At 37.7% G+C, this 72,089-nt stretch overlaps 5 protein-coding genes across 5 annotated transcripts; 3 read left to right on the forward strand and 2 right to left on the reverse strand.

Annotated features, from left to right (window-relative positions):
- The first annotated feature begins 16,544 nt into the window (after positions 1-16,544).
- Positions 16,545-27,175, forward strand: LOC132629997 (uncharacterized). The gene is made up of 17 exons (XM_060345480.1): positions 16,545-16,746; positions 16,859-16,973; positions 18,748-18,793; positions 18,885-19,054; positions 19,187-19,304; positions 19,404-19,486; positions 21,024-21,083; positions 21,314-21,571; positions 22,579-22,675; positions 22,979-23,029; positions 23,160-23,240; positions 23,737-23,808; positions 24,476-24,538; positions 25,571-25,723; positions 26,325-26,382; positions 26,469-26,521; positions 26,619-27,175. Exons 2-17 carry the CDS (start codon positions 16,873-16,875, stop codon positions 26,694-26,696), a joined length of 1,542 nt encoding a protein of 513 aa, XP_060201463.1. The 5' UTR covers positions 16,545-16,746; positions 16,859-16,872; the 3' UTR covers positions 26,697-27,175.
- Positions 27,176-27,305: 130 nt separating this feature from the next.
- Positions 27,306-29,849, reverse strand: LOC132629996 (pentatricopeptide repeat-containing protein At2g29760, chloroplastic-like). Its single transcript, XM_060345479.1, has 2 exons — positions 28,374-29,849; positions 27,306-28,199 (listed from the first exon to the last, which is right to left on the reverse strand). Exons 1-2 carry the CDS (start codon positions 29,557-29,559, stop codon positions 27,466-27,468), a joined length of 1,920 nt encoding a protein of 639 aa, XP_060201462.1. The 5' UTR covers positions 29,560-29,849; the 3' UTR covers positions 27,306-27,465.
- A 1,697-nt stretch (positions 29,850-31,546) lies between these two features.
- Positions 31,547-37,187, forward strand: LOC132630000 (thioredoxin-like 3-3). Its single transcript, XM_060345484.1, has 4 exons — positions 31,547-31,681; positions 34,592-34,730; positions 34,836-34,861; positions 36,832-37,187. Exons 2-4 carry the CDS (start codon positions 34,602-34,604, stop codon positions 37,049-37,051), a joined length of 375 nt encoding a protein of 124 aa, XP_060201467.1. The 5' UTR covers positions 31,547-31,681; positions 34,592-34,601; the 3' UTR covers positions 37,052-37,187.
- Positions 31,584-34,084, forward strand: LOC132629999 (large ribosomal subunit protein bL27c-like). Its single transcript, XM_060345483.1, has 2 exons — positions 31,584-31,681; positions 33,270-34,084. The coding sequence occupies exon 2, from the start codon at positions 33,296-33,298 to the stop codon at positions 33,860-33,862; it is 567 nt and encodes a 188-aa protein (XP_060201466.1). The 5' UTR covers positions 31,584-31,681; positions 33,270-33,295; the 3' UTR covers positions 33,863-34,084.
- Positions 37,188-38,659: 1,472 nt separating the features above from the next.
- Positions 38,660-39,741, reverse strand: LOC132633613 (glutathione S-transferase L1-like). The gene is made up of 4 exons (XM_060350147.1): positions 39,737-39,741; positions 39,532-39,625; positions 39,341-39,443; positions 38,660-39,246 (listed from the first exon to the last, which is right to left on the reverse strand). The coding sequence occupies exons 1-4, from the start codon at positions 39,739-39,741 to the stop codon at positions 39,155-39,157; spliced, it is 294 nt and encodes a 97-aa protein (XP_060206130.1). The 3' UTR covers positions 38,660-39,154.
- Positions 39,742-72,089: the final 32,348 nt, after the last annotated feature.

Consider the following 72,089-nt stretch of genomic DNA (forward strand, 5'->3'; position numbering starts at 1 on the left):
TTTAATAGACAAGCAAACTACAAGCATATACTCCTGGGATGGATCTAGTATTACACTCATGGGTTCACGTGAATCCAATTGGTTTTGCTCAAACTCTGTATTTACATTAAAAAATTCGCTAAATATACAGTTAAACCTCTCTATAATTGTCATTCGTTATAACTGCATCTCACTATAACGGTCTGATTTTCCCCGGAACTGATTTTTCATGTTATATTTTACCTCTCTATAATAGCAATATCACTCATTATAGCGGTACACTCTTTGTAAAATTACCGCTCTATAACAGTCATATTCAACTATTGTGTAATAATATTTTGTAGGAAATATATTATATATACAAAATATTAAAGTGTTTATATTAATCATTATTAATATCATGCACATGGTAAATTTTAATTAGAAATATCCAAATTAAAAAAAAAACATTATAGCACAAATCCCATCTCATAACACCAATCAAGCATAGGATGCTACCACTGATATGGAGTTCGATGCAACACGTCCAATCCTTGATACTTATACTGATGAAGAGATTATTACATAAGTCATTGGAGTAAATGAACAAGAGACATCGAATGGAGAAGGTGACAGCAAAATTGCTGATGAAGAGCCTCAACCTAATGCTATTTGGGGTGAAATAGAAGAGTCGTCTGTTAAGCTCTTAGGCAGGAATCGACGCTATATGTATATTTTCGTTTCCGCCCTCAGAAAAATCTCAATTTGGCTTTTTAAAGAGTTGATTTAATCAAATTTGGAGATATTTTAGTAATATTATTGCTTATTTAAAAAAAAAAAAAAAAAAACTCTTAGACAGTCTTTGAGAGAAAGCTATTTAATTCCATTTTACTGAAAGTTTGAAAAAAAAAATCTTCGTCAATTCAAGCGTTATATTATCACTAAGAGACTAAAACTTACGAAACAACCTACAATTGTATAATTTTTACGTCAAACTTGAAATTTTAATTAATTAATTTTAAATGCATATGTTCCCTAGATTTTAATTTTTTATCGGTACAGTACAGCTAGTTATGGATTTATGAGTAATTTATTAGTTTTTAAAATTTTATTAATGAAATATGAAAATCAATTGAGATTTTAAAATTAATAAGTATTTATTTTTGTTTATAACATAAAGAGTATAGGAAAAAAAAATTTGCATACTTTTGTTTATAACAACTAAATGAGATCTAAACATGAAATGCCAGTATACATACATAACAACACCTCACTACTGCAGCTATGAAATTTTTGGACAAACACTGTCATTATAGAGAGGTTTGACTGTATATAGATATTTGACTGTGAAACGAGCTATTATCATATATTAACTTGATATTGCTTTAGGAACCAATAAACTTCAAATCCTGAATCTGCTTCTGATTTACAAATGAAAAACAGTAAGTGGAACTTGAACTTGAAGAAGCGAACTTCTATTGAGAAAACCATTCCTCGCTAGCCACATATATACGTGGTTTTGGTCCTCCAAACATGTTAGAGCTCTCTTCAATCTGCTCATGGCTAGATTGATCGGTTTTGGGTCAAATATAAAAACGAGAAGATTCCACCTCTAAAAAGGGCACCTAATGACATCATTTTGGAAGTAAACGCTTCCTATTAGATGCGAATTCATTTTTAAGACTCAGATTTGAAATCACTGAATAAGAAATAAAGAATACTTATCAGTCCATTACAATCTTTCACGATCTTTTTTCCAGTGGTGGTTATAGAAGGTCTCAGTATTGAGTGCTCATTGGTGAATTTCCTTTTCTTTGAGTACATATTAGTTCTTTCGTTATTTTCATTTTCATATCGCTTTGAATTTCTTGGCCTTATCTGATCTCTTTTTATGCATTCTATTGAGCCGAGGGTCTTTCGAAAACAACCGTCTTATCTTGATAGGAGTAAGGTCTGCGAACACTCTACCCTCCCCAGACCTCACGTTGTGGGATTTCACTGGGTTGTTGTTGTTGTTGTTGACATATCACTTCTTCGTCGGGCAATTGTGAAAGCGAACCATGTAGTGCTAAAGATAGCGAATGATTTAACTTGCGATTGATATGCTATTGTTTTGCTAATTTGAAGCTGATTATATTTATTTATTTTCTATAACACGCCTTCTCATGAATAGTCAAATTTTATTTTCAAAGCTGGATATGTGTAAAACATTTTTGACAGAGAGAGAGACGACACTACTCGAAATTGAAATCCATATTTACTTTGATATCATGTTAAATAGTAGTTTATAACGATTATCTTTTACATGTTAAAATATACTTATGGAACAAAAAATATATCTATATTATCAATGTATACATTCTTTCACACATATGATCATTTGTAAACTTCAATATATCGAAGTTTCTACCGGGAGCGGAGCCAGGCATAGCCAAGGGGGGCGAAAAATTACACTGTTTATACATGGGTAAAATTATTTTTTATGTATATTAAGAAGATGTTGAACCCTTTTGACTTTTTCGTGTGTTCACTTAATATACTGAATGAGAAATCAATTATTTATACTTATTTATCATATTTTTAACTAATATATAAAGTTCAAATTATTGCGTTTAATTTACTCTACATTCGTCTCTCGATTCACATAAGTAGGCATTTGGCCATGAAAATCACATATTCTTCACTTTATTTGGAATTTTAAAGTTGGAGTTGTATTTGGTTATAGTTTTTTATAAAAAAAATATTTGGTTGTTTAAATGTATTGAAAGTGAAAAAAATAAAAATAAGATTTTAGGTATTTTTTAAATTCTAAATAAAATGAAATAATTTTTTAGAGCAAAACACTAATTTTTAAATAAAGTGATTTTTTTTTTCTAAAAAAAGTAAAAAATTCTCACGGCCAAACGGGTAAGACTGATGTCAACTAGTCATCATGAAAAAAAAAGGTCTTTTCTAAACTAAATTGCAAATCCAACGTAAAGAAGAAATGTCAGAAAAGCTTGTCCAATCCACATCCAAGAAAGCTGTACAGTAAAAACTCTAATACTAATTTCTTTGCATTAAATTGACTTTTTTGTGTGTTTACTGTTTTCAATTGGTTGAAATTTTAGAACTTATAGTATCACTCATTCATACAGGGAGCATAAACATATAAATCGGACACAAACGCAGATATTTTGCAAAACATAATCTTTTCTTATCATCAAAAAAATATATTTATATATACTCCAAGTTGGCGTTCACATTTTCTTCTAAAAAGCTAGTCTCCATCTACAACCTAATAAATGCAATGGAAGTACATGTATAATTTTTTTTTTTTTTTTAATAGTGCAATGGTCAAGAAAAGAAACCAAAAGTGAATGATAATACTTCACACTTGTGAAGCTTCGATCTGTTTTATTTATTTTTATCTATAATTTAAAAGAAATTTATTGTAGCACTATTAATTGGTTAGAGTGAGGTTTTTTTTTTTTTTGGTAAGTCCGAGGAAGGTTGCAACGTGACTACGTGAGTAATAATTTATTTGGTCAAACTTTTAAAAATTATTTTATTTTGAAAAGTATTTTTTTGTCAGAAACGCTTTTCGAAAAAATATATTTGGATAATAACAATTTGTGTTTGACTATTTAATTTGGAACACAATTTTACCCATATAGAGAAACAATTTGTGATTGACCAAGGTCTCAAAAGTGCTTCTGAGAAAAGGTATTGATTAGTTTCTTAAAATAACTTCTGCTACTACTCAAAAACATACTTTTTAATTTTTATAACTTGGTCAAACACCTCAATTCACTAAAAAGGACACTTTTTCAAAATTAAAAAATATTTTAACTTCCCATATGCTTAGGGCTTAGCCAAACAGAATATGTAGATATTAGTTATAGTAAATAAAATAATATCCTGCAGAAAAATAATTTGAACCAACTGATGACTATCCTTGCAATTATTAAGTGAGTGTGTTTACTTCAATTAATAAATTGCTTTCATCAGTTGCTACTCAACGAAAACGTCAAATTTATTTGGCAAATCGAAAACCAAAAAAAAAAAAAAAAAAAAAAAAAAAATGGTAAAGCAAAATCAGATGTCTAACTCAATTTTCACTGTGACGACGTTCCCTTGTCGTCCACTGTGAAAGAAAGTCAATAAGATGTCATTAGCAGACATTTATTATCATAATAATGTATTTAGTAGATTAGACTTGAAGAAGAAAGATGATTGGCAAGGATTTCCACTTGACGGGGGTAAAGAAATAGATATTGGGCTTAACTCAACCTCAAAAGCTAACTCACGAAAGAGGATTTCTCAAGTCTATATAAGGAATTCAAATGATCCTCCTCCCACCGATGTTGGGACTTGACACCCTGCTTTATACCCATGCTGGACATCTGAAGCGTGTACAATTTATGTGGGACTTAAGTAATTGACAACAGGTGCCATAAACAAAGTTATAAAAAGAAAGTCACCATTTTTCAAACTCAAACAAAATCTATTTTATTTCAACTGAAGTCTGAAGATACTGATTCCTAACTGAATTATTTGTTGTCTAAAAGAGGAAGAAACGATTTCTTATCTATTAATGGTGATCAAATTGGCATATTATCAATTCGCGCCTCTACTACTACAGTTGTAAATATAGGAATTTTGAGAATACGTCTTAACGAGATCAAGAAATTGGAATTCCTTTTTCTCTTTTTCTTTCTTTTGTCCATGAGGACTAGAGAATGCAAGAAATTAATCTCGATTAACTTACAAAGGAGAGAATAGGTGTGAAATTTTCTTCTGTAATTTTTTTTTAAATGTTTTTATTACATAAGGGGTAAGGAAGGGGAAAATTGGGTAGGGGATTATAATGTAGGGATTCGAACCCTCACTAACAAGGTGAGAGTTCAGGTAACCAACCAACTGAGCTACTAGATCCCTACCTTTTGTACTTATGGTTTTGTTATACTTGCATAAATAAATTGATCCAAAAAAAAAAAGGAAAAAAGAGATCAAATGTATGGCGATATATTGATATTGTTGGCAATAAATGTTAAAACCTACTAACTAATGAGCAATAAAATCTTCAAGCATGTCACCCCATCATTTTTCTTTTTTCTTTTTTCTCTTTTTTGTTCTTTTGACATTTTAATAAACCAATCCCTCTCTGAGGATTTATTAATATGTGAATTTTTGAATTGCCAGATAGAAAAGCTTGACTTTTTAGTTGTAGTTTTGACTACATGTGTGAGTAGCCAATATAGGACTGTACTTTTGCATCACAATAGCCTCTTTCTTAGACCAAATCTTGGATTTCCACTGTTTTGTCGGCCGTTGGATTTAGATAAATGGAGAATTATTAGTAAGTTATTTTTAATCGTGATTAGTGTAATTGACCTGTTGTGAGAAGTTAGTTACCCTTTCTATTAGGTTATCGTTATGCTTATCGAAGAATTTAATTATAATTATCTTATGAGTTTATTTTTAATTTTTTTTTAATATGTCGTTGAGTTGTAGAACCATTAGCCACTGGTTCTTCCTCACGAACCGTTAATCCCTGGACTCTAGCACTCTTCTAGTCAGCCGTACATCCCTCTTACTCTTCTTGGTCTCTTTCAGAGGTAGGTGGATGTGAAATAGAATGAATTCAAAAACAAAATTGTCAATATGATTGTGATGCAAATTCAGGAAAGGCTAGGCATGAATCGAAAAGAGTTACCTTTTGAATCCTCCTTATTTACTTAATTATTATTGAGCCTTGTACAGCTTATCATCATCATCATCATTGCACATTTAATTTTGGGAAAATTACGCTTTATGTCTACCGGAAGAAAATATTTACACCGCGTAGTTCATATTTTGAGTTTGTTATTCGGTTTAGCTCACTTTGTGTATAAACATCTTTTACACACTTTTATACGGGGTTGATACTTATATCTAATTCCCCCCCCCCCCCCCTCACACACCCCTACCCCCTGGTATAAGGGGGGTATAATGAAGTATAATACTTATTGTATAATATTGTATATTGGGCTACGTGGCGTAATAGTTTATGTTGGGTTGTATATTTTTGAAAATTTCCCTTTAATTTTAATATGGCTGTTAATCTAGAGGGGCCTTATTAGGTTAAATTGACATACAACCGCATGCAATTTTTATTGTAAGTCAGATAGATAATCTGAAAAGTAAAATATCAACCTGTCATATCTAGGGAAATTGCCCTGCTAGTGTAAATTTTTACACTATCAATATATATATAAATTTAATTTTTATCTTATAAGTGTATAATTTTTTTATGTTTATATTATCAGTATATAGAACTTTAACCTAATTTAAAATTCCAAGAATGTTGTTTTCCAAGTGGAAATGGGAAATGATTTCGGGAGGTGGGGGTTTGGGTGGGGAGGGGGAGAAAGTGGGCCCCATTGCCGACAGATGAATAGGCCCAAAATGGCTGGTCGTGGGAGTATGGGTCCATTTGAGTTAATACTTTAATAAGCTTGGGATTCTTGTGATAATTATTTGCAGGCATGTCCTTTGCTCGGGGTGTTTTTTAATTTTTTGTCCCTCAAATTGGCGGTCTTTAATTTTTGCCCTTCGCTTAATATCTCGAAATCTTGGGTTCGAACCCAGGTTCAGTAAAAAAAAAAATCGCTAGGCTTAAGTTAGGATTCGCAAGGCATAAGTTGGACCCCAATTTATGCCTTAAGGCAAACTTTTACCCAAAGTTAAGCCTTAAGGCAGAGGTTTGCAAAATTCCAGCAAAGTTTTTTTTTTTTGCCTTAAGTCAGAGTTTGAAACCCAACTTATGCCTTGCGATTTTTTTTTAAATTTTTTGACCGAACTGAGGTTTGAACCCGGAACCAAGGGACTTTTAGCAAGGGCAAAAATTAAAGACCACTAATTTGAGGGACAAAAATTAAAGACCAGTTCTTTTGAAGGACATTTCGGGCAAAAAAAAAAAAGTAATTTAAACAGGACATTGAACTATTTTAAGATGCTTCTCAAATCAAAGATACAAATCTTTCAAGGCTTTCACAAGCACGACATAACAAATCTTTAATATAAAAAATGTCGTCTATTTTGTTTTTCTTGTGATTATATTATGCTATTTTATTTCCCATCAAATGAAGTTGGATAGATTTTGGAAGGTATTGGAGGCCCCACACTTTTAGTCTTATAATGCCTTTGGGAGAGATTTATTTGTCCAAAATGCAAAGTGCACATTTTCTTGAAAATGAAATTATTTGCATTATTTGTATTTTTAGAGTAGAGAAACACTCACTTGGATGTATTAGAGTTTAGAGAATCTACCAAGGAGTTGCAAAATCCACTTTGAATTTCCTAGAAAAAGGAAATAATTTTACTGTTGCCAAGTATCGGTGGTCAACTGGCCCATAATTACACACATATAGCAAAGAGAAAAAGAAATAATACAAAGATGCATATCAAGGTTCACCAAACAGAGATAATTTCCACAATAAAAAAGAAGAAACACTATACTACGTTAGATCAATACCCTTTAAAACACACCAATTGTTTCCTAACCTAGAGGGTCCATGGAACCTCTAAAAAAAGACAAAAACATATATAACCGTATTCAAGATAGGAGTCTATATTTCACTAATTCTCATTTGGAACTTAGTAAATTGAAAGTAAATGGTGGATATATAAGAATTTTTCATGTATCAATCAATCTAGGGAGTGGGTTATAACTGAAAGATGATGGACATACGATGTCAATTTCATGCAACATCATAGAAATTAGAAAACATCAATTTCGTGTTTCTAAAGGTAATAATTATTAAAGTGAAATGATATTCTTGATAGCAAAAGGTGCGATGGTGCCAATTTACTTTGAACGAATTAGAAGCATAATAGTGAAATTTTCGTCGGTTTTCCTTTTTTACGACAACAATTTAGTAAATGACTCTCCTTTTATTCTTCGTACAACTTATTATCTTTTAACCACGATTTAAAGATCCATTTTGCGTAAACTAAAATCTGATGAGAAAACATTATGTTAAACCACGATCTAAGATTTTGTAAATTAATGTAAATGCTAGGTTATATACAATATAATATTTTATTTATAAGATTGAGCAATATATGAATAAATATTAGACTCAAGTCTAACATTGTTCGAAAGGATAATTTTCTAAGGGCTATAATTGGATAAAGCAGGAATCAAATCTAAACAATGACCTAAAAAGGGGACATTTGCATAAATCAACATTATTATTATTATGGTGGCCAAAACGTGCACGCCTTATTTGACTTTTCATGAATATATTTGAAGAGATTTAATCAAGGAACAAAATTATAAAGATCCAAATAGGAAGTTAACATTCACTAAGTTTCATTTGGAACTAGTGTTTAATTTTCATAAGCAATTTGCATGAATCAATCAAATTTGGATGGCCACGGTGATGGTAATTGCATGTAGCATCATTAAAAAATAAAATCAAATTCATGCGTCAAAAGATAACTTTAAAGTGAAATGATATTCTTGAATACAAAAGGTGTGATGCGACATGGTGCCAATTTTCTTAGAGCAATTAACAGCATATACAGTGAAATGATATTATTGATAACAAAAGGTGTGATAGCGCAAATTTTCTTAGAAAAATATTATTAGCATCATCATTAATAGGCATTACTAGAAATTCACCAAATTCATAAGGAATTTTCCAGCGGAACATTTTTTTGTCGCAATTCCAATGGCTTTTCCGACGGAGGTTAGTCAGAATATCGTCTGAAATTATTGATTATCGACGGAATTTTGGCAGAAATATGCGTCAAAAGATATTGAATTTTTAATAGTGATGGTGGCAAAAGCATGCACCTTCTTGTGACTTTTCACAAATGGATTTGAAAAGAACTAAAAAAGGAACAAAAGATCCCCAGTATAGGCTCACTATTAAAAAATAGAAATTAGCGACGAACAAATTTTATAGCTAAACAAAAAAAATCAATTGTTAATTAGCGATGAAGTTCGTTACTATATATATATATATATATATATATATATATATATATATATATATATATATATATATATATATATATTTTATATATATATATTTTTTGCACTGAATATGGTGTCCTCTTAATGAAGTAACCAAGTGAGTTCAATTTTCTATCAATTTGACTTGATAGTGATGTTATGTCTTTTTCTTCTTTCATTGGATGAACCTCATCTTCAAGCAAAGGTGAAGAAAAATATAACTCATATTTATGCATATGTTTCTCCTTTTCTTAATAATTTTTGCGTTCAAGAACTTTCTTTTGTTGTGATTCTTAGAATTCTTATCATATTAGAAAATAGATAAGATTTTGTTTCCTTTATCTATTTCGATATGACTACTTAGTTACTCGATCATTTTCTATCAAAGAATTGGTAATTTTAATTTCCGCAAATACTACATTTCGTCTTCATTGCATCTGAAAAAATGTGGGTGAATTTTAAAATAGCCATTTTTTAAGTCTCTATAATTGAAAGATAATTATTGTTATAGTAATTTCCACGATTATGATTATTTTTCAAAGGTAGAACCAAAAAGTGATCGGTGAGCATAATTTCTAAAAAAAAAAAAAATACCACAAGCCATGACCATGAAAGTCATGTGTTGTCGTGAACTCGGGATGCTGCTAGAAAAAATAAAAAGAAGAAACTGCACGGTTTTCCCTTCAAATGGGTTGATCTTTAATTTTAGCCCTTAAAAATCGAACTTACGCATAGTGGCCATAAGTCCTTTAAGGGTGCGGATATAACTCGTAGGATATTATAATGCAAAAATATAAACTTATGCCAAAAAAAAAATTGTTCTCATGAGGGGCAAAAATAAGGATAAAGCGCAAATGGCCCAAATAAAAAATCTGCAAAATAGAAAGACTCTGCTAGTGACTACTCTTGAGAGTTTAACACTTGATTAGATATGTTTGGGCTTGAGACCTTTACTAATAGGGTCATTTGCACTTTTGTCCTTATTTTGTGCTGGTCCTTAATTTTTGTCCTTCAAATGGGTTGGTCTTTAATTTTTGTCCTTTAGAATAGAACTTATACCTAAAGGGGCATAAGTTACCTATTATAATATCCACAAAATATGCCAGCACCTTTAAAGAACTTTTTCCCCGCTAGGTATAAGTTCGATTTTGAAGCGCAAAAATTAAAGACCAGTCCATTTGAAGAACAAAACGTGCAATTACTCGTACTGATATTCTGAGTTCAAAGCCCACCTAGCTGCAATAAACGGGGGAAGGCACATATTATATATTTTTGTAAAAAATAATAAATGTAATAATTTCAGAATAAATTTAGGCATTCGCGTATGAAGTTTGACCTTGGCAAGGCCAAAATTTCAAATATTTTTGTCTGAAGTTTGGCTTCACCAAGGCCAAAACTTAAAATACTTTTGCTTGAAGTTTGGCTCGCCAAGGCCAAATTTACGACACTTTTGGTTGAACTTCAAGCTATACATGAAGTTCAAGTGAACAAATTTACCAAATGTTCAATTTTTTTCCTTCAAAACTAGGCAAATATAGAGGTTTGCAGTTTCGTTTTAGATGAGTAAAAGTACATCTGAAATATATTGTTAACAAAGCATGAAAAAGATTTGAGTCTCAATTCATTATCACCCAAATCCTACTAAAATTGGACACTACAGACCAAAACAACGCTTTGAAATATGTAGCTATAATTGATCAAACAAGAATCTTTTATCAATTTTAATAAGTAGCAAACCCCCATGTTAGCACTATAACTCAATACTTAAAATACTCAATAGAGGTGACAAATGGGCGGGTGGGGTCAAATTGTGTTGGGTCAAAACAGGTTAATTTAATTAATGGGTCAAAATCCAACCTAGCCTAGATATACTTGGGTCAAAATGGGTTAAAAAGTAGGTTATACCCAACCCGCCCAATTTAATCCAAACATTTCCTCACTTGTATTCGTGGACAAACACTGATTTTAGAGTTGAAACAAGCTAACTAACTCATTATTGAATATTGAATATTAAATATAAGCTTTAGAACTAACTCATTTAAAAAAATATCTAACAAATATGATAAAATCAGGAATGGTAATTGTTTTAACTTTTAATGCAGTTTTCTTTGGCTAAAATCCTTTTATCTTATAATTAAAGTTGTAAAATCACTTGAAAAAGTTAAGTTACCAACTTCAATCCATATATTATGATTTTTTGTTAAATACTGGAAAAGTTTGATGCTTTTTATAGCTTAAATAAAGTCTAATTACTTATTGGTTGTCCATCTTCATTCAGTCCGTTAGCATTATTAAAATCAAACTAGGAGCATATAAGCAAAGTTTGAACTAAGGGATATTCTCCAGTTTAATAAATAAAAAAAGATCTTTCCTCTTTCATTTGCTAGTCAAATAATAATAGTAGTGATTAAGATGATTATGATATGGAGCTAATAACATGCGTTTGAGGACCAACAAGGGTTGTGGTGTAGTGGCTGACACTACTACATCCTTAACCAAGAGGTCTCGAGTTCGAGCCTCCTTGGGTACGGAGTCACCTTTGTTAGGGAGTTCTTTGCCCCCCAATGTGAGATAATACCCGGCACGAATCCGGATTAGTCGGGCCCCAATACGGGTACTGGACACGGAATGGGAAACTAAAAAAAAAAAGCGTTTGAGGGTGTCACAGTGTGAGTTAGGCAGTCAATTAATAAGTGGATAAAATATAATAAGAGAGTGATACTTTTATTTTCTAAAATTCTTTGCTTGTTTGGGTTGGGTTACATTTTGACCCGGCGAGTTACACTACTTTGACCCATTTTGACCCGATTGTTTGATGGGTTAATTCGGGTTCAACCCATTGGGTCAACTCAACAAATGAGTCATGACCCAACCCGTAAAAACACCGGATGGGTTGGGCGGGTTGGGCATGATTTTGCTACCCCTAATTATAATCCTTGGACTAATTTATCCCATCTGAAGGTGGGATAAAATAATCCCAAATTTAATGGGATAAGGTGAATATCCAAATTAAGTCTGCAATTAAATTTATATTGTATTTAATTGACGGTATAAATTTATTTTGAAATGCACTACTCTCTTCAATAAGTTTAGGATTAATTGCTTAAACCTTACCTATTTGTAATGGTAAAAGTTCAGTGTATTAAATTTTGGCTTGGTTAGACCGGATACCCTACAGCGAATAGGAGTAACAAATAAAGAAAATATGGAATGACATAACACAAATATTAGTTTATCTAATCAATGAGCATTTTATTTTTCTAATAATTTAAAATAAATAAAAAGTTATCTCAATTTCTCTATCTTATTTCTGCTATCAATTTGGGTAAAAGAAAGTTAAATAAGAAGTTAAATTAGTCTGGAAGGTTGGTTGAAGATATTTTTCAAATTAGTTAACAGAAGATATTTATCCTAAATTTGTTGTCTTAACAACTAGGGCACTTTTATTGACTTTCTAACTCAAATTTCCTAGTCAATGTAAATTAGTTTTTTTTTTCTTTTCCTTCCATGCCTATATTTTTTAAATTTAAGAATCAAGATGTATTCTCAAAAGCGTTTCCCATTAAGTACTGGTTAGTATTTGAGAATAGCAATTTCTATGGTTTTTAATAATAGTTTACCTTTCTAAAAAAATGGTCACTTATGTTTTGAGGGGATAAATTTCATATTCGCCTCATTCATATATTTAGTTTTTTAGATTTTAATGAGGTAGGAGTCAATGTCAACCATTTAGTATAATAGGTGGGTAGATAAAATACATCAAAAAACACTCCTAAACTATATCCAAAATGTCGATATCATACTTAAATTATCATGACGACCTATTACACACCTAATATATAAAAAAATGATATTTTTTACCCTTCCAAAGCTGACGTGGCATAAAAAAGAATTATATTTAAATAATAGGAGAGTGATCAATTTTTAAAAAAAAATTATTATAATTTTTTTTTAAAATAATAAAAAAATTAATTCCTCCACCACAACTGCGCCCCCACGCACGCAGCGCACCGCACCCCACCCCCTTGACTTCCAGCTTCACGCCACCGCCACTCCACCCTCCCGTCAACTCCACCTTCACGGTCACGAACTGCCCATTCAAATAAAATGGGCAAAATGTCTCATAGAAATAAAATGGTCAAAATGCCCGAATTGAAAATATGCCTCAACTGATATTGAATAGTCATAGTTAACAAATTGCACTTCGCTAATGGGTTTTGTTCTTACGGTAATGGGAATAGGAATGAACTTTCCAATATCACCACCCCAATCCATCATCGCCCCACGTTCCTTTTTCCCGTTTATTTTATTGGTCTCGAATGAAGAATATTTTCATTCGACGTTTATTTTATTGGGGGTTGGTGGGAAGGTGGAGGAGAAGGGGGTGGCGGGAATGTGGACGATGAAGAAATTGCACGGACTGCCCTTTAAGTGGGCAACAGTGAAGAAGTTGCACGGACTGCCCTTCAAATGGGCAATGAAGAAATTGCACAACCTGCCCTTCAAATGGGCAACAATGAAGGCGGTGGTGGTGATGGTGAAATGAAGAAGAAAAAAGGTTTGGGAGTGGGGGTGGAGGTGGCGTGAAAGTGGCAGAAAAGAGGGGTGGGGTGGCAGTGAGAGGAAGAAGAAGAAGGGTTTTGGGGGGTGGAGGAGAAGGGCGTGGGGTTGGGGGTGGCGGAATTGTGGAGGAGAGGGGGGATGGGGTAGGAGGGGAAAGGAAAAAAATATAAAATTAAAAATTAGAGATTTTTTGACGTGACGCTGATGTGGGCTAACGTGACGCTGATGTGGGGAGAGAGTGTGTACACTCTCTCCTAGTGCAACTGGGCATATTCTATGAGGGAGTAAAAAATATTATTTTTTCATATATTAGGTGTGTAATGGGTCGCCAATATAGTTTAAGTGTGATATCGATATTTTAAGTATAGTTTAGGAGTGTTTTGATGTATTTTACCTAGGTGGGTATAATCTGAGGTGAATTTGACTTATAAGTTTAGAATTTTTTACAGTGAGAGATAGATTTAAATTTTGAACTTTATAGATTTAGTCTCTAACATTAATAACTAAGTTCAATTTTTTATTTTTATACAATACTCTGTTTGAACCGCATACTAAAACCTTACATTCCCAACTTATTGCATTATTGACATTGACATTTCTCATGACTTGAACATTCTAGAGGAGTTGGTAGACTAGAAATGTCAGAACATATATAGAGAACTATCTCTATGGACTATGGTTGTTATAAAAGTCTTAAGACTCATTTCATGCTAAACACTTATAGTCATAGCCCAAAAAGAGAGAAGACGTAGAAAGCAACAAAAAATATTATAATAATGAATGCCTCAATCTTAAAAAAAGGCATCGGTTATTAAATTCTTTACTATTTTATTTAAGTTTAACTCGTGTCATAATTTTCTGTATTGTGAGAATTCATTATGAATTAACAAGTTTTAAGGTGAGTGTCAATCTATTGCAGCTCTCCTCTTTTATATTGAACCGATAATATAAGCGAATAAGCACAGACAAGACTATTATGAAAAAGTCTTGGTACAACACGTATTTCCTTTAATAAGCCTTATGCGATGCGAATCTGAATTAATCAATGTCTTAAACAAGATATTGGACATCGAAGTGAAATAACAAAACAAAAACACAAAACATTGACATTTCTCATAACCTTGAACATCTTGGTGGAGTCGGTCGATAGAAGTGTCACAATATAGAGAATTCGGACTAATTAATCTCAACCATTCACGTAGAACTATCTCTATGGACTAATGGTTGTTAATTATAAAGTTATAGTGTCATCGCATGCCTAATATTCATAGTCCAAAAATTTAGCAAAAGAGAAGAAGAAGAAGAAAGCAACAAAGAGAAGAATATTCAATGTGATGACTGATGTGATAAGATAATCAAGTTTAGCGGAGGACTTCGAATTTTGACCCTGACCATTACCATGTGGAAACATGGATAGAAAATTCATTGTTTTAGCCACGCTTAATGTTCATAGTCCAAATTCTCTGCAATACATATGCGGCTCCCTAAACTTGTGTTTTTTTTTCTTTTCATTTTGACACCTTAACTAAGTGTCGTTCCTATTGAATTCATGAACTCATCCTCAAGTGTGTCTATCAAACCCCTAAACCTGAGTTTTATTAGAAGCATAATTTAAATTGGGGAAATGAAGGTGGAGTAATATTTTATACATGTGGCAAGCTATTATTTAGGTCATGCATGTGTCATTTTCTGCTAGTTCTGCTCTTCCACTGCCAGCTTAATTAAAAGCTACTCTTTTTTCCCCCTCTTAATTGCTGCTAATCTTAGCTAAAACATGGCATAATCAAATTAGAATATATATTAGCATGTTGCTATATTGAAGACGGAATACTATGTAAGTCGGATTGTATTTGATAGACATATTTGAGGACGGGTTCATGAATTCAATAGAAACAACATTTAATTGAGGTGTCAAAATAAAAAAAAAGGAGTAAGTTTAGGGCACCACATACTTTTTATAAAGCCCTTCACTTTCCTATTTCATTTTGATATGAGATTCACTTAAGTTGTTGCAGCACCTTATTTTTAGAAGTTTTACTTGGCCCTTCATTATCAACCCATTCTTCGTCAGAGACGTTACACACTGGTACCTATTATGTTCAAGCTAGAGTTACCCGTTAACTTGTGTATTTTATGAATTTAATAGATGCAGCAGTTGAACCGAGCACCACCATTTTAAAAAAGGCACTATTCAATGTATGTGTAGTGGAGTAACTTTGAATTGTGACCCTGACCACTGTCATGTGGAAACATGGATAGAAAATCCATTGTTTTAGTTATGCTTAATATGCATAATCCAACAATCTCTGCCTAAGTAATTTTTTTTTTTTGTCTAAGTTAGAGCATCACAACTCAAGCCAAATGACACGTTGTACTCACGCTGTACGAATTTCTCTCTCGCGCTACGCCGCATCGAGCCATAAAAGCGTGTATCATGTGAGTGCTAAACTTTTTATAAAGCCCCCTCAACACTTTCCTACTCCATTTTCACGTGAGATTCGCTTAAGTTGCCACGTGCACCTTATTTTCAGAAGTCTTGCTAGCATAGTCGGTATTAATCCACTCTTCATCAGAGGCGTTACACATAATTTTTATTCCCATACCTATAATATTCAAGCCAGAGTTACCCGTTAACTCGTGCTATTATGGGAAATAACACCTATTTAATAAAATTAGTCAGATGCAACGTAAGTTGACCCATCACCCCGATTTGTCTGTCGTGCTAAGCCATATCAACCCCCTAAATTTATTTATCCTATACTTTATTAAGCCTTTCATTTTTTGTCATTCTGATGTGAGATTCATTTCCTTCAGGAGCGTCATCTATAATTTTTGATACATGTTTAAATTAGAGTTACCTGTTATTTCATGGAATTAGTGGGATACAACTAAGTTGACCCGAATATCATGATTACAAAAGGGCTCTATTCAACGTATGTGTAGTGGAGTACCACTTTGAATTATGACCCTGACCGTTATCACGCGGAAACATGAATATATATAATTCATTAGCCATCTTTCTTCTTTCTTGTATACCATTAATTAAGAAACGTTACTCATTTTTATAAGCAAAATCCAATTTAAAAGTCTTCTCTTGTTTGTCTCTTTACATTATTTGGTTTTTCGCCAAACAAAGAAAAAAAAAAAAAAACAGATATATAATCTGTGGAGCTCATTCTCTTTTATATAATCTTTCAATCTCTAAATCTCACTTCAATTTGAGCCCTTCAAAACCTCAGGTAAAATTTTCAATTAAACCCTTCAATTTCTTGTTTCTGTAATATTTTAGTCCTTGATTTGTCTTCTTCTTCTTCTTCTAAATCTAGGTTTTTTGTGTTTAATTTTTTGCAGAAGGGTTCAAAATTATGGAGATCGATAAAGCAATTAGTGAATGTGATGATAGAAGATTGAAAACTAAGTATAATAATGCTATTTATGTTATTAAAAGAGCACTTGCTCTTTATCCGTAAGTATATTCCAATTCATCAATCTTTTTGTGTTGTTGGTTGCTATGCATTTTTTTTTGTTTTAAGTTGTGTAATTTCAAGAAAGTCAATGTGTGAATTATTTTGAATTGTCAAATCATTGTGACTGATAGTATTTTTTTACGTAGTTTCCGTATATGTGAATTTTATTTCATGCCTGAATTCACGGTAAAAATTAAACTGTTTTGACTCTCGAAATCCGAACTGTGGGGTGGGGGGGGGGGGTGGGGTGAGTTAATTAAGTTTTCAAGTTCATAGCATTGTGATATTAGAACAAATTATTTTGTTAAGAACTTTTATATTATGCTGGTGTGAGCAATAAATACATAAAATTTCACTTTTTATTTTGATGTTATTGAATTATTAATACTCCCTCTGTTACATAATAAGTGGTGTTTTTAGCTTATGCACACCCCCTTAAGAAATTGCTGACTCCTAGAAAATTATGAGGGTTTTTACTGATTTACTGTTAATTAATGCCAGGAAAAAGAAAAGCTACTTAATGATTCTTGATTATGAATAAGGGTAAGTTTGGAAGAATAAGATCAATTTCTTCTTGAAATCCTAAAACACCACTTATTATGGAATGGAGGGAGTAAGTTTATATTTAGTGTGGGTGCGCCACGACTGTGCCATTGACCTAGCTGAAATTTCTCAGGTATTAAGGGAAGAAAATTTGGATGAGTTATTATATTTAGATTCGGAATAAACATGTGAAAGTAACTCCATAATTTGAAAAGATATAGAAGACACATAAAAATACAGAATAGGAGTAATAGTTATGTTAAGTTGACTTTTGGAAAATGGTATATTTTGACTTTTGCAGATAGTACTCCATCCGTCACAATTTATATGACATAGGTTGGATTTCGAGAGTTTTCAGTGAATGTAGATTCACTTTATTAATCTGTTTTAAGTTGTGTAATTTCAAAAAATCAATGTGAATCATTTTGTTCTGGATGGGAGTGTAGCATATTATTCATTTTCAAGTTCACAGCATTGTGATATTAGAACAAATTATATTATTAGAGCCTTATATTATGCTGGCTGAGCAAAAAATACACAAAATTTTACTTTTCTATGAAGTTATTGAAATTATTAGTAAGTTATACTTAGCTTGCACGCACCTCAACTGTGCCGTTGACCTAGCTGAAATTTCTCAGATATTAAGGAAGGAAATTTGGATGAGTTATTATGCTTAGATTTGACAGAAACATGTGAAACTAAGTCCACTATTTGAAAATATATAAAAGTGTCGCGTAAAAATACAGAATAGTAGTAATATTTCTGTTAAGTTGACTTTTGGAAAATGGTAGTCCATCCATTTCAATTTATTTATCTTAATTGGACTCGGCACGGAGTTGAAGGTACAAAGAAGACTTTTGAATCTTGTTGTCATAAACTAAAAATGTGTTTAATGTACCAAAATGCCCTTTGAATCTCATGGTCTTAAATATGCCATGTAGAATTTTGGGTGTAAAGATTACGAAATATAGAAAGTGGCATTCTTTTTTAAATAGACTAAAAGGGAAAGTAAGACAAACAAATTGAAATGGAGTAGTATATTTTGTCTTTAGAGAGAAAGTGGTCCTTTTATTTCTCCTTCAAAAAATAGGCTAAAGACAGTGGGTTAGACAAAACAGGAAGGAGGGACTTGCATCTTAGGAACATGAACTGATTTGAGAGCTATATCACCATTACTTTTCCCTTTTCAGTTTCCAGTTTTTGACATTGCTTATGTCTCTCACTTAACAGTGTACAAGAGGTTGCGTTGAGCTTTAATGGAGGAAAAGATTCTACTGTAAGTTCTTTATGTGTTTCTTGGTATTGAAGGTCTAAACAATTCGTTTTTTCATTATATTTGACCAAATATATGAATTTTTGTAATTCAGGTTTTGCTTCACCTGCTGAGGGCAGGCTGTTTTCTGCATCAAGCTGAAGAAAATAATTCAGGAGGAGATGCAGCTAATGGTGGAAAGACATTCCCGATACGAACAATATATTTCGAGAGCCCATCTGCTTTCCCTGAAATCAACTCATTTACCTACGAAACTGCATCCATGTATGCGAGTTTACCTCGACCCCTTCCCCTTCCCCTATGAAATTTCATACAAAGAAGCTGGTTCAATGGTGTCCTTGTATATGATGTCATTTCCTTTATTAACGATTTGACTTGATTACCCTACTCTTGCAGTTACAACATACAAATGGATATTATTAGACTTGATTTTAAATCAGGTCTAGAGGCTCTGCTAAAGGCTAATCCAATCCGAGCTATTTTTCTTGGTGTCCGAATCGGAGATCCTACTGCAGTAAATATTTAGTTAACTATTCCAACTAGTCAATAACCTTCTAAATCTAGACCAATATGATTTGTGGCTGACCACTGCTCATGGAACGTTACTTTGCAGGTAGGTCAAGAGCAATTTTCACCTAGCTCACCTGGGTGGCCACCTTTTATGAGGGTGAACCCAATTTTGGACTGGTCATACAGGTTTGACGATGCTTCATATACGCTCTATACACATGCAAGAGAAGTTAGTGAAATTGATTGCTCATCAAGCTGTATTATAAATTAAGCGAGTATTACAGCTAGAAAGTTGTTCTTAATTATTAGCATAGTGAACATTATAATGACGGATGGACGAACTAAGATTCTTCACCTGATGAAAGTAAATAATCTTTAACTTCACCATATGCAAATTGCAAATAAAAGAGGAAGCAAAAAAGAAAATCTAGCGGTTCTCAATCTTACTTTTTGAGGCTATAAAACATGAACCCAAATAGGATATTAATTATCATCATACCTACCTCACCATTTTCATGTGAAAAGAGACGACAAAAAACTTTTCTAGATTAATGTTAGTATACTGTAGATATTGACATTTAAGTGAACTCCATGATTTTCATGGCAATACTGTTTGAAGTATTTATAGCCCAAAATTGGAGATTTGAAGTGCAATACTGGCTTTTAAGTCCATTGACAATCTGATTGAGGTTAAAGCTTATTTTCTGAAGGAGTATAAGAAAGCAGAGTTGTATACTTGTATATGTAGAACAGGGTTTAAATCAATTAGTCCAAAATGGAGTTAACAAGAAAATGTTAAGAGTAGACAATGGTTGACTTGAACTATTTTTTTAGTAAGTTGGTTGACTCTAATTTAGGGGAACAATTATGCACTTAAGTATTAAAGATAGCACTTTTGAGGCATTGATGCACAAAAGAACTGCTTTTCCGATGAAATGAATGAAGAACAGGACCCCAGAAAGACAGAGGGTCGTAGAGATTAGGAAGGAAAAAGAGGAAGAGTTTGTTGATTGTCAATCTTTTTGCTGCTTACCTACAAAGGGCAACGTAACATAATATCAGGGACTGGTTGTGGTCTTTGTTTGGACTTTGGTGTTTTGTTAGGGATAGGTGCTTAACAGACTCATAGGATGTTAATTGATTAAAATGCAGCAATTGACAAGCATAAGACTATTTTGCTAATGGTTCCAATCGACCACTTAGCGTGATATCTGGGCCAATCCACTGTCAAGGCATAATAGCACGTTTTCTTTTCCTTACCAGTGAATTGCACTTATAAAGAAGTGAAGGGCCAGCATACGTCCTTGGTTGGTTATCTTGATTTTCTAAAAATAGTTGCTTTCAATTGAGGGAGAAGGTGGATGGTGGAAAGAGTTAAAGAATAGAGAGATTAGGCTGAAGATGTGTCCTAGCATATTGGTCCCTCCCCCCCCCCCCCCCCCCCCAATTTTAGTCAACTCGGTTCTTAACAAACTATTAGTCATGGGGTTGACATTTTCTTTCAATAACCCACCCTTGTTGAATTGAATGCATCACTTATTTCACCTTGTTCATGGTTTTGACTTTTGTATGCCTTTTCAATGGAAGATGTTCATTTTAGCAATATTTTTCTTTGATCTGCCATGCTTCTGTGTATTTTTAATGACCTCGATCATCCATTTTACTGTTTGTTTCTCCTATTGGATGAATTAACATAACTAACCTTCAAATTTTGTTATGACAGAGATGTATGGGCGTTCCTATTGGTATGCAAGGTTCAATACTGCAGTCTTTATGATCAAGGGTAATTTTCTGTTGTGTTACTTCAAAATTTATCACTTGGATCCATCATCCTGCAATTGCATGGAAAAAGATGACTTAATCTTTCCCTTTAATTTTTGGGATTTATACTAGTATCCTTAAATTGTTGCTCTGATTAGTGCTATTCAATACTCATAAAATATACCTTTGAACTCCAACTTCCGGAGGTACCCCCATTGATTTGAGCATCTATTTGTTTAACTACTCTTGTAGGTATACCTCAATCGGGAGCATTCATGATACTGTTCCTAATGCACTTTTGTCCACGAGGAACTCCAACAGTAATGAAGAGAAGTTTAAACCTGCCTATTTACTCGCTGATGGAAGATTGGAAAGGGCTGGAAGAGCAAAGAAGAACTCTTCTGCCGTTTGTGGGAAATTATCTTCTATTAGCAACGGACTGAAAATGGAGAATTTGAATTCCGGTAGCATGCTTACTGCCTCGATTATTATTGTGGGGGATGAAATTTTGTAAGTTATTGTTGCTTGACATTTGTTTTTGATGATCCTTGTATCATGCTGACATCCTCTTCTAAGTGGCTTTTTCTCGTTATATGATAACTTTTATTGGATTTATGCCATGTATTTTCTTCTAGTTTGTTTCATCTTTTTAATTTTCAATTGATCTGTCATGATACATATTCTATTTGCTGGTTCTTTGTGATCAGATATTACTGAACTTGAGAGTATTTATTATTAGTAAGTAAGTTGTTGAATTTGAATGTACTTTAGTTGTTCTTGAAACACACTGAATCTAGATTTTGTGCTAGCAAATCAAATTTCTGCAAGCACACAGTTCTCCCTAAACCAGCTATCTGAGCTGATCTTGAACAAGTTATCCTCAATTATAGAGGAAATTCCCCCCTCTAAATTAAATTTTTAGTCTACAATCCAGAAGGAATGCAAAGATCATATTGTGAACTGAGAAGTCTAACGGACATTGGTATCTCATATTAAAAAACTTCATTTGGAATTTTCTATTCTTTATCTGGTTAAATGGATATATAATTTTCCTATAGGCATTTAGTCAAGACAGTGACTTGAGGGGCAGAGGTCTTGGTTTCTAGTTGATATGTGTCGTTAACAGTTTTTGACATACTTTTCTGGTAACCGGATGGACATGAGGAGACACTGTCAAATTTCTGTGCTTTTGTCAAAGCTGATGTTTTCTCTGATTGGTATACTATGTCGATAGGAAAGTTTACTATGCGGTTAAGTGTAATGCAAAATATAGTCTAAGTTTACTATGCGGTTAAGTGTAATGCAAAATATAGTCTTTCTTTTCAGTTTGCTCTATGATAAACTCTGCCATTTGAGGAGAGAACTAATAGATTTGGAGACAAGTGAATGTATATTCGTTCTGAACCTAAAATCTAATATTTTCTTTGAAACTGGTAACTGTATCCTAAAATCTAATATTTGTTGCTCTCTGATTCTGCTTGCTTATCATATATCTTTCTCGTGGTTCCATAGCTCAGGTTTGGCACTGTAGAGGACAAGTTGGGTTCTATGTTGTGTAAGAAGCTCCACTCTATTGGTTGGGCAGTATCGCGAGTTACTGTCACTCGAAACGATGTAAGTAATACGTATTTGGAAGCCTTTGCAATGCCTACTTGAACTGTTGAAACAGTTAAAAGAAGAGTCCTAAGCTAGAAATAAAAATCTCCCATTTTCTAATTTAAATATCTCCCTAGTAATTGGAAAAGAGTCATTGGAATAGCCAATTGTTAGCTATAACAGTCCATTGTAATTGCTTTCCTTAAGCGGCATCTTTTTCCTTTATTTCCACCTCGATAGTTCAACGTTTGAGGAACCTTAAACATCAGTAATTTGATTTTATTTTAGTCCCTATTTGTAACCTCATCCTCCCAATTTCAGATAGATTCTGTAGCCGAGGAAGTAGAGCGACGGAAGTCCACAGATGATATGGTAAGCATTTATCAATATGGATTATATTCTGGATCGGTCTGCAAATAGTTTTGTATGTCTGTACTCGTGGGTGATAAAATATTGCCTGCTTCTTTAAGCATAAGGTTTTCAAATAGTTGTCCTCCTACAGGTATTTCTATTCGGTGGGATCGGCCCATTGCATTCAGATGTCACTGCAGCAGGAGTTGCCAAAGCTTTTGGTGTTCGCATGGTACATAATATGGATTTACCCAGTCTTTCTTTTCAAACATCAAATTTTAGATTACGATGGTAAAGTCACGTAAATAGTTTATTGGTAAATGTATTTGATGCATAGATGTCTATGATTATGTGTTTTTATAGCTGCGTATATTGTTTTCAATTATAGTTTTAATTTTACCCGAAGTTGTGAAATATTTAGGGGGGTAATTATTCTGTTTTAAATAAGTTTAGAGGGGTAATAGGACCCAGGGAAAGGTAAGGTGTGTCGTAGCAACTTCGGGTATAGTTCGGGGGGTAATAGTGCCTTATCCCTTTTAATTATGTAAACACAACTATATTCTGTTAAATACTCTAAAATATTCAGAACTCTTTTAAAAAATTTAATCCTTGTGTCATTATGCATGTTTAACAGACTATTTGTGAAATGTTTTTCTGATATGTTATTTGATATTCCGCTTTTTTGCTGATGTTTCAGTGTCAAATCTTTCTGTTACTTTCTTTTACAGGCTCCTGATGAAGAATTTGAAGAACATCTGAGGCACCTCATAGGAGAAAAATGCTCTGGTGACAAGAATGAGGTTAGAGCTTTTCTTTAAAGTAATACTGTAGGCAAGAATGACATAGCATCCTCGTACCTGTGCTGATAAAGTAAGTTTGGTGTTTCAGTTTTACCTTCTGATGCACTGGTATTAAGAAATTTCTCCTTGCATTCTGTAATGAGTTGATTGGAAGGTAAAAGGTATAATAACTAATGGTCTCTTCTGGTTTCCCACATAATAGACATCTGGAAACAATAATTAGCCCCTTTCTCTTCAGAACTTCATGTGTCAAACAAGCCCTTCTGGCACCAACCATGTAAAGCATTTTACCTTAGTTGGTGCTGGATTTTCCGTACATTTCTCCACAAACTTTGCTTGGAGATATCAGTTTTCTAAGTACTACAGGATGAATCAGTCTTTTCAGATGTGTTTCATGCATTTACTGAGATGATAAAATGCATCTCAGTAACTGCAATTTGAAATTATGCAATATCAAAAAAAAAAAAAAAAAGTACATATATATGCAACATCTTTGTTGCCCCTGAACTGATTCTGTTAGAACAAATGAATTAAGTGCAAGGAATATAAAAATACTTATTGATAAATTTCTTATGTCATTGGATGTATGATTATGTTTGTGAACAATTTTTGCTACATTACCAGAGTACCACTCACAGTTAAACTGCTGTTTCTTTTCCTATTCCAGATGGCGCTGTTGCCTGAGGGTATTACAGAATTGTTGCATCATGAACAACTGCCTGTGCCTTTGGTATGTTGGCCATTATCTGAAATATGATGGTTGTTTTTAAGTTCTTTCTCTAGCTATGTTGCTTTCTTTATCTCAGAGAATATATAATGCTATCCAACTTATGCAGTGAATCAATTCTAATTTATAGTTACTTGAAAGTATCCAACCAAAAAACATCCAAACAGTCTGAATGTATCAAGCTAAAAATCATTTTTTTTTTGTATATATATAAAAGAATAGTAGTGTTATAGTAGAGCTATCCAGTTGGGTCGACATGGCTAAATTATTTTATTGGTGAAATTGTCAAGGTCTTCTTCTGACAGGTCGAAACATCTATTAGATGCTTGTTGCAGCTAGCAGACTTTTTCCCTCATAACAAAAGAGCTATATTTGAAGCAAAGGAACCAGCCACACATAAAATGCATATTTCTCGTTTCGATATTTATAGTTTGGTTGGTATAGTTCTCTGTCATTAATCGTACATCCAGCCAATGATGTTCTTTAAATCTGACACTATTACATCCGACTAGGCCAAAAGATACAATTCTTCAGCTTTCCTCCTCTAGTTTTTTCTGTTCACATGAGGGGGCTTGAGTGTTGGGACTTGTTTAGTTTTTAACTACATGCGTACTTTTTGCTTGTGTCACTGCAGTCATTATCTAAAATATATAGATTTTCTAAAGATTCTTCCTCTTGTTGCTAAGGTTTGGCCAGCAATTTTTTTGAATCTGACTCTATACATCTGAATAGGCATATACACCTATAATTCTACCTTCTTTTTCTCTTGTTAGTGTTGCAACTTTTCATTCTTGATATTTCTAGTGGTGCTGCTTGATTGTAAATTTCCTTAGTCCTAAGCTACTTATTTGCCTTTGGAAGGTAAAAAGCTGATCACTGATAGTGAACCTACCTTGTCTTTGCCTCGATTCCCTTCTTTGTTCTTTTCCCTGTCGAATCTTTTAATTTCATGGGGCGGTTTAGTTGATGCCTCTTACCAATTTGTTTAAGATACTTGTATTAGAAAGTTTTTGACCATGTGCATTACCTTTGTAGATCAAGTGCCATAATGTGATTGTTCTCACTGCAACAAATGTTGTAGAGTTGGATCGGCAATGGGATTGTCTGATTGAATTGGCAAAATCTAATGGGATCCTGGAGCTGATGGATCCATTTGTATCAAAATGCTTTGCAACAACTCTTTCTGATGTGAGTTATCAGGAACCTTTAGATATAAGAGAATGTTTTGTTTTGGGCATCAATCTGATTCCATCTGTCACATGTACATATTGTAGAACCAATATTTATATCTTCATGGTGGATTGCTCATAACCAATCGTACCGTGTATAGAAAGCATTTGGAAGCTGGAACTGAATAAAACAGCATTTCTAGAAAGATTAATCCTAGTTGAAGTTTTAGGCATTAGTAAAGGCATATACAGTTTTATCTGATCATGGAAATACATGCGGGTCTATCTCATCATTACAGATACCTATTGTAACAATATAACTATTTGTTCATCAATATCATTCCTAGTAATTTACTTCCTGGATAACCTTCTAGAATAGTTGGCTGCAGTTCATTTCTTCCGTGGTTTGTTTTCTTCATTTTGAGTGGGTCATTATGGTTAATCACTTAGCGGTATTTTCCCCCACTACTGTTAGTATTTAGTTTCAGTTATAACATAATGTCATTACAAATGGTTATTTACTCTTTCGTATTTTTTCCCACTGCATAATCATTATGCGTTACACTACTCTTTCCTATTTTTCCCACTGCATAATCATTATGCATCACTCTGTATTGCAGGTTGAAATTGCTCAACCTCTGTCAAAGCTTTGCGCTCAGTTTCCTGATCTTTACATTGGTAAATCATTTGTTTGCTCAGCTGCCTGCCCAACATTTCCCTCCTTCCTGTTATATTAACTTTTACCTCTTTTCTTGGATATGAAGGAGGCTATCGCAAATCAAGAGGAGGACCTCTTATAATCGCATTTGAAGGGAAGGTAATGACCTCTTGCTCAAGATATCAATTATGACATGGTTTTGAAGGTTTTTTTTTTCTTTTTTAAAAGTTAAATGGATTTGTGTGTTGTTGTGTAGGATCTATCAAGAATAGAAGCTGCTTCTCGGTCATTGTGCGAGACATTTCACCCTGCTGCATTCTCCAAAATTGAGTGACCATCCTAGTTGCCCTGGTTGTTGCTCTTGGCTTGCATATCCAAGTTATATGGGCCTAAAATGGCCTCTAGATCATGGACTTACAAATGCTAAAAAGGAGATCAAAGGTTTAAAGACTCTGCCAGGACAATGAAGGAGAGAAGGATGGGTTCACCAGAAAAAAGGAAAGAAAAAGAAAAAAAAAATGATCAAGAGAAAATAACCGGTTCAAAAAGGAAAGAGAATGGAGAGCTTTAATATCAGCTCAACTGCAACCCTAATGCCAATATTGACTATTTCATCCAGTTTAAGACACAATTACTTGAAGCTTATTGAAACTCTGGGATCAAACAGCCTTTCTGTTACACAGTATCTCTTATATTCTGTACTAGTAGTTTATCATCTGCAATGTACTTGTTTACATTATGTTACTTTCTGTCACTTTCTTAGCTCCTTGTGAAGCACCTCATTGGTTTTTTAATGTCTGCTTATATTTTATACTTCGGTTGACTCCATTGAATCATCTCAGGTTTCATCGAAAGAAGAGTTATAAGGATAGAAGTAAAAAATCTAAGTTTTCTGTCATTTTGTTAGCTCAAGCTGTGCATACACAGTGGACTTCCATTTGTTTTTGTACGTTGGAAAAACAAACTACATAAAGATCTTAAAATCGTTCATAAGCAACGAGGTTTAAGTCGGCTAGTAGAAGAAACTCTATGTCCTTAAGTGCATTACTTCAGAGTATCAATGTCTTTTCATAGTACATGCATCAGAATTGGCAAATTTCCTACTAAGAATAATTGCCTACTATGAATTGGTGCATTTCACCTTTCATCTCAACCAAACTGAACCCTGGAGTTTTATGTACACCTGAAGTTTTCATCTTCTTCCTTACCTTTTCAGCATCAAGCCATCTATTTTCTGTGGCATATATGTTGGAGAGAAGAATGTAACGCCCCGAGTGATACGGATCCATTTGAGTCACAATCTTGGCTATCTTTTCACCCATTTGAACCTCCCCGTGCATTCGACAAGCTCCCAATAAGGCACCCCATATGCCAGCATCAGCCTTTTCAGGCATATTTTGAATAAACATCTCTGCTTCTTTAAGCAAACCGGCCCGGCCAAGAAGATCCACCATACAACCATAATGCTCAAATCTTGGTGTAATGCCATGCACTTTACTCATAGCATTGAACAACCATTTACCTTCGTTTACTAAACCTGCATGACTACAAGCACATAGAACACCTAAAAATGTTATCTCATTAGGCTTTATTCCCTCATCACACATTTGATGAAAGAACGTAAGAGCTTCATTTGCAAGACCATTCATTGATAGTCCGACGATCATGTTAGTCCAAGCCAACACTGATTTTCTCGGTATCAGCTGAAATACTATTAGAGCTTTCTCGGAATCACCACACTTGCCATACATATCTAACAAGGCAACCTCGACTTCTTCCTCCTTTATGTTAAGTTTTTCCATGAAAGAATGAATGGCTTCACCGACACGTAGTACACCTGCAGAGTGGCAAAACCAGAAAATTCTTAAAGGATGTTCAAGATTCAATATATATGTATAAAAAGTGACTATTGACTTATAGAACAACACACAAACACACAGAAAATATGATTTTTCGATGAAGGGCTTTCAACTAACCACCCTTCACTCTACGCAGCTATGCCACTACTAACCTGCATATCCACACACTGAGAACAACCCGACTAATGTTATCCGATCTGGTTTCAATCCAAACCTGAGCATTTCCATTAGCATCTCTAAGGACTTCATATACTTCTTGTTCTGACTATAGCCAACAATCATAGTGTTCCATGAGACTAAATCTCTATCTGGCATTGCTCGAAAGATCATCTCTGCTGAACTCATGTCACCCACCTCAGAATACCCGTTAAGCATGACATTCCAAGCAGTAGTATCCTTATTAGGCATCTGATTAAAAACAACACTAGCTCTTTCTAGTTCACCCTTTTGTATAAAACCATCAAGAATTGAAGTCCACGCGAAAACCGTCTTCATCTCCATCCTATAGAACAACTTCTCAGCCGACTCCATATCTCCAAACTTAGCATACATATCAATCAACCCATTCCCAAGATTTTCACTAATGTCTATTCCTTTCTTTATTATATACAAATGAATCAACTTACCCAAACCAAAATCATCAAATTTCAAGCAAGATGAGACAAGTCCAAGAAGTGTAACCGAGTTAGGCTCAACCCCATATCGACACATCTCATTAAATGCATCCAAAACCTCATCAAAACAACCATTTTTACCCAAATCATCAATGATCACATTCCAAGAAACTACATCTCTTTCAGGCATTTCATCAAACAGGTTCAAAACCTCATTTGAAAAAACCCCACAACTTGCATACATATGTAAAAGTGAATTTGCTATATGAAGGTCCATAACATGCCCAAATTTAATAACAGAACAATGCAATGTTTCACCAAAAATATAATCTTTAGTCCTACACAATGCTTTAATTACAAAAGGGTAAGTATAATTATTAGGTAAAAAACCATATTGCAACATTTTAACATAAAAAGACATTGCTTTACTTGGATTATTATTAAAGTTAGAATAAGCATAGCCCCTAATCATAGTATTAAACATGAAAGTATTGGGTGAATTAATATGGTTAAAAATTAAGTGGGCATATGCTAAATTTCCATTTTTAGAAAGTGCAGTAAAATAAAGAATGGCACTTAGGAAAAGGGTATTATTGGAAAGTCCATTTGTGATGAAATGTGCATGAAATTTCATTAGATGTTTTATGTTTTTGCAGTTTTGTATAAGAAAAAGGTGTGGATGGACAGATAGTTTTAGAAGTTTTGTAATGGTTGTTGAACACATGGTGTCTATTAGCCATGTAAACTATTAATTTTTTTTTTTTTTTTTGCTACTTTAAAGGACTAAAGTTGAAATCTTTGACATGGGATTGATGAATGATAGTTGAAACTTTTGGGAATGTTAGAGACTAGAAAGCAATTTTCAAGAATTTCAGAGAAGTAAATGGATGAATAACACTGATGATAAGCCTGTGTTGGCTAAATTCTGCTTTAACAACTTGTTTGGATGGTTGTTACCTAAATGTATTTTATTGCATTGTATTATCAGTTAAAATATAATGTTTGTTTTGTTGTTACATAATTTACTGTATCGTGTCGTTAAATTCATGGTGAGGAAAAGTCTCGTTTTATGTTATGTAATGTAATGATTGATTTGGTGTGATCGTGCTGTTACTCTTTTTTCTTCTCATTTTTATCTTTGCTTATATCTAATAATCTTATTTTATCGTTGACCCTGTCTTTTTATATTAACTTTAACCCGTAACTATTTATCCTTCAATTTGCTGATGTGCGGCATTATGTAACGAGGGGAAACGATACAATGTTGTATTCATTAAGACAATATAGTAATACTATTTAACATGCTACATTATGAAACATGTGAAACAACCATCTAAACAAGGCGTGTTTTGTCAAAAGTACTTTTCGGAAAAAATACTTTTGAAGATTAACGATTTGTGTTTGGCTAATCAATTTGAATTTTTTTTGGTCAATATTAAAGCAGACAAAGGCCTCAAAAGTGCTTCATATTCAAAATTCAGGACTTACCTGTTTGGCCTAGCGGCTAAAAACTACTTTTCTTGAGAAGTGCTTTTCAAAATAATTTTTTTGATGAAAAACAGTTTGTGTTTGACTAATTCATTTGAAAAGGCTTTTAACTGCTTTTACTAAGCATATTGTGTTTGGCTAATCTTCTTGAAAAAATACTTTTGAGTGTCAAATTACGAAAAAGGACAAGTATCAATAAATGTTTACTATCCATATTATTTTACAGAGAGAAATTATTTTAAATGTCTATTATGAACGACTTTAAGTAAGTTTTTACTTTTAACTAATTAAAATTTAAAAGTACACATCAATTTTTTTTAATTAATATAGTACATAAATAAATAAAAAATATATTAAATATTGATATATCGATGATTTAAATATACTAAATTAAATTTAAAATCACTCCACAATTCAACACAAAAATAAGTAGAATCTGTCATACATTACGAAGATTCTCAATGATTTCATTCCTAATAGATTAATGGGGGATATACTTGTAAATATGCATTTATGGTAGGGATAGTTTTATCTTGAAGAAAATTAATTTCTGCTTTTTTCAAGAAGCTAAACTTTTTTGCATCTCCCCAACCACAGAAAAACTGATTCTACTTCTATTTAAAAACAATTTTACTAATTGACCAAACACCTCAAGTATCCAAAAAAAAAAGTGCTTTTACTAAAAAAAATGCTTTTGGCCTGAAAATCGCTAGGCCAAACAGGCTCTTAATCAAACTTGTGACAGTGGTGATTATAATGCTGAAAACCCTTAATTAGTTACGGACGCCAAAAAAGTTATTTTACACCTTAAATAATATTTCCTCCGGATAAAAAAGAGTGTCCACTTAGCCTTTATTTTTTTTGTTCAAAAAGAGTGACCACTTGCCAAATTAAGAGAGAATTAGTCTTATTTTTTCAGATTTGTCCTTATTAAGTTTTAAGTGATCAAATTTCAACACATATTTAATTAGGGATAGTTTAGTCAAATTATCTATTTTTGCCTATTTTTAAAAAAAATATGCAAATGACTAAGTGAATACTTTTCTTTATCCGAAGAAAATACTGTGCAAATACGCCACAGGGTGAAATTACTTCTTTATTACTTCCTCTGTCTCATTATATACAATGCACTTGATTCAACGCAAAGTAAAAAAAAATAAAAATCTATGGTCTAAAATAAGTCATAAATATTTATGTAATTATAAATTATTTTTATTTATAAAAAATTTTAAAATTTAAGTTAATTATTTTGAAAACTATTCCTATCCTACTATTTATAATTCACAGTTGAGCTGCTTGACCAGCCTGTTTCATCTATCTTGTGTGTTTGGCTTCTACATCACCATACTTGTGAACTGGTTAGTTTGCACTTTATAGCCTCTTTTTTCTTTCATTTATTTTAAATTTTTGGCTTATCTATTTAAATCAAGGCCCTAAATTTTTGTATTCTAAATTGCTACTTGCCATCGATACTTTAATTAACTTTCATTTTTATGTGGCTAAGTGTTGTAAACTCCAAAAATTTAATTTTCATGCGTAGTTTAGTTTTGTTTGGGAATTAAAAGGTGGAGAAAAGGATGTAGTTGAAGTTGCATATGAAGTGTTTGATGAAAGTCCTAAACAAACTTTGGCTTGATTTATTAGAACTAGGAAGTTTATAGTCCCTCCGTCCCAATTTGTGTGTCTCTTTCCTTTTTAGTCAGCCCAAAAAGAATGACGCATTTCTATATTTAGTAAAAACAACAACATACCCAGTGTAATCCTACAAGTGGAGTCCGGGAGGGTGATGTGTACGCTCGGCTCAAGCAAATCATATCAAAATCAAGTATGGAAATTAAATACAGTAGCGAAGAAATCATGCTAAAAGACAACGGAGAAGAAAACAATAGTAACAACAAATAATACGATAACCAAAGCAAAGGAAACAAAGATAAGATAGTAGGAGAGTAACAATAACAATACTGATAAGGAAACTAGACAACGCTCGACTAACTACTAACCTTCTACCCTAATCCTCAACTTCTATATCCTCCTATCTAGGATCATGTCAGGTAAGTTGCAGGTGTACCTATCTATATAGCCACACAAACATCTATGGCTTGTTACACCCGAGGGTGTGGCTTAGTGGTCAATGAAGTGGGTTGAGCACCATGAGTCTCAGGTTCAATCCTCAATAGAGACAAAAACACTAGGTGATTTCTTCCGATCTGTTCTAGCCTTGATGGACAGAGTTATCTGGTACCTATTGCTAGTGGGAGGGCCTGGACGCCACGGTTACGAGGAATATATATATATATATATATATATATATATATATATATATATATATATATGGCTTATTTTAGAACACAAGCTTCCAAAGTCCTTTTTTTTTTTTTTATGTTAAAACTCCGTACCCCGTCAAACACTATTACATAAACTGGGACGGAGGGAGTATTGCCTAACGCGTAAAAAATTTCCTGGGATAAGCAGTACATGACTGGAAATAGGACCAGAGATGTATATAGCATGCATTAAAGTTGAAGCATTGTTGATTATTAATTGATCGTGTATTAAAGGTGGGATTATTTCATCACTAATGTAGAGTATGTTGCATCAATTAGTTACTCTATATTGATGGGATACAATTAAAAGAAACATGTAAATTGTGGCTTCTTAGCTCTATATGATGTATGAGCAGTGTTGATGTTCTTTCTGGATGTCTGCTGAGTATACACTTCTAAATGTCACTAAGGGTGTGTTTGGTATGAATGAAATTGTTTTCCTAGAAAAAATTTTCTTGGAAAACAAGTGGTTTCTTACTTATTTTCTAGTGTTTGGCAACGTCCGCAAACCTCCACCCCCTACCCCATCATAGAGTGTTTTGCTAGATTACATAAAAAGCTGAGAGTTTTTCAGCTAATACTTTTAACAACTGACAAAATTTGTTGATGTTGGCAACGTCAGTCCCTTCCCCAAAGAGACTCGTAAAAATGGCAGTGAGTTTGAGTCTTGTTGGAACATTCAAAGGACTCTCTTTATCTTCCAATTCATCCTCTTCTTTCCTCCGCGGTGACTTTGCTTCTCTTCCGGTTGCTCCCAAGTTCTCCGTTTCATTCCCGTTGAGATCTCCTCTGACAATTGAGTCTGCCCACAAGAAAGGAGCAGGTAGCACTAAGAATGGTCGAGATTCTCCTGGACAGAGACTTGGTGTCAAGATTTTTGGTGACCAAGTCGCCAAAGCTGGTTCTATAATCGTTCGCCAGCGGGGTACAAAGTTCCACCCAGGAAAGAATGTTGGACTTGGCAAGGATCACACAATCTTTTCTTTGATTGATGGACTAGTCAAATTTGAAAAGTTTGATAGAAAAAAGATAAGTGTTTATCCACGTGAGGTGCAACCTGAAAACCCCAACAGCTATAGAAACCGAAAGAGAAAGTCCTTCAGATTACAGCGTGAACGTAGAAAAGCACGAAGAGAGGGCGTCATCCTTCAGCCTCAGTTGGTACTTGCTTCTGCTGCTGAATCCTCTGAGGATAATCCCAGTCCCACTTTCTGATATTGGTCTTTTCGGTGTTTAAACATTCTGTTGTAATTTTGGTTATTACTAGTAGTGACTTGGGAACATATGCAGGTCACAGTTCTACGTTGTGCTTCTGTCATTGATGTCTTTTGTTTGTAAATTGCATTACTGAAAGCACGAGTCCTTGTCATAGGTTGTATAAGTAGAGAATGAAATGGACGATTTGGATTCTTTAACACCATTGACAAAGAGGAAAAATGCACGACTTGTTTTAGTCCTTTTGCCTTTCCATGTTTGGTGCATATCTTTTTGTGCAGACTTGCTGTATGCCTGAATCTCAATCTTGCAGAGAGATTATATTCATGTGCTCCCATGATTTAAAAAAAATTTAAAAAAAAGACCAAATTTGTTGATGTTGGATAAAGAAGAAAGCCACATTCAGAATAACAGATACTGGTATTGTTCCAACGTTCTTAGTCTTTGCATCTAAAGATTCATTCCTACTTCATAGTATAATATTTTATTTTTGGTCTTAAATTACATGTAAATAGTTTCTTCGTCCTTGCTTTGGTTGTCATGACGATTTGATATGAATACCAACTACAGCAAACTGTCTTTTATTATTTTTGCACTGTTATTTCTTGGGTGTTCTTTCTGTCCACTGCACATTAATTTTTATAAGAGTTATACCTAAAAAAAACCCTAAAACTATCAACGCTTTGCTAGTTGGGATAGAGGGAGCACTAATGGATTATGATATTTCAGAAAAGTGAAAATGGGCGAAGAGGGTGAGAAAGCAGAGAATGGAAAACTTGTGGTGAATGAACAGGGGAACTTGACAACAGCCACCAGTGACGAAAATCTCAAGGACATATTTCACAGTATCAGAATGAAAAAAACTCCGGTCAGCTAAGTTTTCGCTACAAAGATTTTTATTTTTTTGAAAGAAACGAACTTTTCTACTCATAGATAACGATGAATTGAAGCTTTTGCTAACTGTGTTTTGCAGGCTGTAATAAATTATGGAGCTTCCTGGTATGTAAATGGTTCACTAAAATCTTTTATATTTGGTCTTTTTCTTATTTGGGTGCTCTGAATATTGGTTCTGTTATCGGGTTCATCTGAAACCTGTACTTATGGCGTGGAGCATAAATTTGTGTAAAAATCAATTAATATTACAACAGTTATGAACCCATAACTTTGAATATATAATGGGTTAAATGCTAAGAACATTAAAAATTGGACCCATAAAGCTTAAATCCTAGATCCGCCTCTGGTTTTTCCCATATTTCTAGCCTAATCTTGTAATTTTTCTTTGGTTGGATTGGAAGTGCTAATGCTTTTGCTTCTGTGTTCTTTCCCCTAATTTACTTTCATATTTACACTAGCATAAAGATTGAAGTAAAAGTTTGCTATGGAGTTGAGTATACTAATCTAAATGAGGCATGAGTTACAGAAGTACTAAGAGCGATTCACATGGATTTTGAAAGGGCCTATTGTATTTGTTTACAAGCTAAAGTTTTTTGAAAGACATAAGGGTCAGTTTCATCAAACTAGTGCTAGTTCACCTAAATCTAGTGCTAGGTGATTAGAGTTACTTCAGGAATGGCTAAAGGAACAGGTTAATCGGTCTATTTCTGTATCGCTCATGATATATATCTGAACCTGGACATCCCTTCAAGTGCATATCCCATTTTTGCATTAGCAGGGTCATGAAAATCCATGACGGGAGAGGGGGTGGGGGGGGGGGGGGGGATAGGAGAGGGTAGGTGTGGAAATTTTTTTTGCTTGGGGTAGGTCAGGGGTTTACTACTACAGGGTGGAAACATGTCAATCCTAATGAGTATACATCTCTGGTTCAAATATTTGCTTTTTGGTGCCAGGTTGTAGTTTTTTGTGCTTGATTCATATACATTTCTTTCTAGCATCTTTTGTGAAATTCAACTCGAATATGAATGAATCTAGTAGGAAGATTCCAATATTGGGGATGGATGAATGTTGAGAGCACAAATTGGATAAGGCATAGAAAGTTTAAATGTCTGCTGTGCATAAGAATCTGTTCAGCAAAACCACAGGCAACGGGAAATTGGAATTTTGAAAGGAAACTTTAAGTTGTTCCACTTAGGCTTTCCAATCTACCTTTAAGTGAAAGTTCTCGAGGATTCGAATGAGTTGTCCTGTAGACATCACAAAATTTCTAACCTTCCACAGATTATTGAAGACTAATTGGCTGCCTGTAGAGTGTAGTGTTTTTAAATGTCGTTTCTCTGAGAATGAACCTTGAATAAGTCGATAATATAGTGGAGTAAACAATAAAGAAAAATGCATAAACCCCACGTCAACGACAGAGTAGAGTGATGTTGAGTGTAATGTTTTAAAATGTTGTTAGGAGCTTGAAGTTGCAGCACCGCTACAATGCTTAATTCAGATGTTCGAACAGCAGAAATCTGTCTTCCCGTGTCATATTACTTACTAGTGCATGAGGCTATTGCTCTAGATCTTAAATTCCTCGTTTTTATATGTTTTTAGAAGTTGAGTTACAGAACTGCTATATTAGTGCTCAAGTGAAAGGTCCCTGCTTGAAATAAGTTTTTCTTCCTCTACCAATTTTGTTGTTTGTTAGTGCACGAGGCGATGACTGTCAATCTTCTTAAATCCTCCTGGTTTTCATCGTTTACTTGTTGATGTTGTTCGGCAATAAGGGGAATGTTTCATTGTTGTCATGTGGGATTCTTGCTAATTCCCTGTTCGGATGTTCTCATTGTATGAGTTTCTACTTGATTCGATAATGCACTTTTTTGGTAGAGCATATAATGTTCTACCAAAAGTATTGCAGCTTCTGAAATTGAGACACTAAGGATGTCAGTTTCTGCTTGATGATTTTGGTGGGAATTGGAAAGTAATTTATTTTTTATTCTGAAAGACATCAAATGATCAAGACTACTTAAAGTGTTTGACATACTACTTATTCCAGTACTGACGATCGTTGTTTTTTGCATTTGCAGGTGCCGTGTCTGCAACCAGATCCTTCCTTCATTTCAGGAGCTGAGCAAAAAGTTCCCAAAACTCTCATTCGTCTATGCTGATATTGATGAATGTCCAGAGACAACTCAGAACATTCGCTACACACCAACTTTTCATTTCTACCGAGATGGTGAGAGGGTTGATGAAATGTTTGGTGGAGGAGAAGAGCGCTTGCATGACCGTCTATGGTTGCATTCATAGAAGAAACTTCCAATTCCTCTGTAACTGAAACAAATCTTGGATAGCAGTTTCTAAGACGGACCATACATGCATTTGTATTATCAATAGACTTTGTCCATTTTTGTCAATTCTAGGCCACCAAATTTTACTACTTTTATCACAATTCTAAATTACCACGCACATGAGAAATTCACAGGGTTTATAATGTACTCTAAGATGACATTACAATTAGCAATGCTAAGAAAATGAGGATAAGTAGGTTTATAATACCTAAGCTTTCCATGCATAATTCATAGGGTTTATAATGTACTCTAAGATGACATTACAATTAGCAATGCTAAGAAAATGAGGATAAGTAGGTTAATAATACCTAAGCTTTCCATGCATAATTCAAAAGCCAATTTCCACCCTCATGTTGCTGTGGAGACCAATATAATTGACAGATGTTTCGGTCTGGAGGAAAAACAAAGATTAGTATTCTGTATTGTAAATCAGTTTAGTCCAAGATTCCTTGACACCATAGTATTTCATTACCCACAACTTAAAAGTGCGCAGCCAGCGATCTTTATATTTATGTACAATAAAAGCAAAGCATTCCTCCCAATACTGAAACACCAGGGTCGATGATATCCGTTTCGGATATACTGCACATTCGCTCCAACAACGGTATCTCTCCATACGCCTCATTTGAAATATTAAATGAAACGATAGCACAATATCGTGACATACCAAGCCAATGAAATGCTCCATGTACAAATGGCAAATCATCCATACCAGAATCCTTAAAACCCGAAACACGATGAACGCCAGTAGGAATTTTGGTCATTCTTGGCGTGAATCAGATCATTGGCAAAGAAGAATTTTTTGGGAATTTTGGTCATTCTTGGCATGAATCTGATGCTTCATCTTAAAGTAAGGATCAGCTATTAATGCCTCCCAAAAGTTTGAAACACATTTGAACCGAAGAAGAGACCGCACCTGCTGAGGATCTCCATCATTATTTCCTCTTTAAAGTGAATTCTCATGACCTAGATAAGACAAGTAGAGTGCTTTAGTAGTTCATTTATTGAAGATGTTAAATCTTTCGGGCACACACATATATACACGGAGTATATGAAAACCAAGAAGAAATATTAAAAAAGAAAGCTACAACAGCTAGAGTTCAAAACAAATTTTCAAGCACAACTTGTACAACAACTTACCTTAAATTGGTTGAGAAGACTGCTCAACACTAGCGACAATCGTTGTTCCAAATAAAGAATACTTGTGGAATTTCAAAGTAACGTTTTATCGTTAATCTGTTGATTGTGTTTTATTAGTACTATCATTGGTAACTTAGTCCAAGGACAGAAGCAATCTAGGATGCAATCTTGACCAACTTATGAATACTTAAACTAGGTGCTGTCAAAACTAGGATGACCCTCTCTGGAAGAAAAATACAATCCAAATAGTAATTTATTTATTATTTATTACAGAACATTGTACATCTCTATGACATGTTTTTGTAAAGCACAATTTAGAAAAACAGCCTACCATGACAGATTCCACGGTTCGAATCTGTGACCAATATGTCACACGAAGACAACTTTATTGTTGCTCCAAGGCTAGCCTTCATTATAAAGCACATGAAACAAAGGAAAAAGCTAGTGGTTCAATCACTAATTGTTACAACTTTATCCACAACTATAATTCTATATAATGCACCAACCAGCTAGCCTTGAAGTTTACGCTATCACCAAAAGAAACAAAGGAATTTTAACAGTTTCCAGCCTTAATCTCTATGCTTTTCAAGTGTTTTAAGTCACGGACCCTTCTTTCTGAGGAACATTCCACGATCAATTTCTCAAACAAGTAAATATGTACAAGATCAATAATACTCCGTATATGATACTAGTCATACGTCGATCCATTTGGCTAGTTTCGGCCTCCCAGATGTAATGTCGTAGTTAAACACCAGTTTCAAGAAAATGTGGAACCTTTCTGTGAATGGAACAAATGCTATGTCAACCTAGCACAACAGAGTTTCCATGTCAGGACATTACGATGAAATTTCAAATTGTCAGAAAGAAAATACATCCACTCTTCTCTGTACACGTTCTCGAGTATGTTTTTTGGCAAAAAAAATTAAATAAGTAAGGACCTGAATTCATGACCAAGGAAGAAAGGTCCAGCATCAAATCTGTGGAGAGCTTTTTCTAGGTAATCAAATTGTGCTCCTGCATGTGCAAGTGTGGATACCGTTAACTTACATGAGGAATACTTAACAAACAATACATAATGAGTTTTAAGGAACGAAAGCTTAAATCTCACCAGCTAGTGTCTGTACATCTCTTTTGAATGATCCGTATATTTCTAGGACAAACGTATCACTATAAGCTATCAATTTTTCAGCAAATTTTCGCTTTTCAGGATCCTGCATCAATTTACCAATTTTTTTTTATCAATTTACAAGTTATGATTTTCCTAGACAAACAGGAAAAGAATGAACTTTTGCAGCTTACATCCGGCAAAAGTGATGGTCCTTCAAAGTTACTATCGATATATTTAATCATATCCAGAGTCTCTCCGATCACTTTTGTGCTCCAGGGAGGGCACCTGTGAGGAGAAGAAAAAATAAATAACCAGAAGCAAAAAGGAAATGCTTTTAAAAATTTAAACTTTCACTGGCTTCAAAGTTTGTATAGAAAAGCTTATGTCCATTGAAACTGCATTAGTAAATAATCGTCGAATATCCTTTTCTTAAAAATTCACGTACATTATCTTCCGGAGTTTTCGTACAATTTGCAACTAGGCCAAATGCCAATGTCAAAATCTCAACTCAAGATACTCACTTGGTGTGAATATAAGTGAATAGGGCAAGCGAAAATGAATGTTGTATATGTGGAAGAACTACCTTATTCGGGGGTAAACTTTTTTATTGTACCAAGCAGGCCTGTTTTGAAGATCAATTGGAACTAACTTAATCTTGTCTTGCAAACCCTGCAATTCAAAAATGTTTGTAAATATATATAGGTAATCACGTCAATATTTAAGAACACAAATAATTTCAAGCTGGATAGAAATTACTTCCAATTTGAAATAACAAAAGGCGTCAATAAATCAACAGTCCAAGTAGCACGATCCTTTTCAGAGGTGGCTAGAGCTTTTGAACAATGATGAACCCAATATTTTTGACACAAAACATGGATATGTATGTTTACCCCGTAATCGGATAATCAATCAAATTTGTAAGTAGGTATAGGATATGTGTAGCACCCCCCTTTGGGAGGACACCATTACGAAACAAAAGCCAATTTTACACTTACACCGTTTAGAAGGAACTTATGCCAAAAGATATTCACAAATATATTTAATAGCGGAAAAATTTGGAAGTACGGCATTTTTTATTTATTTGTGCCCTCCGAAAAATTTCTTAGATAAAATACAATATCAGAGTACCATTTTAAAATAGTAATTCCTTTCTCAAATAGTCAACACATTTAAGAACTTCACATTGAACTTTTATTTCCAAATCGACACCATTGCGGGTCGTACGATACACAAAACCCAAACTAGAGATTTTCACACAACTAATATCATCCTTTGTACATAATTACAAGACAAAATACAAATTCAGTAAATGACATGACTTGGGTTAAAAACACACCCTAAAATAGCAAAAGCAGTCACCAAGTTTAAGTTACAAGCACATGGTCTTGTTTTCCACAAGCCTTCAAAATTTCATACATAAGTGCCACACATGTATCATGTACAAGTCCCCAAAAGTTTACAAAAACTAAATGCATATGCACATGTGATCTTCACTAAGGCTCCCAAAAGTATACTCCAAGTGGCCATCTTCATATCTCATCTCGCACATTACCTACGATAGAAAACAACTATCGCTAAGCATAAAGCTTAATGGTGTATAAACTTTGGGCTTGGAGCCATTAAATTCTCCAATTCCCTTGTTCGCCGTAAGTGACTCAATAAGGTAACAATAAGCCCAAGTGCACAAGTATATCAAAGTATCGAATACAAACCTTGGAGAGTTTCAAAATATCATTACTAATATACTAAGGCTTAAGTATCAAGAAAGCTTATAATTCAAGTCAAGAGAATTTGTCAAATAACCAATTTCGCCCAATATGTACGTCATGCCATCACACTAAGCACAATCAATATCAAGACGGGCCGAAGCCCCGAAATCAAGAAGGACCGAAGCCCATATCAAGAAGGGTCGTCACCCAATATCAAGAGAATCAAGAACCATGTTGAAAGTGGCTTTCCACTCGTACTCGAAAATGGACGAAAATCCATCGTCAAGACGAAATGTAAATCCAAAGTCAAGATGGGCAAGATCCAAATCGAGGGGCATGCCAATATCGATGACTAGTCACCATAACGAGAAGGACAAAGTCCCAACAAGAATGCAAAATGATCAAGCAATTCGTACAAATGGGCGATTTAGCAAAAGTTTTGCAATACTTGAGACAATAACCATACAATAATATAAGATAAAGAGTAAAGAAATAACTCATCAAGATACTTCAAAATTCCAGAAAAATAAAGATATTTTAAGTTCAAGTTTATACACAAAACTTGGCGTTTTACCACACAACAAGTTCTACCACAATTCGAGGAGTTCAAATCATCTACGCCATAGACCAACCAATTTTCTTTCACCGACTTCACTCCAACAAAGGGGAGTTCTACACTTTCTCCCATATAAGGCTTCGTAGGGAGGCATGCCAATACTTGCTTGGTAGCTGTTGTTGTAAGCGAACTCTATCAAGGCTAGGTATCTATCCCAACTACCCTCAAATTCCATAATGCAAGCTCGAAGCATATCTTCCAAAATTTGAATCACCTTCTCGGACTGGCCGTCTGTCCGAGGATGGAAGGAAGTACTAAAGTTCAACCTAGTGCCCAAAGCTTCTTGCAAGCTAGTCTAGAATCTAGATGTAAACCTTGGATCTCGATCAGATACAATAGAAACAGGGACACCATGTAGCCTCACAATCTCATTAACGCACAATTCTGCTAAACGTTCAAGTGGGTAGTCCATTCTGATAGCCAAGAAATGAGCACTTTTTGTTAGCCTATCAACTATAACCCAAATTGCATCATGATTTCCTTGAGTGCGTGGAAGTCCGAAAACAAAGTCCATAGTTATTCTTTCCCATTTCCACTCAGGTATCGACAAGGGTTGTAACAACCCAGTTGGGACTTGATGCTCAGCCTTTACCTGTTGACAAACTAAACATCTAGAAATAAATTCCGCAATGTCTTTCTTCATACCATTCCACCAGTAGTGTTCCTTGATAGTTTGGTACATTTTAGTACCTCCAGGATGCATTGCGTACGGTGAAGTATGTGCTTCATTCAAAATTTCTTTTCTCAAGTTGTCATCTTTAGGGACGCATAACCTGTTTTGATAAAGTAGAACACCATCCTCCCTTAATTTAAAATAAATCTTTTCTCCAGTTTGAACTCATTAAAGATTATGACTGCACAATTGATTATCATCCGGGTAAAGCCAATGTGGTAGCAGATGCTCTAAGTCGTAAAGCTCTTGCTAATTTATCTCTAAGTCACTTGCCTTTGTTTCTTAATTTAAGAGCCATGATTGCTTGTCTTGCATTTAACTCTGATGGCTCTATTGATGCTAGTTTGCAAGTAAAACCAGTTCTACTTGAACAAGTGAAAGAAGCACAGAAGTTAGACGAGAAGCTTGTGAAATTGATCAAAAAAGTTCAAACTGGAGAAAAGCTTGATTTTAAATTAAGGGAGGATGGTGTTCTACTTTATCAAAACAGGTTATGTGTCCCTAAAGATGACAACTTGAGAAAAGAAATTTTGAATGAAGCACATACTTCACCCGTACGCAATGCATCCTGGAGGTACTAAAATGTACCAAACTATCAAGGAACACTACTGGTGGAATGGTATGAAGAAATACATTGCGGAATTTATTTCTAGATGTTTAGTTTGTCAACAGGTAAAGGCTGAGCATCAAGTCCCAACTGGGTTGTTACAACCCTTGTCGATACCTGAGTGGAAATGGGAAAGAATAACTATGGACTTTGTTTCCGGACTTCCATGCACTCAAGGAAATCATGATGCAATTTGGGTTATAGTTGATAGCCTAACCAAAAGTGCTCATTTCTTGGCTATCAGAATGGACTACCCACTTGAACGTTTAGCAGAATTGTACGTTAATGAGATTGTGAGGCTACATGGTGTCCCTGTTTCTATTGTATCTGATCGAGATCCAAGGTTTACATCTAGATTCTGGACTAGCTTGCAAGAAGCTTTGGGCACTAGGTTGAACTTTAGTACTTCCTTCCATCCTCGGACAGACGGCCAGTCCGAGAAGGTGATTCAAATTTTGGAAGATATGCTTCGAGCTTGCATTATGGCATGCCTCCCTACGAAGCCTTATATGGGAGAAAGTGTAGAACTCCCCTTTGTTGGAGTGAAGTCGGTGAAAGAAAATTGGTTGGTCTATGGCGTAGATGATTTGAACTCATCGAGTTGTGGTAGAACTTGTTGTGTGGTAAAACGCCAAGGTTTGTGTATAAACTTGAACTTAAAATATCTTTATTTTTCTGGAATTTTGAAGTATCTTGATGAGTTATTTCTTTACTCTTTATCTTATATTATTGTATGGTTATTGTCTCAAGTATTGCAAAACTTTTGCTAAATCGCCCACTTGTACGAATTGCTTGATCATTTTGCATTCTTGTTGGGACTTTGTCCTTCTCGTTATGGTGACTAGTCATCGATATTGGCATGCCCCTCAATTCAGATCTTGCCGATCTTGACTTTGGATTTACAATTCGTCTTGACGATGGATTTTCGTCCATTTTCGAGTACGAGTGGAAAACCACTTTCAACATGGTTCTTGATTCTCTTGATATTGGGTGACGACCCTTCTTGATATGGGCTTCGGTCCTTCTTGATTTCGGGGTTTCGGCCCGTCTTGATATTGATTGTGCTTAGTGTGATGGCATGACGTACATATTGGGCGAAATTGGTTATTTGACAAATTCTCTTGACTTGAATTATAAGCTTTCTTGATACTTGAGCCTTAGTATATTAGTAATGATATTTTGAAACTCTCCAAGGTTTGTATTCGATACTTTGATATACTTGTGCACTTGGGCTTATTGTTACCTTATTGAGTCACTTACGACGAACAAGGGAATTGGAGAATTTAATGGCTCAAAGCCCAAAGTTTATACACCACTAAGCTTTATGCTTAGCGATAGTTGTTTTCTATCGTAGGTAATGTGCGAGATGAGATATGAAGATGGCCACTTGGAGTATACTTTTGGGAGCCTTAGTGAAGATCACATGTGCATATGCATTTAGTTTTTGTAAACTTTTGGGGACTTGTACATGATACATGTGTGGCACTTATGTATGAAATTTTGAAGGCTTGTGGAAAACAAGACCATGTGCTTGTAACTTAAACTTGGTGACTGGTTTTGCTATTTTAGGGTGTGTTTTTAACCCAAGTCATGTCATTTACTGAATTTGTATTTTGTCTTGTAATTATGTACAAAGGATGATATTAGTTTTGTGAAAATCTCTAGTTTGGGTTTTGTGTATCGTACGGACCCGCAATAGTGTCGATTTGGAAATAAAAGTTCAATGCGAAGTTCTTAAATGTGTTGACTATTTGAGAAGGGAATTACTATTTTAAAATGGTACTCTGATATTGTATTTTATCTAAGAAATTTTTCGGAGCGCACAAATAAAAAAAAATGACGTACTTCCAAATTTTTCCGCTATTAAATATATTTGTGAATATCTTTTGGCATAAGTTAAGTGTAAAATTGGCTTTTGTTTCGTAATGGTGTCCTCCCAAAAGGGGGTGCTACAAGTGTTGGTATCAGAGCTTAGATTTTGATCAAATCTTGGTGTTTTTTTTCTCTCTACTCTCTTCTCTCTCTTTCTCTAGGAGGTTCTGGATATTCTTTGATCTGAAAATGGGGAATCGAGCTGAAAATATCCCTTAATGGGCTAAGGAGTTGGGCCAACCCGATTTCAAGTCGGGTCAGGCCCAACTCCTTAGCCCATTAAAGGATATTTTCTGCTCCATTCCCCATTTTCAGATCAAAGAATATGCAGAACCTCCTAGAGAGAGAGAGAGAAGAAAGTAGAGAGAAAAAAAAAACTAAGATTTGATCAAAATATGAGCTCTGATACCAACACTTGTAGCACCCCCCTTTAGGAGGACACCATTACGAAATAAAAGCCAATTTTACACTTACACCGTTTAGAAGGAACTTATGCCAAAAGGTATTCACAAATATATTTAATAGCGGAAAAAAAATGACGTACTTCCAAAATTTTCCACTATTAAATATATTTGTGAATATCTTTTGGCATAAGTTCCTTCTAAACGGTGTAAGTGTAAAATTGGATTTTGCTTCGTAATGGTGTCCTCCCAAGGGGGGGGGGGGGTGCTACAAGTGTTGGTACCAGAGCTCAGATTTTGATCAAATCTTGTTTTTTTTTTCTCTACTCTCTTCTCTCTCTTTCTCTAGGAGATCTGGATATTCTTTGATCGGAAAATGGGGAATCGAGCTGAAAATATCCCTTAATGGGCTAAGGAGTTGGGCCAACCCGATTCCAAGTCGAGTCAGGCCCAACTCCTTAGCCCATTAAGGGATATTTTCAGCTCCATTCCCCATTTTCAGATCAAAGAATATCTAGAACCTCCTGGAGAAAGAGAGAGAAGAGAGTAGAGAGAAAAAAAAAACAAGATTTGATCAAAATCTAAGCTCTAATACCAACACTTGTAGCACCCCCCTTTGGGAGGACACCATTACGAAACAAAAACTAATTTTACACTTACACCGTTTAGAAGGAACTTATGCCAAAAGATATTCACAAATATATTTAATAGCGGAAAAATCTGGAAGTACGTCATTTTTTTTCCGCTATTAAATATATTTGTGAATATCTTTTGGCATAAGTTCCTTCTAAACGGTGTAAGTGTAAAATTGGCTTTTGTTTCGTTATGGTGTCCTCCTAAAGGGGGGTGCTACAAGTGTTGGTATCAGAGCTCAGATTTCGATCAAATCTTGTTTTTTTTTTCTCTCTACTCTCTTCTCTCTCTTTCTCTAGGAGGTTCTGGATATTCTTTGATCTGAAAATGGGGAATGGAGATGAAAATATCCCTTAATGGGCTAAGAAGTTGGGCCAACCCGATTCCAAGTCGGGTCAGGCCCAACTCCTTAGCCCATTAAGGGATATCTTCAGCTCGATTCCCCATTTTCAGATCAAAGAATATCTAGAACCTCCTAGAGAAAGAGAGAGAAGAGAGTAGAGAGAAAAAAAAAACAATATTTGATCGAAATCTGAGCTCTGATACAAACACTTGTAGCACCCTCCTTTGGGAGGACACCATTACGAAACAAAAGCCAATTTTACACTTACACCGTTTAGAAGTAACTTATGCCAAAAGATATTCACAAATATATTTAATAGCTGAAAATTTTGGAAGTACGTCATTTTTTTCCGCTATTAAATATATTTGTGAATATCTTTTGGCATAAGTTCCTTCTAAACGGTGTAAGTGTAAAATTGGCTTTTGTTTCGTAATGGTGTCCTCCTAAAGGGGGGTGCTACAAGTGTTGGTATCAGAGCTCATATTTCGATCAAATCTTGTTTTTTTTTTCTCTCTACTCTCTTCTCTCTCTTTCTCTAGGAGGTTCTAGATATTCTTTGATCTGAAAATAGGGAATGGAGCTGAAAATATCCCTTAATGGGCTAAGGAGTTGGGCCAACCCGATTCCAAGTCCGGTCAGGCCCAACTCCTTAGCCCATTAAAGGATATTTTCAGCTCCATTCCCCATTTTCAGACCAAAGAATATGCAGAACCTCCTAGAGAAAGAGAGAGAAGAGAGTATAGAGAAAAAAAATCAAGATTTGATCAAAATCTGAGCTCTGATACCAACACATGTAGCACCCCCCCCCCCTTTGGGAGGACACCATTACGAAATAAAAGCCAATTTTACACTTACACCGTTTAGAAGGAACTTATGCCAAAAGATATTCACAAATATATTTAATAGCGGAAAAATTTGGAAGTACGACATTTTTTTTTCTTCTAAAAAAAATTTGAGGTGTTACTTTAAAAAAAAAAAAAATTGGGTGTTACAATATGTGCTTGGGCCTTGATGAATATTAGGTAGAGAAAATATGTATATGGGAGTTCTTTAATAAAACGGCCAGTGATGGCGATTTGCTATGAATATGAACGTTTATAAACAATATGAAACACTTGATGGAAGAAATACAATATAAATGTAAACAAGTAGCCTTGGCCGAATCAGATTTTGAGAGAGAGAATGTATATATGAACTTCTTCTATTATAAATGTTCTTGGAAAGTAAAAAGAGTCAACCTTTGCAAAGGAGGGGGATGTGCCCTATTTATAGTGTCACCTCCATGGGTCTCATACAATGTGAACTAATAAAATAATAGTAACAAGGACAGCTCTGCACGGATTTGGTGGGATTAGATAGACGGCGCCGTCTGACACACGCATGGTGGGTAGTTGACCATGACAGGACGCTACTGGCGCGTGGCCCGCATGCAATGGCCACACGGACCAACGGCTACTCGGACCTATAGTTATACGGACCAACGACCATGAATGCTCGGGTCACCGGACTTGGCCGTTTCAACGACGTCGAAGGCAGATCGGTCGGTGCCCTTGCTCAGATCCGGCCGAAGCATTACCCCGGTCAAGGGCGAATAGTATCCGGCACATTCTCATTCCTTCCTCCGGTTCCTCGTTCCACCGGTTTGCCTCATATCCGATTTTTACCGTATATAGATAGCCTCCACACTTCCCGGATCTCCGATCTATCAGAGTAACGGGGAGTGGATACCTTCCTAAACTGGTGGTTCTGTCAGCTCGTCGTTATCTTCGCATTTTGGCGGGAACGGTTGCGTAACGCATCCCCTTTTATCGGCCACGTGTCTCGCCCCTGGTGGTCCACTTCTGTCAACCGCCTTTTTCACGTCGTTTCGAGTCGCTTCGTATTAATGATGGGGGCACGTGGTGCCGTCTGATTGGTCGTCCTCGGTAACCGTTCCTCTTCCATGCCTATATAAGCCCCTTTACCCCTTCACTTTACCATTTTCACGCTCTGCAACTTCTTCAACTCCACTTCATTTCTGCGTTTTTTCCACTTGCACCACACACAATTAACTCCACATTTGGTCTACCTATTGATTCATTGCTTCATACTACGTGCAAAAGAACCAACTTTGTCACCACTTATGTCGAATATTCTTTGCTCGAGCGTCGCTATTTCACACTTTGCCTCTCCTCGAACCATCAGTTCCTTAGTTCTTCTTAAATTCCTCTCTTCAACCTTCTTTCTTTCCTATTTTCAAGATGTCCGAATCCACTTTCCATGATGCTCCACCGGTGTCGTCCCCGGGGGTCGAGCCTGCGTCTCCGGCTAAGTTCGAGCCCACGGCTTCGGATATCATACCAGATAAATTCAACTTCAACAAAAATCTTGAGGCCGAAAATCCTTCCTCCGTTTCAGACAGGGGATTCGACGTGAGGCGGTATCCCTCATCTATTACCGAGGAGAAGCTCGACATAGTCCGGGCCGATTGCGGGTGGGACACTCGTCCAGTTCGGGGTTTTCCCCCGGGACAGATGAATCTGTTACCGACCATCGCGAAGGGTTTCTGTACGTTTACACATACCCCTTCACGCTCAAACTCGACCCTCCGGTGGATCCGGTCATTCTCGACATGTGCCGGGTTTACGGCGTTACATTGGCTCAGATCGGCCCAAACGTTTGGAGGGTCGTAGCATGTCTCCGATTGTTGGCCAACAATGCCGGGAAGGAGTTCACACTGGCCCACCTGATACTCTTATATTCCCCGAGGCTGTTCCGGGGCGGTGTAATGAAGCTGGCCAAGCGCAGCCGGAATCCATTCTTCTAAAAAATGGATGAAGACAGAGACCGGGGATGGTTGGAGCGATACGTCCGGGTGAAGACCGAGGACATTATTCCAGCCGATCACATGTCCTTCCCGGAGAAGTGGAATAACAAGCGTAAGTCCGAAGTCTCGAATAACTGCTTTAGCATTGCTTCGTCAAATTTTGATTCTGCTTTCTCACTGTTTCTTCCTTACTTTTGTCAGCCAATGGGTATGTTCCTCCGGTCATTCGGGATCTGAGTGACTGGGTTAATGTATTTCTCGACCAGTATCCTTATGACGACCGGACATGGGCCCACCTGTTACGTGGCCGATGGGTCGCCCAGAATCACGGTAGCCTTTTACTTCTATTCTGCTACTTCCTCCTTTATTCGTTCCACCTTCGACCTTAGCTAATATCTTATTTTTTCAGGTTTTCCTAAGGGCTCGGTAGCCCCCAGATCGGAGTCGGGGACTGCTCCCCCAGCACCGGCGTCCGAGTTTGACACAGAGGGTTCTTCCCGTGTTCTCGCCGATGCTGGAAAAAAAAAACAGCCCTCCGAAAAGGGGCAGACGCCAAAAAGGAAGAAAGCAAGAAGCGTTGCTCGGTCTTCAAGGGAAGAGACGGAGCCCGACATCATTGTCCGGAGAGTCGGCTCCGTTCCCTCTGTGGCTCCAATACCGGAAGAGGCCGTCTCCGTTCCACCCCTTCCTTCTATCGGCGAAGGTTTCTTGGTTCCTGCTCCACATTCAGGTGCGGAAGAAATACTTTCCCCGGCTCCTCTTCGGTCGATTGACTTTGTCGACATTTCAGGTGAAAATTCTTCGAAAGACACTCCCCTGCAAAGAAAAAGGGGGTCCGGGGAAGCGGCTGCTGTTGGAGCCGATCAAAGAACCGTCCCAATACCGGAGAGCGAGGCCCCCGTAGGCGCTCGTCCGTTTCCTGAGCATGAGCCTGCTAAAACTGCGGAGCCCCCGGCCTTGGCCAAAAACATTAGGGCTGCTCCAAGTTCATCTACCCCGGCTCTGCGGGTGGATGATTTCGATGATATGTTCTCGAGCACTCCCCCTGCTACCGGTGAAGCTTCGGGCTTTGGTCATCTCCCTATTCTTCGGGCCACGAGGCCGGCCAACAGGATCTCCGAGTCTGGTGCCAGGGATAGCTTAGTGGATATCTTCCTGGCCCCGAGCGTGGAGCCAAGGAGAACCAGATCGGCCGTAGTCACCGTCCCTAAGGACTGCAGCTTTCTATCGCGTCCGGTGGGCGTAGCGAGCTATTTGCGACCCCTTGTCTCTGACTCGGACAGGCGCAAAATGACCGGGATCACTTGGCAGTGCCTTATTAATGAGGGTATGCATGCGGGCAACCGGGTAAGATTCTTAGCCACTCTTGTATAATTCATCTGAGGATTTTATCCTTACTTTGCCTAAGTTTTCTAACTTGTTTTACCTGCAGAGTGTGGTGCTGGTCAATGAAGCCTTCATCCGTGCCCAATACGAGATAGACGATCTTCGAGGGCAACTGGACGCCCAGGGCCGAGAAACGGAGAAATACCAGCACCTTCTTCGAGAGAAAGAGGAAGAGTTGAACTGGGCAGCCGTGCTGGCCAACCTCCGTCCTGAGCTCGACGCGGCTAAGGACGAAAACCGTCGTTTGAAAAGTGAACTGGCGCTATGACCGATTATAACCGGAGCCTTGAGGCTGACATGATCGGCCTTATCCAGGATAAAACCCAGTTTTCCTTAAGGCTAGATGAGCTCGAGGCCACGGTTTCCCAACTCCGGGGGGAATTGGACTCGGTGAAGGCTGATGCTACGGGCTTGGCCGAGAGGAACCGATAGCTAGAGTCCGAGGCTGCTTTGTCCAAAGAGCGCATGAGGGTGTTCGAGGAAAAAGCCGAGGAGAGGTCTCGGATATGTGATGGTCTAATAGCCGAGCTCGAGGAGGCGGTTATTGCCAACGACGGCTTTAAGGCCGAGCTAGAGGCAACCACCAGTAGGATAAGTGTCCTTGCGGAGAACCGGGCTGATCTGGAAGCAAGACTGGCCAAGGCTGAGGCCGACTTGGAAGAGACCTAGAGAAGTGTTGAGGCGGCCGAGGCTCATACTGCTATTGTTGCCGAGTATGAGAAGTGGAAGTCTCGGCGGATCACCCTCGAGCAAGCCGAGCACGGCCTTTCGGATCTTCCGGCCCTGATACTTGAGGCCAAGAGGATGGAGGAGGAAGCCAATCGTGTTCTTGGGTCCGAGTCAGACGACTCCGAGCGGACCGAGTTCGAGCACTCATCCACCTCCAGTCATGCCGGATAGCATAGGGCTTGTGCTTCGTTTTCTGTTTTTGTTTTTTGCCTTCGTAGGATTTTGATTTTTGATGTAAAAAGCACCCCTTGTATATATAAAGAATGCCCTTTTCCTCTTTCTTCGTTTGAATGCTTCGCTATTGTTTTTGCTATAATTGTTGGTCCGTGCTAGGACAAGTCGACTCGTAGTCGTTAATTCATTGTGCCCGTAGGTCTTATCCGACATGTTGGGGCCGGTGGCTTATCAAATTTTGGCTTGGATCATTGTGATCTCGTTGCCTTTGTCGAATTTCGACCACGGTACCCGGCGTAGGGTATGCGAATGAGACAGTATCGAAATACGGTGGTTATCAACTGGGCAAAGTATATTTTAAAAAAAGCTGTTATCCCAACTTTTGATAACTTTTGTGTTTGCAAAATGTTTGTACATATGAGAATTTTAACTCTTTCTTCCTTAGCCGTAGCAAATGTAAAATGGGACACGACTCGTTATGATCGTTTGGTCCTTAAATCGAAGGCTATGGCCGGTGGCCGGGCCTTAGTTTTGCCTTAGCAAATGCTAAATGAGACACGATTCATTATGATTGTTTGGTCCTTACATTGAAGGCTATGGCCGGTGGTCGGGCCTTAGTTTTGCCGTAACAAGTGTTGAGCTTCTCCGTCTATTTTGATCGGGGTCGTCTTTGGTGCGGCCGTAGTACTCCCCTAGCACTTATCCGAGCTCCGAGGTCGGGTGAGTGCTACTATGTCCCCAATCGGAGGACGTGACATCGGGTACCCGGACACTCGCCCTTCATGTTTGTTAAGTAACACGTTGTACTTGTTGCCTCATTAAAAACCTTGTCGGAAAACCCATTTTGGGACAAAACCGTACTAAGGAAAAGAGTGCAACACGTGTTTTCAGGCCTAGATTCTAATTTTATCCCACTCTTGACTTCCTGCAAAAGAGAAAAGTTAATAAGAGAATACGGAGAGACCATACCTTAGCAGTAGTATCTCTTCAGATGGGCCACGTTCTAGTTATTACGCAGACGCTGCCCGTCCATGGACTCCAATTGGTACGATCCTTTGCCCGTTATACCGGTTACCTTGAACGGGCCTTCCCAGTTCGGACCCAGCTTTCCCTCATTGGGGTTCTTGGTGTGCAAGGTAACTTTTCGAAGTAATAAATCCCTAACTGGGAAATGCCGAAAGTTGGCTCTTCGGTTGTAGTATCTTTCCATCCTCTGTTTTTGGGACGCTATGCGGACCGACGCGCTTTCGCGTAGTTCATCTGCGAGGTCGAGCTTCATGGCCTCCTCGTTTGACTCCTCGGTGGTATACCTGAAGCGGGGGTCGGTTCGCCAACTTCCACGGGGATAAGGGCTTCGGCTCCGTAAACCAATGAGAACGGGGTCTCCCCCGTGCTCGATTTGGATGTGGTTCTGTAAGCCCACAACACTTCCGGCAATATCTCCCTCCAATGGCACTTCGATGCTTTAAGTCTTTTCCTCAAATTCTGGATTATCGTTTTGTTCGTGGATTCTGCCTGTCCGTTTGCACATGGGTGATACGGGGTTGGCACGATTTTTTTGATCTTCAATCCCTCGAGGAAATTGTTGACCTTGCCACCAACGAACTGAGGACCATTATCACAAGTTATCTCAGAGGGGATGCCGAAACGGAAGATGATGTGATCCCATATGAAGTCGATGACTTCCTTCTCTCTAATCTTTTCGAAGGCCTGCGCTACAACCCACTTAGGAAAATAGTCAATCATAAACAAAATGAAACGGGCCTTACCTGGTGCCCGAGGTAATGGACCCATAATGTCCATTCCCCACTTCATGAAAGGCCAAGGTGAGATCACCAAATGCAGCAACTCCCCGGGCTGGTGAATCATCGGAGCATGCTTCTGACACCCGTCACATTTTCGGACAAAACTTTTCGCGTGTTCGGCCATCCGGTTCCAGTAATAACCGGCCCTGATAATTTTTCGAACCAGAGCTTCTGCACCGGAGTGGTTGCCGCAGGTTCCCTTGTGTACCTCTCTCATCACGTATTCCGTTTCACCGGGGCCCAAACACTTAGCCAGAGGACCGAGGAAAGAGCGTCGATACAGTTGGCCGTCCACTAAGCAAAAACGGGTAGCCTTGGTCCGTAGTGACCGTGACTCCTTCGGGTCATTTGGGAGCTTACCATCACGCAAGTAGTCGATGTACTTATTGCTCCAATCCCAGGTTAAGCTCATTGTGTATATTTTGGCGTGTCCGCTTTCTATGGCCGTGTTTGATAAGTGCACCGTTGCCCCGGGATTGACTTCCTCCCCCTCGACCGAGGATCCCAAATTTTCCAATGCATCGACCTCGCTGTTCTGCTCCCTCGGTATATGCTGCATGGTCCACTCTTTACATTGATGAAGCACCACTTGGGTTTTTTCAAGGAACCTCTGCATCCGTTCGTCTTTGACCTCGAACACGCCGTCCACCTGGTTTGCGATCAAAAGTGAGTCGCACCTTGCCTCGATTATTTCGGCTCCCATGCTTCGAGCCAATTCCAGACCTGCAATCATAGCCTCATACTCGTCTTCATTGTTATTCAATTTAGCAGTTTTAACGGATTGTCGAATGACATCCCCGGCGGGGTCCTAAGGACAATCCTAAGTTCGGAACCTCTAAGGTTCGAGGCCCCGTCCGTGTGTAGAAACCAAATGCCCACGGTCTTTCCCGAGGTCAGCAAAAGCTCCTTTTCGACCTCGGGGACCATAGCTGGGGTAAAGTCTGCCACAAAATCGGCCAAGATTTGGGATTTGATGGCCGTTCGAGGTTTATACTCGATATCGTAACCGCTAATTTCTACAACCCATTTTGTTAATCTACCTGACAACTCCGGTTTATGCATGATGTTTTTGAAAGGGTAAGTGGTTACTACACATATGAGGTGGCATTGAAAATAAGGTTTGAGCTTTCTGGAAGCGCTTACTAGTGCTAATGCCAACTTTTCCAAATGAGGGTAACGGGTCTCTGCATCCCCCAAAGTTCTACTTCCATAATAGATAGGGAATTGCATACCTGATTCTTCTCGGACCAAAACACCACTTACCGCCACTTTGGAGACAGCTAGGTAGAGGAAGAGTGGCTCGTCGGCCTTCGGCGTGCGCAGCAACGGGGGGCTAGACAAGTACCGCTTCAATTCTCGTAGAGCTTCTTGGCACTCCGGTGTCCAAACGAAGTCGTTCTTCTTCCTGATCAAAGAGAAGAAACGGTGGCTCTTGTCCGAGGACCTCGATATGAAGTGACTCAGCGTCGCTATCCTCCCGGTGAGCTTCTGTACCTCCTTTATGTTGTTCACGACCTCGATGTCCTCGGTGGCCTTGATCTTGTCCGGGTTGATTTTAATTCCCCGGTTTGACACCATGAAACCCAGAAATTTACCGGACCTTACCCCGAAGACACATTTCTCCGGGTTGAGCTTCATGTTGTATCTGCGGAGCACATCGAAGGTTTCCTGCAAATGCTTTAAATGGTCCTCTGTTTCTAGGGACTTAACAACCATATCATCAACATAAACTTTTATCGTTTTCTCTATTTGTTCTTCGAACATTCCATTAACTAGGCGTTGCTAAGTTGCACCGGCATTTTTTAATCCGAAAGGCATGACGTTATAACAGTAAGTCCCATAACGGGTGATGAAGGACGTTTTCTCTCGATCCTCCGGTGCATCCGGATTTGGTTATACCCGGAGTAAGCATCGAGAAAACTTAACATTTCATGTCCGGCCGTCGTACCGATCATTCTATCGATGTGAGGCAATGGAAAGGAATCCTTCGGGCATGCCTTATTTAAATCCTTATAATCGACACACATTCGCAATTTATTACCTTTTTTGGGCACCACCACCACGTTAGCAAGCCAATCTGGGTATTTGACTCCCGGATGGAACCTATTTTTAAAAGTTTTGTTACCTCATCTTTTACGAAGGTGTGTTTTGACTCCGCCATGGGCCTCCTTTTTTGCTTCACCGGGGGAAACTTTCCGTCCAAGCTGAGCTTGTGAGATGCTATTTCTGGTGATATACCTGTCATATCTATATACGACCATGCAAAGCAATCGGCGTTAGCTCGAAGAAACTCAATTAATTTGCGCCTGAGCTCTGGGGTAAGCCCAGTGCCCAGGTATACCTTTCTGTCCGGTAAGTACTCGAACAGGACGATCTGCTCCAGCTCCTCTATGGTTGACTTGGTCGCATCCGAGTCATCTGGCATGACAAAAGATCTAGGTATCCCGAAATCATCCTCTTCACGCACCGGATCTGGCCCAGCATACTTTGGTTGCTATTAGGGGACCTCCCATCCGGTTACGCCCTTTTCTTCCCGAGCCGGCTCCTTGGGCTGGGGCGCCTCCTCCTCTACTGCCAACATTTCCTTTGCTGCGGGCTGCTCTCCTCGGATGGTTTTTACCCCCTCCGGGGTGGGGAATTTCAGTAATTGATGCAGTGTCGAGGGCACCACCCTCATGCTATGTATCCAGGGTTTGCCCAATAATGTGTTGTACTTCATGTCCCCTTCGATCACATAGAACACCGTTTGCTGAATAGTGCCATCCACGTTCACGGGCAATGAGATCTCTCCCTTCATAGTTTCGCTAGCCATATTGAACCCGCTGAGTACCCGAGCCACCGGTACAATTCGATCGAGCAGCCCTAGCTGTTCGACCACTCTCCATCGGATGATGTTGGCCGAGCTACCTGGGTCAACCAAAATACGTTTAACCTTAGTTTTAAAGACAAGTATAGAAATTACCAGTGCATCATTGTGCGGTTGTACGATGCCTTCCGCGTCTTCGTCATTGAAGAAAATAGAGCCCCCGGTCGAGTGGTCTCGGATGCGCTTCTCACGAACAATAGAAACCTTTGTCCGCTTCATTACCGGCCCCCGAGGGGCGTCCATACCCCCAACTATCATGTTGATTTTATGCTGGTGTTCGACCGGCTCGGCCCTTCGATGAGCTTCCCTGTCCTTGTAATGATTTTTGGATCGCTCGCTCAGTAGATCTCGAAGATGGTCGTTTTTCAATAACCGGGCTACCTCTTCTCTCAACTGGCAGCAATCCTCGGTTTTGTGACCATAAGTTCCGTGATATTCACACACCATGTTCGGATCCCGTTGGCCCGGATCTGACCTCAGTGGTTTCGGCTATCTCACATCCGGGACGCGGCCGATGGCCGAGACGAGGCCCGAAGTACTAACGTTGAAGTTGTACTCTGAAATCTTCGGTGGACCCTTATTGCCGGCATAACTTCCGGCATCGCTCCTGAACGAGAGCCCCCGACTGTTTGACGGGCGCTCGACCCGCTTGCTGCCTCGACCTAAGAAGTGGCTCGGGCTCTTCCTTGACTTTTCCGACCTGAAATTTAGTCTCTCCGAGTGGGAGTATGGCCGAAACCTTTCCTTTGATGATTCGGCCTTTGTTTCATAACCCTTCCTCTGTTTCTCAAAACTTCTATTCACTTTTAACTGGACCGGGGATAGCTCGAACTGGTCATCCTCCACCCGAATCTTCGATTCATACCGATTATGGACATCGGCCCATGTCATGGTCTCGTATTCCAGCAAATTTTCTATCAATTTGGCCGAAGAAGCCGAACTTAGCATGTTGAGCCCCTTTGTGAAAGCTTGCGCGCCCCATTCTTCCGGAACAGGCGGGAGCTCCATCCGTTCCCTCTGGAACCGGTTGACGAACTCCCGCAGTAACTCATCGTCCCTTTGGGTTATTCGGAAGATGTCGGCCTTGCGATCCTGCACCTTTTTGGCATCGGCATGGGCCTTTACGAAGGCATCGGTGAGCATTTCGAAAGAAGTGATTGAATGCTCCGGTAGATGGTCATACCACGTCAACGCTCCCTCCGACAGAGTTTCCCCAAATTTTTTCAACAACACTAACTCGATCTCATCTTCCTCCATGTCATTACCCTTTATGGCACAGGTGTATGAGGTCACGTGCTCGTGCGGGTCCGTTGTGCCGTCATACTTCTGTATATCGGGCATTTTGAACCTCTTCGAGATCAGTTTCGGGGCTGCACTCGGAGGAAAAGGCCTTTGGATGTACCTTTTTGAATTCGGCCCCTTCAGCAAAGGTGGAGCCCCCGGTATCTGGCCCACCCTAGAATTGTATGTCTCGACCCTCTTTTCCGTCGAATCTACCCGTTTCGCCAAAGTTTCGAGCATCTTTAGAACCTCGGTAGAGGAGCCATATCCGGAGCCGTCGCTCTCAACCATTCGTGCCTCGTTTCTTCCGGTTTCGGCAGTACCCTTTGCCTTTTCCGGCCCTGCTTCACCTTTCCCGCTCTGTAACTGGGCAATCGTTATTCCTTGCTCGGCGATTGCCGCTCTTTGTTCCTGCAACATTTCAAAAATTAAACGTAAGTTAACACCGTCGTTTGGTGCATCCGGTTCTCTCCGGCCCTGGGTCCGAGACAATGTAACGGAATTGTGGGTATTTAGAGGATCAGTGGTCGGTGGGGCGGCATTCGCTTGATCTACGGTATTTTGCAGGTTGAGTCCCTCCCTTGAATCGACGGGGTTTGGTAATGCCCGTAGTCCGCTTCCTTCATTTTCCGCCACAATCTCTGTGTTATTGACATGACCGGATTGTTCGACGTCAACCATTTAGTCCGTTTTCGCAGAGATGGGCAGGGACGTTTTGGATTTTGATGAATATGACAGAAATCAAGACCAAAGACCACTATTATCCTAACCCCACGGTGGGCGCCAGACTGTTTACCCCGTAATCGGATAATCAATCAAATTTGTAAGTAGGTATAGGATATGTGCTTGGGCCTTGATGAATATTAGGTAGAGAAAATATGTATATGGGAGTTCTTTAATAAAATGGCCAGTGATGGCGATTTGCTATGAATATGAACGTTTATAAACAATATGAAACACTTGATGGAAGAAATACAATATAAATGGAAACAAGTAGCCTTGGCCGAATCAGATTTTGAGAGAGAGAATGTATATATGAACTTCTTCTATTATAAATGTTCTTGGAAAGTAAAAGGAGCCAACCCTTGCAAAGGGGGGGGATGTGCCCTATTTATAGTGTCACCTCCATGGGTCTCATACAATGGGAACTAATAAAATAATAGTAACAAGGACAGCTCTGCACGGATTTGGTGGGATTAGACAGGTGGCGCCGTCTGACACACGCATGGTGGGTAGTTGACCATGACAGGACGCTACTGGCGCGTGGCCCGCATGCAATGGCCACACCACTACAAAAAAATGGGTAATTTGCGGAGCTTGAAAGTTGCGATTCGCGGGGGTTTTAACCTCCGCTATTTGCTAAAGGAGGCTAAAACCTCCGCCAATTGCAACTTTCAACCTCCGCAAATTACCCATTTTTTTGTAGTGCACGGACCAACGGCTACTCGGACCGATAGCTATACGGACCAACGACCATGAATGCTCGGGTCACCGGACTTGGTCGTTTCAACGACGTCGAAGGCAGATCGGTCGGTGCCCTTGCTCAGCTCCGGCCCAAGCATTACCCCGGTCAAGGGCGAATAGTATCCGGCACATTCTCATTCCTTCCTCCGGTTCCTCGTTCCACCGGTTTGCCTCATATCCAGTTTTTACCGTATACAATGTATGTGAAAAATCACAAAATTTTTAACGACTATTAATTTAACTTTTGGATCACAGCAGTCATAAGTCGGGAAGTCATAATTACTTTCAATGTGGTAGCATGGAGAGCAAGCCTTGACCTTTCTTTTGTTCTGCCACAACTCTATCATAGTATCATGTCCTGGATCATTGTTTTTTCCCTTCCTTTTGTCCTGCTGCAATATGTTAGCATAGTTCTCCACAATTTTCTGGTCCTGTAATTTCCTATTTGCTCCTAAATATTTTCTGGTCCACATTATGTTTCAATTCTAGGTAAAGGAAGGATAAGGTGGAAAACCAAACTACTCATCAGCCTTAAGCCCTTAAGTTATTGGTCTGAAAGTAAAACCACAGATGCGGTGGATCAAGGAAAAAAAAAATTAGGGGTGACCAACATGAATGTCGTCAATCTAGTTCAATTACCCATTACATGACACATGATTAGTTGAGAAATACAAGTAATTACCAATTACCAAAAACGTATGGAAATATATCGATAGAAAATGGGGGTGACGAGATTAGTCCGTGGAAACATGATCAATCCAACAGAATGGTCAAAGTTAAGCTTGTCGAGAGCTTCCTTCCCCGAGACATCTCTTTTAAGAATGCAGATTTAAATCCTATATATATATGTCTATAGGAGATATTCATCAAACAATGAAATAAGTCAACCCAGTGGCGCAACTAATAATGCTAGTAAAGGACAAGTTCCGTAAAATTGTTACAAATAAACATACTAAAAGGTGACTGATGACCACAAACGCACATACTCAAAAGAAGCACACTCTTAATAATGTTTCAATCACTTGGGAGTTCACGATTCAAACGAGCACTAATGAGACAAATACAAAAAGTGAAATAATGTAAGGCAGATGCCAACATCCCAAGAATAGCGTAATTAAACTTCATTTCGACTTTGGACTCCCCGCTTAAGTGACGGTGTAACCTGAACAGAAGAATATCAAACACAAATTTAGAATAGAAATGAGTATCCTTATCAAACACAAAGTTAGAACAGAAAAGATTATCCTTAGACACATAGGGATTGTTTAGTTTAGAAAGAAGTTATGCCAGGGACTGTAACACACAGCAAAATTCTAGGCCAACTAGCAACAGAAACTAAAATACAATACTATAAAATGTCACTCAAGTCACTCATCCTTCTTGTCAATAACTAGTACTAGTAGGATATATATCAGGGCCCGTTTGGCCATGAACAGTTCCGTCCAATTTTACTTGTCTGCATCAAACTAATTTTCTCTTTCCGTTTTTCTTTTCATTAAAACTATTGTTGTCACCCTGCGATATTCGATCCCTAATTAGTTCTAGTGGACTATATGAATTTTGTAAATTAAATCCATTCTTTTTGAGTTCATCTCATTTCAACACTCGAATAATTTCTTTAAGATAATTTGGGAATTCTCCAGAACTAGAGATAGATGAGTAAATGAGAACTTTTCGTCAAAATAAGTAGATAAAATTACAAAGAAAGAAAGAAAGAAATTTGCTAGAGCATACTAATAAGTAGGTAAACAAAGAATAAACTTACTTCTTCATATATCAAAATCCTATTTCATAATTAGCCCTGCCAAAAAAAAAATGTAGAAATAAGTTGTTATAAATCAGTCAGGCAGGCGAGTAGAGTAGTGTGTGAGAGTGGAGTTGGAGGTACGCACCATAACACACAGGGAAAAAAAAACAAAGGAGGTCCCATAGGCAAAACATCTAACTGCACCAGTCAAGAAGTTATTAAATTTGAAGCAGAGAATTAATTAATTAATTAAGCAAATGGAGATGATAAATTTACCATCCTTATCAAATCTGGCTTGATCCTTACCCTGCGAGTATCGCCTACAGAAGAAGAAGGATTCAATCAATCAAATAAAATAAAATAAAAAGAAGAAAAGAGGGATACCTTATATGTGTTCCCACAGCAGCACGACTAGCTAGAACCCTTTTGGAGACAACGGAATGTCATTATGGCGATTCTCATGCAAACCCTGCACTAGACTTTTATCTTTTATTCTCTTTTATATTTATATACAGAAAAAGTTGAAGTGGTGGACAAGTTTTGCAGATCTAACTTCATTGAATCGTGTCTCAATGTGAAACTCTAGGGGTCTGTTTGGAAAGCTACCTAGTAATTGGAATTGGTGTATAAAATAATTTTACACTATTAATACATAGTATAATTTAATTCAAGAAGAAATAACGAAAGTATGTATTCTCTCAGCCAGTATTTAAAGAGAGTGACCCTTATTATTTACATAATATTGGCTATTATTTGGCAATTTAAATCTTATTTGACCTGCGAGAATAACTTATTAAGCATGCCACAAAGGTTCATTCTCCAAATGAGACGGGGTATATATGCCTTTAGGTTGTTTAAGTAATTGGTAACAAATAGGATCTTAAAAAAAATGATAATATCTAACTTTTTCTCTAGGGATACTAATTTATTGTATGTTATATAGGCATATCAGATACATGATAATATCTAACTTTTTCTTGTCTGAATGGGCAAAATGGCGTACTCTCCTCTTGCAAGAGTTCACACTTGTGTACAATCAAGAACGGTGCAGAGTTGATGATTAACAGCCTCTAGCAATGAGTGGCAAACATCCCCTTAAAGGATTACCACTTACGGAGAAAAGGTATCTACGGTGTCGTTTATAGCAAAGGTGAATGCAATAGAAATTCTATGCGTTCAATAAAACTTCAGATTTTCTACATTGAACTTAAGCAATTGTGAAAAGTTATTATCTTTTAAATAAACATTCACTTTTTAATTAATAATTCTAAAGTACAAATAGGTTCAATGATAAGAACATACGAATATGATTCTGATTCATGGCTTTGTTTTTGGAGAATCTTGCTCCCATTAGGATAGTAATCCTCACATTAAGTTGGGTACCTATTTATTTTTAAAAAAATCTAAAAAGATCATGTACATTTTAGTTATTGGATGTCTTGATGCATGTGAAGGATGTTGTTATTCTTACAATCTTACTTGCTGTATGTCTTCTTTGCACACTGCTTTGTAAAAGTCACCCAAATGCTTTATTTCCTTCTTGGGGCTCAAGTCACATCTTATTCTCCAGCTTAATGCTAATTACTTTGCTCATTCTCACTAAAAGACACAAAACTAACACTATAATTTATACTAATATTCTTCTTGTAGGATGACCTGACATTATAGTGATTATAGCGTGTTGCAATGGAGAACGTTACACAACAGCATTCACAAGATATTGATGGACATTTAGGAAAAGTAGATGATTAAAAGAACCTTAGTAGAAAAGAAAAAAAACAGCACAAGTGGGAAGTAAAGTTACACTATTCACCTCCTATACCCAGAGAATATAACCACAAAATGCTTCAAAGAAGATCATATACATTATAGTCATTGACTGCCTTTCAATCAAATAGCAGAAGTTGTTTTCAACTTTCCCTACCTCTAAAATTATTGTTCCAATCCTCAGAACTATTTCAACTTAACTAGACATACGTCTTGGTTTCTTAACTTTCTTCGCTTTTCTTTTCAAAAATTGGAACCTTTCATAATGCACTTGGATTGAAAAGTTAACAAGGCAAATACACCACAATGGCCCTTGGTTCATAGTTCATACAGATTTTAGAGGATGCTTTGAAAACAGGAGCAAAATGCTCTGAAAAGTCATAATGACATTACAGAAACCATCAAGCTAAAAACTCCATACTAGAGTTGTACAATCAGTTGAATTCCATTTCTGCTTCTTCCGTTCTTCATTTTCACGACTAGAGTTAATGAGACAAATACGAAAAGTGTTAATACTCTCTTGAAACAATGGAATAATTCAATAAAGAATATATAATTGTCCCATGGACTCAATAAAAATGAATTCTAATGACCTGCTTCTTCTTAAGCAAAACAAATAAATAATTGCTCACAAGCCGCGACACACAAGCAAGTCAATGAATGAAACATTCCCCGACTAAACCAAACACTCACCTACAAACACAACTTGGGATACCAAATTCCCATGAAAGCAGGAGGACTCACTAAACCCCTGAGAAAGTTTGCACTATATTATCCCCCAAAAAATTTGTCATTCTAAATTTTCACTATCCATCGAGGCAAATTACTTGCAAGCAAAAACGAAACATATGGCCAATGAAGATGTGGTTTAGGTAAATTTTTGTCAAAAAGATGGTCTTCTTTCGAGTCTAGACAAAAGATTTTGATAGTTAAACTACCAAACCGTTCCAACAGAAGTTGGAACAACTCTGGCAGAACACGAAAAATATCCTTTGAGGGGATGTTTCTTTTGGTAGGTCAGGTAATATTTCAAATGAAGTACAAGAAAGATCCTCTACTATATGCGTATTGTGTATGTTAACATATAGGGATGGCAATTGGGACAGGGCAAAGGCTTAACGGGGCAGGGCGGGGCAATACTTAAACGGGGGGGAAGGGCATTTTTGGGACTTTGGCCCATTCTTTCATCGGAGCTTTGTAGTTAGTTTACTGAGTACATAATCATACAAGTCCACTGAAGTGATGGTGAATTCTGTGGGTTTTAAGGGTGTTGTGAACTTGTTAATACTACTAATTTATTTTAGTGGAATCCATCAACCAATTTAAATTGGAAAACCCATAAAACTTATCCCCTTTTACCCTTACAACAAGGGCAACATACACAGTATAATCCTTAGAGAGGTTGTTTCCCTTGATGAAAAGAGATTAATCCTTAGAGAGGTTGTTTCCCTTGATGGGTGGGATGACAATGTTGATTAATTTCCCTTGATGGGTGGGATGACAATGTTACCATCCTTATCAATTCTGGCTCGATTCGAGCATCGCCTACAGAATAAGAAGAAGGATTCAATCAATCAAATCAAATAAAAAGGAAGAAGAAAAGAGGGCTACCGTATATGTGTTCCCACGGCAGCACGACTAAAACCCTTTTGGAGACAACGGAATGTCATTATGGCGATTCTCATGCAAACCCTAGACAAGACTTTTATCTTATATTCTCTTTTATATTATTTATATAGAAAAAGTTGAAGTGGCGGACAAGTTTTGCAGATGTAACTTCATTGAATTGTGTCTCAACGTGAAACTCTAGGGGTCTGTAAGTCTGTTTGGAAAGCCACCTAGTGATTGGAATTGGTGTATAAAATAATTTTACACTATTAATACATAGTATAATTTAATTCAAGAAGAAATAACGAAAGTGTATATTCTCTCAGCCAGTATTTAAAGAGAGTGACCCTTATTATTTACATAATATTGGCTATTATTTGGCAATTTAAATCTTATTTGACCTACGAGAATAACTTATTAAGCATGCCACAAAGGTTCATTCTCCAAATGAGACGGGGTATATATGCCTTTAGGTTGTTTGTAACAAAATAGGATCTTTAAAAAAATAAAATAAAATGACAACTATATTGTGGCTATCAATTATCCCGATGTCTTATCTGATTATTTTGAGGATGTAATGCAGATACCAAAAAGCTTTTTATGGTCCAACGATTTAGGTGTGGGGTCCAGTCCCCTATCCCATATTTTAAGGAAGGAAAATTTTTCTTCCTTTGACAAAATCACATTGGTAGCAATTGTGGAATTGGCCAACAAGCCAATTCTTTTGTTCACATTTTCGTGATGTAAGCGCTTACCTCATCATAGTCGTGACGTAAGCGCTTACCTCATCATAGTCGTGACGTAAGCGCTTACCTCATCATAGTCATGACGTAAGCGCTTACCTCATCATAGGAAATTCATTCATATAAATAGGCAGCTTATGATTCATTTGTAACACACCAAGATCATTTGCTATACACACCAAAATCTCAGACAATACATCTGAGTGAGAGCAAAGTGAGGTATTCCATAGACTGTAAGAAAATAGTCTGTGAAGAAAAATAGAGTGTGAGTGATATTGTAGTGAGGTGGGAAAAATCAAAAGAGTGTTTATTTCTTTTTGAGTGTGTAGTGGTCTTTGGAGTATTTATACTCGTGACTACACAGTGTAAAATTCCTTACTATAGTGATATCAGCTGCTCCTCTTGGCCGTGGTTTTTTCCTTATTCAGAAGGGTTTCCACGTAAAATCTTGGTGTCATTATTGCTGCATTTTATTCTTGCTGATTTAACCATAACTTAGTGTTCCGCGTTTATCACTAATACCGTGAATATTATTTTTGCGGGTCTATTTTATTCCCATCAAGTGGTATCAGAGCCAAGGTTCTGTCTAAGTATGCTCTGTGGTTGCAGCACAGTCTGAACTTCCACATCAGAAAAGAATTACTTTGGTCTTCGAATAAAATAGTATTTGTATTTGTGATAAACGATGGAAGCCAACACTAGTAGAATGGTTACCTTGAGTGGCGTAAATTATGCCATTTGGAAGGGCAAAATGGAAGATTTGCTCTATGTCAAGAATTTTCATCAACCTGTCTTTGGAAATAAAAAGCCTGATAATAAATCAGATGAAGAGTGGAATTTGTTGCATCGGCAGGTTTGCGGCTTTATTAGACAGTGGGTTGACGATAATGTGTTGAACCATATTTCTGGAGAGACACATGCTCGGACCCTATGGGAGCATCTTGAAAGTTTGTATGCTCGGAAAACTGGTAACAACAAGATGTATGCAATGGTATGCACTCAACCATATATTGCTCATGCAGTTGGTATTGTTAGCAGATTTTTCGAAAATCCAGGGAAAGAGCATTGGGAAGCTGTGAAGTGGATACTCAGGTATCTAAGAGGAAGCTCAGATGAATGCTTGTGTTTTGGAGGATCAAATCCAATTTGAAAAGGCTATACAGATTCTGATATGGCAGGTGACCTTGATAATAGAAAATCCACTACTGGATATCTGTTTATTTTTTTCAGGGGGAGCTATACCATGGCAGTCGAAGTTGCAGAAGTGTGTCGCACTGTCAGGTATCATTGGATTCTTGAACAAGTGGAGAGTGAATTGTTCCAGGTCAGGAAGATTCACACGAGTGAAAATCCTGCAGATATGCTGACCAAGGCGGTACCGAGAGACAAGTTCGAATTGTGCAAAGAACTTGTCGGCATGCACTCAAATTAGAAGCCAGTATACCCTCCTTCAGGTGAATGGGACTGGAGGGGGAGATTTGTGGGGTCCAGTCCCCTATCCCATATTTTAAGGAAGGAAAATTTTTCTTCCTTTGACAAAATCACATTGGTAGCAATTGTGGAATTGGCCAACAAGCCAATTCTTTTGTTCACATTTTCGTGATGTAAGCGCTTACCTCATCATAGTCGTGACGTAAGCGCTTACCTCATCATAGTCGTGACGTAAGCGCTTACCTCATCATAGTCATGACGTAAGCGCTTACCTCATCATAGGAAATTCATTCATATAAATAGGCAGCTTATGATTCATTTGTAACACACCAAGATCATTTGCTATACACACCAAAATCTCAGACAATACATCTGAGTGAGAGCAAAGTGAGGTATTCCATAGACTGTAAGAAAATAGTCTGTGAAGAAAAATAGAGTGTGAGTGATATTGTAGTGAGGTGGGAAAAATCAAAAGAGTGTTTTTTTCTTTTTGAGTGTGTAGTGGTCTTTGGAGTATTTATACTCGTGACTACACAGTGTAAAATTCCTTACTATAGTGATATCAGCTGCTCCTCTTGGCCGTGGTTTTTTCCTTATTCAGAAGGGTTTCCACGTAAAATCTTGGTGTCATTATTGCTGCATTTTATTCTTGCTGATTTAACCATAACTTAGTGTTCCGCGTTTATCACTAATACCGTGAATATTATTTTTGCGGGTCTATTAAGCATGCCACAAAGGTTCATTCTCCAAATGAGACGGGGTATATATGCCTTTAGGTTGTTTGTAACAAAATAGGATCTTTAAAAAAATAAAATAAAATGACAACTATATTGTGGCTATCAATTATCCCGATGTCTTATCTGATTATTTTGAGGATGTAATGCAGATACCAAAAAGCTTTTTATGGTCCAACGATTTAGGCACTTGAATAAGTTAAAAATAATACTCTTTATGAATGTTTTGATCTTGACCACTATTGTTACCTTTCGTATTTTTGTACGTAAGTTGCGTTGTAAGTAAACGATGTAAGACCCGAAGAATTTCGGTTATATTCAAATTTACAGATCAAGAGCTCAGTTTTTAAAAGGATGAAATCCGAAAATAATTCAAAACTTTAAAGTGGGACAATGAGGGTTGAAAATAATATTTCGTGTGTTCCAAAAGGTGTTGCGGACTAGTGCTATATCTCATGATCATCATTATGAGTACATAAAGTGTGTTAAAAGTGTTTAATATTTTAGTGAATTGAGACCAATAAATTAATTAACATTATTGGATAAATATTATGTGGACATAGGTCATGTGGGTCTTTACAAGTGGCAGCAAGTGTAAATTTATTTACCTCCACATGTAGAAGTGGTAGCACCACCTTGCCATCAGTGGCGGAGCCAAGATTTGCGATAAAGGGGTTCAAAATGTTACAACCCGTATTTTTGTACAGTGGAATAATCCGGATTTAATTATGATAAGTTAAGGACAAAAAAATTATTTCGGGATACAAAGTCGGGATTCTTGACCTTCGATTTTATTTTGAGATATATGTGGTGCATGAATTTATTGGTATGGAACAATTAGGAAAATTTGGGACCAAAAGTGATAAAAATTGGAAGATAAAAATTATTCACAATTTCCATGGTTGGCCCACACAAATGGTGTTCAATTTTAATTGGTCCACCACATTGTGTGAGCCACAAACCATAAGAGATATTATGGGGACTTAAAAAGATGACCTTAAGTCATCTCCTCACCATTCTATACTTAGCAAAAAAAAAAAAAAAAAAAGTGGAAGAACCAACGGGGAGATCACAGCTAGGAGCAAGAAAACCAACCCCCATTTCTTTGCCTTCAAAAATTAATTTCTTGGTGTTAACCCACTATATTGAAGTCCCTAAGTAGCGTGGAAGAGTTGTTTGGGTCATCTAACCATTCATTGTATCCAATTGCAAACCCTAGGCTATTGTAAAGTTGAAGAAGAAAAGGTAAGATTTGATTTTGTTTTTGCGTTATGAAGGTTATATCCATGTTGTAGTATGTTATAATGGAGGAAAATCATGAAATATGAAATGTTGGAGGTGAGTTGTGTATGTGGAGCTTGAGCCGTGTAAATGGGTGTTGTTGTGTTGTGATTGAAATTATGAATTAATGCCTAGTTAGTTGATTATGATCATTGTAAGGTGAAGAACAATTTAATGCCCAAAGAGTCTTTTAGCTAATGTTTGGCATTTTATGGCTTATTTTTAGATCGTGGGCAGCCCGAATCATAGTTTGGACTTAGCTTGAGTTGGATCATATTGGAGAGCGTTTGAGGTATGTAAAACAACCTTCCTTCTTTTGGCATGCCTTAGTTTCACATAGGCTAGATTAGAGCTTTAAGGGAATTCCAAATTCGAGATCCGAGCATGTTATGATCCATATATATATTCTTTGGCACTCTTATGTATGTTTTTATGAAATATGAACCATGATGTATTTGAAGTAATCGCTTTCCGAAATTCGCATAGAAAATGTTCACTTTAAGGAATTTTGTAATCTCTGAATGCCATATTTTTCGCATAGAGGCTCGGATCGCTCCAATAATTTTTATAGGAGTTTGCTTGATGTATAATGGGTATGTTTTTCATAGGCGGGCTCAGTTCGGGTCTATACTCGTCCGTGGGTCCCGCGACGCCCTTTATGTAAATTCGACAACTTTGAATCAAAAAGTGATAATTATTATTCCGATTTCGAATATGACTATTTTACTTATCCTTCGGATTTATAATAATGATTTTATGCATATGATTCCTCACTACTCCGCTCGTGCCTACTATGATATCGTTTGCCGGTTCTGTTGTCGTGCGCTTTTTGATACATTCCGGTGTTATGCTGTGTTTATGGTTCACCGTGCTCCTCGCTCGAGGGCCGGGTTCCACTTATGTTTGGCGTTATGCTGTGTTTGGCGTTATGCTGTGTTGTGATGTGTGACGGGGATTCGGAGATTTGAAACTTTCTGGTGTTATGCTGTGTTGTGGCGCCATCGACAGGCGGGCGACCACATTTTCCAGTGCCCTATGCATAATTTATACTTTGGAAATAAACATTTTGATATGTATTATTTTCTATATATCTGATTCGATTATTATTCAGATTTATTTCTGTACCTTCTGCTTTGCATACTCAGTACATATTTCGTACCGACCCCCTTCTCCGGGGGCTGCGTTTCATGCCCGCAGGTACAGACGCACAGCCTGGTGATCCACCTGTTTAGGACACCCTTTCTGCTATTCGGAGTGCTCTTCTCTTTCCGGAGCTTATACTTTTGGTATATATATTTATTAGTGCATTTGTATATATCCGTTCATGGGTACGGCGGGGCCCTGTCCCGTCATATGATTATGTCGATCTGTTTAGAGGTCTGTGGACATGTTTGTGGGTTAGGGTCTTTCTGTATGGATGTATGTACATGTCGTTTGGGCGATCCCATACGCCGAGGCGGCCGATCCACATATGTTGTTTGGGCGATCCTATACGCCGAGGCGGTCGGTCCGCATATGTTTATATATTGCTTGGTTAGCCCTGTGTGGCTTTTGTTGGTATTTTCTGCATGCAGGGTATATTGGATAGTCCGTAAAACAAAGGAAACTCTGCCGAAATTTTCTGGAAATTACCTAAATTTGAAATAAAGTCTTGTCGGCTTCCGCCATATACTAGAATGAGTTGATAGAATTTGAGATAATATTTGATAGATGGGTTCGGGTGCCCAGATCGGGCACTAGTCACGGCCTACGGGGTTGGGTCGTGACAAAAGTGGTATCAGAGCGGTTTCTCCTCGGAGTGTCCACAGATCGTGTCTAGTAGAGTCTTGTTTATCGGTGTGTTGTGCACCACATCTATAAACAGGAGGCTACAGGACATTTAGGATGTTGTCTTTTCTTCTGATCTTAGATCGTGCGATAGAACTGTGCTATTAGGATGATTCTGTTTTGATCTGTTGTTGTTTTTCTTTCAGTGATGCCTCCGAAAAAGGCGACGGCTGCCCAGAAGAAAAAGGGCGTATAGGAGAGAACAGCCGGGCTTAGAAGGGTACTCGGACCCTTGCTCAGATGATGTGTGATATTACGTCCCGGCCAGCCGACTCTGCTACGTCTTCATCGTCAGAGGAGTCTGGAGCAGCTTCACCATTAGCTCCAGGGGCTTCAGCTCCCGCGCCTCCAGCTCCTCAGCCAGGGGCGGAGGACAGGACACTGAGAGAGGCTGTGCAGTTATTGACCACTCAAGTAGCGGGACAGGCTCGCAGACGCGGGCGGAGAGATGATGATGATGACGATAGACGTGACAGCTTGAGGGTTCGAGAGTTTCTATTATGTGGCCCTCCAGAGTTTTACGGGTCTAAGCCCGACGAGGACCCCCATGACTTTATTCGGGGGATGCGGCGCTCACTAGATTTGGTCAGGGCTTCAGAGACTGAGTCTGTTGAGTTGGCTTCGCATAGACTACGGGATGTTGCTGCTCACTGGTATGAGTCCTGGGAGCTATCCAGGGGTGAGGGTGCTACCCCAACTACTTGGGACGAGTTCGTGACTGCTTTCACTCACCACTTTTTTCCCCCAGAGTTACGGCGGGCGCGGGTTGATCGATTTTTGCATCTGCAGCAGAGGGGTCGGAGCGTCCGTGAGTATAATATGGAGTTTGATTCTTTGGCCCGGTATGCACCTGCCATAGTAGCAGATATGGCCGATCGGATGCACAGATACGTGATGGGGTTAGACCGCTATTTGATTGATGGTTGTATGGCGGTGGCATTGCAGGCAGACATGGATATTGCCCGACTACAGGCTTATGCCCTGGGTATGGAGGACCGACATAGAGCTGATTATTCTAGCAGAGATCGGGACAGGAGGCCGCCCAAGAGGGCCAGATTCGCAGGTTATTCTGGAGATTCTCGAGGCGGACAGCCTCAGCAGCAGCAGTCAGGCAGACATCCTCCTCCGTCAGGCCGGGGTACACCCCCACAGTTTATCGGCAGGAGATCTGAGGGTGCCGGATATTCAGGGGCAGGCCCGAGCTCCAGGGCTTCAGGTTCACAGTTGGACAGAGGTTCCAGCAGTCAGATGAGGCCACCCAGACCTTTGTGTTCCTATTGTGGGAGACAGCACCCGGGAGAGTGTTTCCGAGCTACGGGTGCATGCTTTGTGTGCGGCCGTCAGGGCCATCAGATGAGAGACTGTCCGGCTAGAGGTGGTACAGGCAGTTCAGCTCAGTCTACCGGGTCAGCCGGTGGTTCATCTTCAGCCTCGGTGGCGATGCGCCCTGCGGGGCGAGGTACTCCAGCACCAGCAGGCCGCGCCAGGGGTCGTGGCGGAGCTTCGGGTTCTAGCGGTCCTTCGAACCGCATTTATGCCTTAGCCAGCAGACAGGACCAAGAGGCTTCGCCTAATGTCGTCACAGGTATATTACTGGTTTTCTCTCGTGATGTGTATGCATTGATTGATCCTGGTTCTACATTATCATTTATATCTCCACTCGTTGCTGATAAAATTGGGATAGAACTCGAACCGATAGAGCCTTTTGAGGTAGCTACACCAGTAGGGGATTCTGTTATAGCCAGTCAGATTTATAGAGATTGTTCCGTGATTATCTGTGGCCGCTGCACTAAGGCGGATTTGGTAGAGTTAGATATGATCGAGTTTGACGTGATTATGGGTATGGATTGGCTAGCTTCTTGCTATGCTAATGTTGATTGTCAAAAGAAGATAGTCCGATTCCAATTCCCAGGGGATCCAGTTATAGAGTGGGCAGGTAATACAGTATCGCCGAGGGGTAAGTTTATTTCATACCTCAAGGCTGAGAAAATGATCAGAAAGGGGTATATTTATCATCTGGTCCGTGTTCATGATTTAGAGGCAGAGGCACCGACTCTTCAGTCAGTCCCAGTGGTTAATGAATTTGTAGATGTATTCCCAGATGAGCTTCCGGGTCTTCCTCCCGAACGGGAGATAGAGTTTGCTATTGATCTGTTGCCAGACACTCAGCCTATCTCTATTCCTCCGTACAGAATGGCACCTGCAGAATTGAAAGAATTGAAAGAGCAGCTAAGAGATTTATTGGA

This window comes from Lycium barbarum, chromosome 3 (genome assembly GCF_019175385.1).
Source record: "Lycium barbarum isolate Lr01 chromosome 3, ASM1917538v2, whole genome shotgun sequence".
Lineage (NCBI taxonomy): Eukaryota > Viridiplantae > Streptophyta > Magnoliopsida > Solanales > Solanaceae > Lycium > Lycium barbarum.

Excerpts from the sequence above, each read along its gene's own strand:
- LOC132629997 (XM_060345480.1), top strand. The coding sequence starts at position 16,873 with ATGGAGATCGATAAAGCAATTAGTGAATGTGATGATAGAAGATTGAAA. Across the intron at positions 19,487-21,023 it reads ATTTTGGACTGGTCATACAG|AGATGTATGGGCGTTCCTAT; the intron begins GTTTGACGATGC and ends TTGTTATGACAG. Across the intron at positions 25,724-26,324 it reads TTGCAACAACTCTTTCTGAT|GTTGAAATTGCTCAACCTCT; the intron begins GTGAGTTATCAG and ends TCTGTATTGCAG.
- LOC132629996 (XM_060345479.1), bottom strand. The coding sequence starts at position 29,559 with ATGTGTTCAACAACCATTACAAAACTTCTAAAACTATCTGTCCATCCA. Across the intron at positions 28,200-28,373 it reads CTCAGTGTGTGGATATGCAG|GTGTACTACGTGTCGGTGAA; the intron begins GTTAGTAGTGGC and ends GCCACTCTGCAG.
- LOC132629999 (XM_060345483.1), top strand. The coding sequence starts at position 33,296 with ATGGCAGTGAGTTTGAGTCTTGTTGGAACATTCAAAGGACTCTCTTTA.
- LOC132630000 (XM_060345484.1), top strand. The coding sequence starts at position 34,602 with ATGGGCGAAGAGGGTGAGAAAGCAGAGAATGGAAAACTTGTGGTGAAT. Across the intron at positions 34,731-34,835 it reads TCAGAATGAAAAAAACTCCG|GCTGTAATAAATTATGGAGC; the intron begins GTCAGCTAAGTT and ends TGTGTTTTGCAG. Across the intron at positions 34,862-36,831 it reads ATAAATTATGGAGCTTCCTG|GTGCCGTGTCTGCAACCAGA; the intron begins GTATGTAAATGG and ends TTGCATTTGCAG.
- LOC132633613 (XM_060350147.1), bottom strand. Across the intron at positions 39,444-39,531 it reads GACCATCACTTTTGCCGGAT|GATCCTGAAAAGCGAAAATT; the intron begins GTAAGCTGCAAA and ends AAATTGATGCAG. Across the intron at positions 39,247-39,340 it reads AGATGTACAGACACTAGCTG|GAGCACAATTTGATTACCTA; the intron begins GTGAGATTTAAG and ends TTGCACATGCAG.